At 34.0% G+C, this 72,089-nt stretch overlaps 1 protein-coding gene across 1 annotated transcript; it reads left to right on the top strand.

The window, feature by feature from the left end:
• Positions 1–29,584: 29,584 nt before the first annotated feature.
• LOC141516654 (olfactory receptor 14I1-like) lies at positions 29,585–30,517 on the top strand. The gene has a single exon (XM_074227651.1). The coding sequence runs from the start codon at positions 29,585–29,587 to the stop codon at positions 30,515–30,517; it is 933 nt and encodes a 310-aa protein (XP_074083752.1).
• The last annotated feature ends 41,572 nt before the right edge of the window (positions 30,518–72,089 follow it).

Here is a 72,089-nt window from a genome sequence, read left to right as displayed (position 1 = left end):
GGTAATTGTTTTTTATTTATGAATGGTCAATTTATTTAGCTAACTAAGAAATGTTAGATTTCTTATGTTTGATTTCTGAATTATGGCACTGCAACTTAAAAGGCATTGTAATATGGGAGACTTGAATTAAGGAAGGTTGAAACTTTAATTTTTTTGTCTGGGAAACTATGTTTTCACATAATTTGGGTACACCTGCAGCTTCTCACAGTACTGATTTGAGCAATGAACATGAGATGTGTAAAATATTATGCAAAATAATTTCAATGAATATTAACCAAAATTATTCATTGTTCTCATTCTACATATACAGATACAACCTCTAATTCAAGTAATTTCAAATTAGCATATTGGGACAAACTACAAATTTTTATCAAAGTGAAATAAAATCTATTCTGCTCCTCTTTCAAGGCTCTAGGTAAGTATCCTCTGAAAGAATTCCTTTGGAGAAAGTATTTTGAAAAGTCTAAGTTGCTGTGAACAGGATTATTTTTATAATTATTGTCATTAGAATTACTATTATCATTACCATTGCTGTTTAACAATCGGCATGACAGTAGCTAGAGAAATGATCTTGTAGGAAGAAAGGACTAGATTCAAATCTGCTGTGACAGTAAATCTTTCTGTGGTACTTTCCAAATTATTTCCTGCCCAATGCTTGAGGCCTCTGTGAATATTATTAGTTGATATCAATGAAGATCCAGGATAGACTTTCTCTGTTGGTACATTCCCATTTTGATAAAATCACAGAGCCTATGAAATATTATATTTGGAGAATGCATGAAACATATCAAGCTTGCATAATTAATATTATGATCTTTTAAAATAGTCTGATTCCCTCTCTAAATGGAAAGAGTAAATTGAAGTTCATGACCTATATATGAAATAAACTGATTCTGTGCTCTCCTTTTAGAATTTGACATCTTCTATCCCTATTGATTCAACAAGAATTACATGACCCTAAGAGACATGGACAATTGTACTATCATCTTGGAATTCTTCCTTGTAGGGTTTTCCAACATCCGAAAGATGCAGGTCTTACATGGTGTTCTTTTCTTGCTGATATATATGGCAGCCCTGATGGGGAATCTCCTAACATTCACTGCCATTGTCACTGACCCAGACCTTCATTCGCCAATGTATTTTTTTCTAAGTAACTTATCCCTGCTAGATATTGGGTACATCTCAGTCACTGTTCCCAAATTCATTGTGAATTCTATCACAGGTAATCAATCCATTTCTCTTCTTGGCTGTGCTGTTCAGGTTTTCTTCCTTATCTTCTTTGCTGGAACAGAATTTGCTTTGCTTGTGGCTATGTCCTATGACCGCTTTGTGGCCATCTGCCACCCCTTGCACTATGGGGTTATCATGACTTCACTCCGTTGTATTTTCGTGGTAGTTAGTTCATGGGTCAGTGGGCTCATCTATTCAGCTGTACATACAGGAAACATGTTCCGTTTGCCTTTCTCAGGATCCAATTTGGTGCATCAGTTTTTTTGTGATATTCCTCATGTCCTAAAGGTCTCAAATTCTGAGGTTCATGATACTGAGTATATACTACTTGCTACCACCTCAACTTTCCTGTTATTCTGTTTTGTTTTTTTAATTATATCTTATACTTATATCTTCTCCACTGTTTTTAAAATCCCTTCTGTGGAAGGACGCCAAAAAGCCTTGTCTATCTGTTTACCACAATTGATTATTCTCCTCTTATTTCTTCTTGCTGGCATTGTCACAGGCTTGGGCCCCATATCAGACACGTCTCCAGTTCAGAATCTTCTGATTTCAATGACTTATGCAATATTGCCTCCATTCCTGAACCCTATTATCTATAGTTTGAGGAACATGAAAATCAAGGTTGCACTGGGTAGGATAATCAAAACTACCTTTTTTCTCAAGTAGGGAAAATATTTAATTTTGAGATAATGTATGAATGAGAAATTACATTCCAATACAACAACAAAAATAAAAGTAAAGTTAGTTCTTAATGCTTTATCTACAAATAAAAAAACAAAACCTCAAAATATTAAGCATGGGCAATTGTTTCAATTCAACACAATGAATCATTCAAAATAAAATATATCACTTAGATACATCCTAGAACATCCTCCATCAACCTATGTCCCAATTAAATAATTCATTTTACCATATTGCTTATATAATATATTGCAATCGGTGCAAAAGTAAAAGGAATATTGCTTGTTTAAATTTGTTAAATTGTTAAATTTAAAATTTTTAAAAGTTGTTGGAAAATTTTATTGCTTAATCCTCAGTATTAAAAAAGATTCTTTTCTAAGAACAAACTTTGACTTCTTACTTAGATATCTTTGTAGGTACTCTTTTTTTTTTCTCCCAGACTGGTACCACCTTTATCTGTTTAAAATGTATTTCTTAGTCAAAAATTTGATTCATTTGCCGCCTCCTTCAGGGCATCTTCCATGATCTCAACACTTTAGTAATGAAGTTGCTAACACTTAATTTGCATTTCAGTTTTTGCTTGTGTTGTAATGGTTGGTGACTGTTCAAGACTTCCTTTGTAAATTGATTTCCACTATATAACATTAGAGAATGTGAGGAAGCAGAACCGATGGGAGTACCTCATATGCTTAACAAAATGGAAAATTGGGTCCACACTCTGTTATTTTACTGTTCTGATCTCTGCATTAGGTGAGTCCTTCAAATAATCTAGATGGAATGGTATTTTAAAAATGAAGATAAGTTTCTCCCAAGATTCATTAGAGCCAGGAGACAATCTTGTAGAACACGAGTGATTTATACATTTGAAAAAGGATTTAGAAATGGGAAAAAACGCAACAGCAGGAACATCAACAACATATTTTAACGAGAACATTTTATTAGATTCCAGGACAATCAGGGGGTACATGTGGATTTCTCTATTTACTAATCACCTAATAATGTTCTATAACAAGACAACTAGACAGCAAGAAAACTTCCTGTCTAACAAATAACGGGTTCAGTGAGTGGTGACAGAGGATAGCTCTTCTTTAGAATTCACTGAGTGAGGAGGAAATTTAGCATTCCTGCTGAATTAAGAATCCAAAGAGACCCAGGGAGCCAAGATGAATGAATTTCCTAGCAGATGCTTTGTATCCAAGGGAAGCAACATGTCCTTAGAAATCAAGGGTTATATAGATCCAACTCTTAGAAGTGGGTGCCAAAAAGCAAATGTGTTCCCAAATAGCCATGCTTCTACTACTGTCTTCTTTATGTCTTCATTTTCTTCACTGATTCTGTGCATAGTAAATTTCAGATTTATGAGTAGGAGGGAAGCTATTTCGTTACTATTGTTCATAAGCTGTTCTTTCAGCAAGTGTCTGCTTTTTTTCTATTTAAATTTATTTATTTATTTTCATCCAAGTGCACATGTATATTTTTAAGTTTCACAATTTGCTTCCATGCTCTCTTCCTATTCCCCTCCCCTCAGTGGTGAAGAGTCAGGTTAGCACTGTACTTACAGATTTTGATAAACATGTTTGCAGATTACCAATTTTCAGTATCAGAGTGTCTTTGCTTTGTGCTAATTCTGTGTACTATAAGACAATTCAAAATATTCACACCAGAAGATGTTCGTGATGTGTAATCTTAAAACTCTGTTCACATGGAACATCTTGATCCTTGAGTAGTCATCATTTATGGGGCTCAAATTCTGAGTTTGGGGACTAACAAATAGAAGTACTATAATTAATACAGGATTATTAAAGGGACGAGACTTTATCTTAATTTCCTTTGGAATCACATTCTGCTTATATGATCTTTTTAATTTTTTTTTTCCTAGTCTGGGTCTTCCTCTAAGACCTATGTTAGAAGTACAATTGTATTCACGCACCCAATCCAAGTTCTGATTACTAAGGAAGTTCTGATCTACTTCATTTCTAACTTGGGTACTTTGCCTCTTCGAGCAGCCTGATTTTCCGATCCAACAAACAATAAACTTTTTACACTGGGATGATATTTAGTTCAGATGTTCAATTAACTTGAGTCCCATTGTAACCCAGAAGGCCAAAGGGGAACCTAGTATCAGTCTCAGATAGAAACTTATCTTACAGGATAAGTATAAGGAGGGGAAGCGGGGCAGGAAAGGAGGGTCTTACAGAAGGGTTAAAGGGAAAGAGGAAAGAAAAGAGAGTCAGATGAAAGTGAGTATACATGCACTGACAGAGGTAGTATTCAGAATCAAAATACTGGGGAACAGGGGTAAGGTGGGGAAAAAAGGAAAATACAGAGGGAAGATAGCATGGAGGGAGATAAAAAGTAATTATAACTTTGCGTGTAAATGAGATGAACTCTCCCATAAAATGGAAGTGAATAGCACAGTGGATTAAAAACTACAATCCTACAATATACTGCTTACAAGAAATTCATTTGAAGCCGAGAGATACATACAAAGTAAAGGTAAAAGATTGGAGGAGAATATACATATATGTGTATATGTCTGTGAACAAAGTGTGTGGCAAATGTATAAAATATATAAATTATGTGTATATATTTTTAAACATAAAAATGTTTATATACTCATATACTATACACACACACACACACACACACACACACACACACACACACACAGGATCCTACCCTTCTCAGGATCCAATATGATCCACCATATTTATATGGTTTCCCTCATGTCTCGAAAGCCTCAGACTCTAATGTGTTTATAATGAGTTTGTCTTAATTGCAGCAAGTTTGTGTGTTTTAGTATGCTGCTTTGTCTTTTTTAATTACTTCATATGCTCACATCTTCTTCAGTATCTTCAAGATTTCTTCTGCATAAGGACATAAGGCTATTTCAACTTGTCTCCATGGGCAAGATGATTGAGATGATTCTATTTTTCACAATCCTTAAAAACATTTAGAAATGAAGATTATGTGTTTGGGTAGTTTCCTTTTTCCATTTGTCCAATTCTACTTTTAAAGGTTGCATTTTGTTCAGAATTTTTTTCATAATTCTCCTGCATGTCTCTAAATTCTTTTCTCATTTTTTTCTTTCTCTTTTCATTGGTTTTTAAAATCATTCTGTGTAGTCTTCCAAGAGGTCTTTTTGGACTTAACACCAATTCTTAACTCTCTTTGAAGTTTAATATGCAGGCATTTCCTCTCTCTTTTCATCTTCTGAGATAATGTTCTTATCAGCATAGTAATGTTTTATGGTTAGCAATATTTTTGGCTTTTTTGCTCATTTTGAAATTTGAGCTCTTCTAGGACACAGGGGGTACATTCCTAAATTGTATCTATTGGGGAACTGGTCCTGTCTTTCGGCTCTGGGATCTCAGGTGTCATTGTTTATCCAACCTTGTTCTGCCTGCTGCATCAGCATTCCCAGGCTCTTACCTTTTCTTACCAATCTGATTGGTACACTCACTTTGGCCATGCTGCCTATTGGCCTGTTGAACTGGGATTTAAAATGCTGTTGTGTGACTAAAAGCCTTCCTCTATTTTTCCCAGCTCTCTTGCCTATGCTGAGTGGCACACTGCTTTTACCCTTGTGAGACAGATCTTTGCTGAAATGTCTCCAATGTATCTTGGGATGTGAAGTTGTTTCATATCTTCATATGTTGTCATATCTTTAAATAGTTCATTTAAGGTTATTTCACAGGGAAATTAGGAAAAACTCTGGGAGCTTCCTAGCTTCTTTCCACCATCTTGGTTTGCCCAGGAATTCCTAAGAAATGTGATTTTAAAGAAAATTAGGGTAAAATTCATTCCTTTTAGGAATCTTGCCTGGAAATATGGAATTATACCCCAAAAGTGATAAAAATGATTATATTGTATAATCCAGCAATACAAATATTAGGCCTTATATTCATAAGAAATCATGAAAAATGGGAAAAGTCCCACAAGTTCCAAAATAATCTAATCATCTTTGTTGTAATGGTAATGAATTAGAAATTGAAGGGTTGCCCATCAATTGGGGAATGGCTGAATAAATTATGGTATATGAATATTATAAAATACTATTGTTCAATAAGAAACCACTGCACTCTAGAGAAGCATGGAATGAATTATAGCAACTGATGCTGAGCTAAAGAGAACATTCTACACATTAACAACATCGAGCAATGATCACCTTTGATGGATACAGTTTCTCTCAACAGTTCAACAGGTAACAACAATTTTAAGGAGATAAGCTATGGACAATGCTATCCCCATGCAGAGGAAGAAAACCAACCCCCCCCCCAAAAAAAACCTGCTACAGAATCTGAATGAACATTGCATTCAATTTTTAAAAATTTCTCTTATATATTTATTTTCTATCTCATGTTTTCCTTCCTTTTTCCCTTAATCCTAATTCATCATAATCTGTAAAAATATTAAAAACAAATGTACAAATAAAACATTCACCCGACTTTTCAGTGCTGAGGGGAGGGGAGTGGAAAAAGAGGATGGAAGAAAATTATGTAACTTAAAAATTTGCATATGTATATGGATGAATGTTGAAAACCTTTACTAACCTGTAATTGGGAAATTAAATAAAATGTCAACTGAAACAAAAGAAAAAATTCCAAATAAAAAAGAATCTTACTTAGATCTCTAATTGTAATTTCCCAAATTCAGAATTCTAGTCCCTCAAATGATGACTCTTCAAAGTTCAAGATGTTCTATCTGAACAAATTTTTAAAATTATACATCTGCTACATGTACTGCTGCACTTACTTTGATAAGCATATTATATTTGATATGTAAGCAAAATCACTTAGTAAGGGGATTGGCTAAGTGGCACTGTAGATAAAGCACCAGGCCTCGAGTCAGGAGTACTGGGGTTCAAATCTGGTCTCAAACACTTAATAATTACCTAGTTGCGTGGCCTTGACCAAGCCACTTAACCCCATTTGCCTTGCAAAAACCTAAAAAAAAAATCACTTAGTAAAATAGCATCCCTAAACACTAGGAATGAAGTCTACCCCCTCCTCTAAGTCTGAGTTCTAGTCTCCAACAGCTGCGTATAGCCTCATGGGGAAAATGAGCACATATAGAAGAGAGAAGACGTATGAATATTTGGTCTTTGCCATCCACTTTTCAGGCAAAGGAGGACCCTTTTAAACCTTACTTTCTTAGCATACGTTCATGCTCTTTCCCTGTATGCAAGATGTCTGCTGGGAAGTTCAATCATCTAGACTTTCTGAGCTCATTTCTATTCTTAATTCATTTCCCAACAGAAAAAAAGTGATTTTCCCCTCCCTCAAAGAACTCTAATGACAAGAGATGGTCTCTGTCACCACTTACCAAACCTGTTCCTTAATAGACAAAATATTCTGCCTTTAAATTGTTCAATTGTAGAACATTATTAACTACTCAATGGAAACTGAAAACTGAAAACTTCCCATGTACCCCTCTAGTCCCTAGAATCTAATAATATATTCTTCCTCATGAATGAGTTTTGCTTCCATTATTAGGTACTTTTAGAAATGGTGGGGTTCAGTCAAATTCCTCAAGGTATTTCCTGGCTCTAGTTATAGAGAATTTTATTTCATTTTTTAAAAGTTCTCCAAAGAATAATGGTTGAAGCGCATTCGAATCTCATCAAGCTTATGTGAAGGACTTACCTGTAAGAAATGTCAAAGCAGTAATAGTTAAAAGAGTGTAGGCCAAATTTGGCAATTTACTTAAGATTTACATAACTCCTTGCCCCCTCATATTACCTAATGTTATCAAATTGACTAGGGGAAATCAATTCATTAATGATCCCTCAAATAGTGCCCAATCCCTACTGCACAATCACAAAACTGAAATGCAAATAATGTGCCAACAACTTAATTAATAAAAAAAAACAAATTTCATTGGAAGATAATGGAAGGCTCCATGAAGGTGAAAATTAAATTAATTTTGAAATGAAGTACATTTTTAAAAGTTTAGTGTGCTCACAGTCATTTCTTGCATGTAAAAGAGTAGCTATAAAGTCATCTAAGTGAGTATCTAAAGTTTTCTTTTGGAGAGCATCCTTCTGTTATCATTATAGGATTATCAATGAAATTTTGTTGCCATGGAAATTATCAATTTTCTTTTTGCTTTTGTATTGATTTCAATTTCTTATACCAGGTCTATTAAATAGAAAAATACTTTTGTGAACTGATAGGATGTATCCATATAATAAAAAATTAATAAATTATTGCTTTGATGAAATGATAAAAATGTTCACAGTGAATATTTTGATTAATTTTTGATTTAATGACAAAGCATTTATAATTTATTTTGAATATTGATTTATGTTTTTATAATTTCAAGCAAAGATAGTTTTCAAAATTTATATTTTTGCTAGCAGTTGAATTCCATATTATTCTATCTTCCACCATTGATTCCTCCATGACAGAATAAACTGATAGATATTTTACATATACCAACATGAAATATTAACTATTTAGTTCCCTTTTAGATTAGTTTTTTCACCTTTCTAAGCATTATCCAATTCATTCCTTCTTTTTTAATTTTGTTCAAAGATGAACATTTCTGAATAAGGATGAAAATACTTTTAATTATAGTACTCAGTGCATCCTTGATTTTCATTTTTCTGAGACTATAAATAACAGGTTCATGAATGGTGACAATATTGTATAAGACATGGAAATCAGAAGATTCTGGACTAGGGAAATGTCTGCTATAGAATTCAAGACTGTGATAATGCCACCAAGAATGAACAAGAGGAGGATCATCAATTGTGGTGAAGAGGTAGACAAGGCTTTGTAGCATCCTTACACAGATGACATTTTAAATATAATGGAAAACATATACATGTAGGATATAATTAGAAACCAAAGAAGAGTAAAACTAAAGTTGAACTGATGGTGAGGAGTACATCCTCTGCATCATGAACATCTGAAGATCGGATCTTTAAGATATGAGGGATATCACACAAATAAAAAACTAATAGATTATGATGGATCCTGAGAAAAGCAAACAGAACATGTTCCCTATACGTAGAGTTGAATAGATGAGCTCGCTGGCCCAAGAAGTAATTGTCACTGAAAGACAAGCAGAGTGGTGTCAGGGTGTCTTCACAGTGCAAGGGTGGCAGATGGCCATCTAATGATTGTGGGACATAGCCACCAGCAAAGGAACTTCTGTTGCAACAAAGAAGATAAAGAAGAAAACCCAAGCAGTATAACCAAGAAGAGAAATGGATGACTGACTGTCAGAAAATTCACAATGAATTTGGGAAGAGTGACTGAGATGCTGCCAAGATCCAACTGGGATAAGTTACTAAGAAAAAAAAACACATTGGGGAATGAATGTACGGATCTGTAATAATGGAAATGAAAGTGAGGAAATTCCCCATCAGAGCTGCAATATGCATCAGCAAAAATAGAATAGCATGTAAGAATTGAAGCTCTTGGGGCGGCTAGGTGGCCCAGTGGATAGCACACCGGTCCTGGAGTCAGGAGTACCTGAATTGAAATCTGGCCTCAGACACTTAATAATTACCTAGCTGTGTGGCCTTGGGCAAGCCACTTAACCCCATTTGCCTTGAAAAATCCTAAAAAAAAAAAAAAAAAGAATTGAAGCTCTTGAGTATTGGAAAACTCCATAAGGAGAAATTCCATAATGATGGTATAATTCTTCATGTCTTCTGTAGTCCTGTAATTGATCATGAAACCATAAGAGTTGAATAAATCAAATTCTAAAAGCACTGCACAGATGAAAAACCATGAACTCCAATATCTTCTTACACATCATTTTAAATAGGCAATCAGACCATTTTAAAAATGTACAAAGTTATGGGCGGCTAGGTGGCGTAGTGGATAAAGCACCGGCCTTGGAGTCAGGAGTACCTGGGTTCAAATCCCGTCTCAGACACTTAATAATTACCTAGCTGTGTGGCCTTGGGCAAGCCACTGAACCCCATTTACCTTGCAAAAACCTAAAAAAAATGTACAATGTTGAAGGAGAAATCTGTCTCATTTGTTAATGTTAGGAAAGTATTATTTGTGCATGCCTTGTATTTTCCTCTACAGGATAAGCACCAAACAGACACAAATTCCCTCTAATTGTTCAATGTATCTTCAATTTTAAATTTAAATTTGCCAAGATATGGACATCAGTTCATCCCTTTACCCTTTCTACAGTTTACTGCCTCTCAGTCTTTCAAAGTAGATAGCAGAATCCAGTCACAGTGAGAAAATGGGGTCCCCTTTTACCCCATTTTTCCTGACTCTTTCCTGCATGGGAAGTGTGCAAAACTAAAAAAAAAAAAATTGACCCATATTCACCTCTCAGCTGGATTCACACATTGGACTATAAGTCCAGCCATCTCTCATGACTGTTTTTCTTTCTCTCTTTTCCTCAGGCATTTTCACCTCCACATTTGTTTTTCAGTCTGTCCTCAAGTAACTTACAGTCTCCCCCAAAAAAAGCTGATTCTGTGAAACTTGTTGAAATTTATATTACCTGTGAATAAATTCTGAACTTTCATACCCAGTCAGTTGTAAGTTCTTCAGAGAAGAGTAAGTGCTTATCTTTGAGTTCTGTGGGGCTCCACTGCCCAAAATCCTGTCATCAGTCATATCACTTACCATTCTACTGCTATTGGCTTCAGTTCAGGTACTGAAAAATCTACCCCTCCTCACAAACTGCACCTCCTTGAAATGACTTACTCAATACAAACTCCATTCCTAATGTGCCCTACAAAAACGCACACACACACACACACACACAGACACACAAAGCTATACACACATAGACACATATATTTGATTGCCTTTTGCAAGATACCAGCATATCACGAATCAAAACATATTTCTATTTACTGAAATACTGAGAGGTGATAGAAGATAGAGAAACACTATTTATTAAAATTTTGTATTGCCAGACACACTCTGCTAAGTAAAATATTAGTTTTCAGTGAGACTTTAGGTGCCTAAATATGTCTAGTTGATGTAAAAAAGTATTTCCATTTTCGAGGATGTAAAAGTTCTGGTGTCTATTTTAGCCTCTAAAAAGGTTGGAGGAACCTTCTAAAAACCTAAAGTGAATGGTCAGCAGCTCCTTCACACTCTTGTGAAAAATTGTTTGAGACCTGGAAGAAGTGAATTTGTCAGCATTTGGATTGAACTTTTAAATAAAATCACAGGATGATAGACTCAAAGCTGCAAAGATTTTAGGGGTCAGGTGTCCAGATTCCTTAATTATGGAGGTAGTCTAGAGAGGTTCAGAACTTTTTCAGGTGACTCACATGGTGTTTGGCAAAGCAAGTTTGCAATATCAGATCCTCAGGATCCAAATGCTGTATTCTTTTCTTTTGATCTACTCAAAGGTACGGTCAAAATCATTTGCTTTAAATCCTTTTTCCTTTTCACATGAGAATAATTTCCTGCCTTCAGGGGAAAAATACATAAATAAGTAGAGACAATAAGGATTTATATTCCTTTGAATTATTATCTTTATTTGTAGTAGCAACAAAAATTTTAAGAGATTGAAAGTAGTTTGGATAGTACAGCTCATTGAGCTCTGCTGTCCATTGATAATCTCTAAAAATTTGCTAGAAAGTTTTTGTTTCCATTGGATAAACAATTTTTCCACTTCAGTTCTATGATCATTAACATGGCCTTGGGGGGGCGGCTAGGTGGCACAGTGGATAAAGCACCAGTCCTGGAGTCAGGAGCACCTGGGTTCAAATGCGGTCTCAGACACTTAATAATTACCTAGTTGTGTGGCCTTGGCCAAGCCACTTAACCCCATCTGCCTTGCAAAAAAACCTAAACCCCCCCCCAAAAAATGGCCTTAATAATTTAAATAATCAATTTTGTTATATTCATTCTTGTAATTACCATTAATCGCCCCATTTGTATTCAGATATATTACTAGGATAATTTTTTTTCCTGTCTAACCTTAATGACTTTATTTAGTTTCTTTTTTTCCCCATTTATGGAACATATATATTTTTGGTGAAGTCCAATTCATTAAAAAAAGAATAAGAATATCTAAATATCCTTTGTTATTTACATCAGAAATTCTTCTCTGTCTCTCTCTGTCTCTATCTCTCTCTGTCTGTCTGTCTATGCATCTATCTATCATATACTCTCTCATCTCTCTTTTGCTCTCTCCATATCTAAAAATATATGGAAACAGTATATATGCAAATAATTAATATATTATTCAAATTTTCCAATGATATTTCAAAAACTGTGATTTCATCAAAGCTACAAATTCATCAGGAGAGAAAACTGATCCTGCAACTTTAGTGATCTTAAGTAATTGCAAATTGAAATTATCTAGTTTGTTTTTAATGAAGTTCTCCATCTCTTCCTTGATCATAAACTGTTCCCCCTTCCTTAGATCTGATAGTTAAACTATTGCTTCATCTCTGAGTTTGCTTATAATATTGTCTTTTATGTCTAAATCCTATATCTATTTTGATCTTATCTTCATATAAAGTGTGAGGTTGTTGGCCAAATCCAAGTTTCTGCCATACTAACTTCCAATTTTCCCAACAGTTTTTATCAAAGAGAGAATTTTTTTTCCTAATAGGTGGATTCTTTGGGTTTATCAAACCACAGATTACTATAATAATTTCCTGTTATTGCACCTATTCCACTGATCCACCACTCTATTTGTTAACCAGTACAAGACAGTTTTTATAACTGATGATTTACAATATAATTTTAGATCTGGTTAAGGCTAAGCCACCTTCTTTTGCACTTGTTTTCATTGAATTCCTGGAAATTTTTGACTTTTCATTTCTCCACATGAATTTACTTACAATTTTTTCTAATTCATTAAAGTAATTTTTTGGAATTTTAATTGGTAGGGCTCTAAATAAGTAGTTTAATTTAGGCAGAAGTGTCATTTTTATTATGTTGCAATATATGCAATATTAAATTAGCTCAGTCTGTCCATGAACAGTTGATATTTGTCTATTTTTTAAAATCTGATTATATTTGTGGGAGAAGTGTTTTATAGTTGTTTTCATAGCTTCTGGTCTACTTTGGCAGGTAGATTCCCAATCATTTTATATTGTTGGAAGTTATTTTGAATGGGATTTGTCTTTCTAATTCTCGCTGCTGTATCTTGTTATTAAATATATATATATATATACATATACATATATGTATATATATATATATATATATATGGAAATGCTGAAATGCTGAGGTTTTATGAAAGTTTATTTTATATTCTGTGACTTTTCTAAAGTTGATAATCATTGCTAGTAGCTATTTGGATGATTTTTTAGAATTCTCTAGGTATACCATCATGTCATCTACAAAGAGCGAGAGTTTTGTTTCTTCATTGCCAATTCTAATTCCTGCAATTTCTTCCTCTTTTCTTATTGCTGAATTCTAGCACAATATTGAATAGTAGTGGTGATAATGGACATCCTTATTTCACCCCTAATCTTATTGGGAATGCCTCTAGCTTAAACCCCCTTGCATATATTGCTTGTTGATGGTTTCAGATAGATACTGCTTATCCTTCTAATGAATAATTCATTTATTCCTATTCTTTCTAGTGTTTTTAGTAGTAATGACTGTTGTATGTTGTCAAAGGCTTTTTCAGCATCTATTGATATAATCATATCACTTTTGACAGGTTTGTTAATGATATAATTCATGATACTAACAGTTTTCCTAATATTGAGCCAACCCTGCATTCCTGGGATAAATCCTACTTGGCCATAATGTTTTATCTTAGTGATAACTTGTTGTAATCATTTTGCTAAAATTTTATTTAAGATTTTTGCATCTATATTCATCAAGGAGATATGTATATATATGCATACATACTCAGAGAAATATTGATAATATATCTATCTATCTATCTATCTATCTATGTAAATACATGCTTAGATAGGTGTTAGGTTCAGATAAATAAACATGAATTTTGTCCAATGGAAATCAAAGTCTGTCCTTTGCAATACACTTAGAAAAAACTGAGTGAAATTAACCTGCATTTTGAACAAGATTAAGTCCACATGGCAGATCCTTATAGACTATAGGAGGTTCAATGAACCATATAAAATTAAAGAGTAAACTCTTTCTCTATGTTATTAATAAAATATCTGTTGCTTAAATGGTTATACTCAAGGGAAAGGTCAGAGAATCTGGTTATAATAAGGGTACAAGTACCCTTCGGGGACTTCAGGAAGGATTTCTCCAGTGGACATTAAATAGTATATTTCCACTCCCCTCATGTTCATAAAATATTTTAGCTCTTATAGCAGCTTCACATGGTAGTTTCAGCAATCTTTGCCCTCTAAAGCTTCATATGAGAAAAGAACCAGTTCAGTGAGAGTATAGATAGTATTTGGGTGCTTTTTATTACCTGTGAGTTGGAGAGTTAAAAACATACATATTTTAGAAAGCAGAAAATGCCACAACTTCACTCAGGTAATTTTTTTTATATTTTTATTTATGAATGGCCAATTTCTTTAGTTAATTAAGGAGGTGATAGAATTCTTATGTTTGATTTCTGCAACATGGTAATGCAGGTAGAAGTGATTACAATATAGGAGACTTGTATTAAGAAAAGCTGAAACTTTAATTTTTTTTCCTCTAGGAAACTATTTTCTCACATTGAGTATATCTGCTACTTCTCATATGGTTTATTTGAGCAATGAACATGAAATTTGTAAAATATGCAAAATATTTTTATCTAATATTAACCATAATTATTTATTATTTTGTTCTACATAAACAGATACAACCTCTAATTTGAGTAATTTCAGATTGACATATTGGTATAAACTCTACCAATTTTTATCAAAGTGGAATCGAATCTATTCTGCTCCTCTTTCAAGGTTATAGGTAAGTTTCCTTTGAAAGAATTCCTTCGAGAAAGTCTTTTGAAAAGTCTAACTCATTGTGAGCAGGTTTTGTGCAAATAAAATAATTGTTGTTATAATCATTATCATTAAGATTAATATTAGCATTAGCATTGTTACTTAACAGTCAGCATGACAGTAGCTAGAGAAATAATCTTGTAGGAAGAGAGGACTAGATTCAAATCCACTGTGACAGTAACTCTTTCTGCGGTTCTTTCCAAATTCTTTTCAAGTCCAATGCTTGAGACCTATATGAATATTATTAGTTGATAGTAAAGAAGTTGAAGGATAGACTTTCTCTTCTGGTACCTTATTCCTTTGAGAAAATCACGGATTCTATGAAATATTATAGTTAGAGAAAGTATGAAACATATCAAATTGGCATAATTAATATTATGGTCTTTTAAAAATGGCCTGATTCCCTCTCTAAATGGTAAGAATTAAGTTCATGATCTTTTTATGTAGTAAACTCTTTCTGTGCTCTCCTTTTAGAATTTGATATCATCTATGCCTATAAAATCAAGAAGAATTACAGGACCCTGGGAGACATGGACAACAGTACCATCATAATGGAATTCTTCCTTGTGGAGTTTTCCAGCATCCGAGAGCTGCAGGTCTTCCATGCTCTTCTTTTCTTGATGGTCTATATTGCAGCCCTGCTGGGGAATCTCCTTACATTCACTGCCATAATCACTGACCCACACCTTCATTCGCCAATGTATTTTTTCCTAAGTAACTTATCCCTATTGGATCTTGGCTACATCTCAGTCACTCTTCCCAAATTCACTATGAATTCTCTCACAGGTAATCAATCCATTTCTCTTTTTGGCTGTGCTGCTCAGGTTTTCTTCCTTATCTTCTTTGCTGCAACGGAATTTGCTTTGCTTGTAGGTATGTCCTATGACCGCTTTGTGGCCATCTGCCATCCTTTGCATTATGGGGTGATCATGACTCCACTCCATTGTCTTTGGGTGGCACTTGGTTCATGGGTATCCGGGTTCGTCCTTTCAGTTATCCATACAAGAAACTTATTCCGTTTGCCTTTCACAGGATCCAATTTGATTCATCAGTTTTTTTGTGATATCCCTCATGTGTTAATGGTTTCAAATTCTGAGGTTCGTTATACTGAATTTATACTACTTGCTGCCACTTCAACTTCTCTGTTATTCTGCTTTGTTTTTCTAATTATATCTTATACTTATATCTTCTCCACTGTTTTTAAACTGCCTTCTGTGGAAGGACGCCAAAAAGCCTTGTCTACCTGTTTACCACAATTGATTATCCTCCTCTTCTTTCTTCTTGGTGGCATTGTCACTGGCTTGGGCCCTATATCAGACACTTCTCCAGTTCAGAATCTTCTGATTTCAATGACCTATGCAATATTGCCTCCATTCATGAACCCTATTATTTATAGTTTGAGGAACATGAAAATCAAGGTTGCTCTGGGTAGGATAATCAAAACTATCTTTTTTCTCAAGAAGGGAAAAATATTAAAAAGTGATATACTATAGGAATGAGACAGTACATTCCAAAGATTATACAACAGCAAAAATAAAAGTAAAATTACTTCTTAAGGTTTTGTGTATAAGTAAAAAATAAAAAACAAAAGATATGCCTTGGAGAGTAGTTTCAATTAAACAAATGAATCATTAAATATAAATATATTGCTTAGATATTTCCCGGAACATTCCATCAACCTATGTCTAAATTTAAAATTTCATTTTACCATGGAGTTGATACATTGTATTTCAATCAGTGCAAAAATACAAAGAATATTATTTATTTAAATTTGTTAAATTGCTAAACTTAAAATTGTTAAAAATTTGTTGCTTAATCCTCAATATTAAAAACAATATTTTCTTCTAAGAAAATACCTTGACTTCTCACTTAGATGTCTTTATAGGTACTCTTTTAATTCCCAGAAATGACAATTACCATCCTTACTTGTTTAAAGTGTATTTCTTGTCAAAAATTCAGTTCACTTGCCACAAACTTCCTGGTATCTTCTGTGACCTCACAGTAAAACTTCTCTTTACTTATAAAGTTGCTAACACTTTACTTGCATTTCAATTTTTGCTTTTGCAGTAGGGGTTGATGACTGTTCACGTCATCCTTTGTAAATTGATATCACCAATATAACATTAGAGAATGTGAGGAAGCAGATGCAGTAGGAGTCCCTCATGTGCTAAACAAAATGGAAAATTGATTCCACACTGTTGATTTTTATGTTATTGTTTTATATATTTATATGTTATTATTTTATATGTTGATATTTTTATCTTTTTATTTTATGTTCTGACTTCTGCATAAGCTGAGTCTTTCAAATAAGCTAGATGGAATTGCAAAGATAAAATTCTCTAAAATTTCATTGGAGCCAGGAGACAGCAAGTGTTTCTTCTTTGTGCTAATTCTGTCTACTTTTTGACAATTCAAAATAAGCACAACAAAAGGCGTTCTTGATGTTTCATCTTAAAACTGTGGCCACATGGAACAAATTGATCCTTGAGTAGTCACTTTTTATGGGGTTCAAATTATGAGTTTGGGGAACAACAAATAGAAATACTATAATATAATGCAGGATTATTAAAGGGAAGAGACTTTATCTTAATTGCTTTTAGAATCACATTCTGCTTATATGATCTTTTATTTTTTTTCTTTTTCTAGTCTGGGTCTTCCTATAAGACCTATGCTGGAAGAGCAATAAATAATTAGAAAACTGATCCAAAGGCTGATTAGTAAAGAAGTTTTGGCCTACTTCATTTCTAACTTGGGCCACTTTGCCTCATCAGGGCAGCCTGATTTTCCCATCCAACAAACTATAAACTCTTTACACTGGGACATTATCTAGATCTGATGTTCAATTGACTTGAACCCCATTGTAACCCAGAGGTTCAAAGTAGAATTGAGTCATCAGTCTCAGATTTCTCCTTAGCAAGTCAAAAGTTCTTGTCCCAACACCCCAGGCTCACATCATCTTTTCCATCTGACTATATATATAACACTTTTCCATTGTGATTCCATAGAATACTTTATTTGCCTTTCTTTAGCATAGTTATTCTGAATTATTGGACCCTGTAAGGGGATAATAGACACAGTATGTGGCCATGAGGAGTTCATGCTGAGAGTCATTGAGACCTGGGACAACAGGAAGGTCCATACCAGAGTGCTCTGAACTCAGGAAGGAGCTCTGGCCCTTCTCTCTCTTTGTTCTCCTGCCTTTCATCCTTATCTTGTTGAATATTCTCAGGAAGGCCCTTTTGTCCTTACCCCTCTGCCTTTCATCCTCATCTTGTTCAAGTGTCCCAGGAAGGAGTTCTGGTCCTTATCTCTCTACCTTTCATCTTTATCTTGTAGAAGATTCCACATTTTTCCAGGATACTGACCTTTTGTGGCATACCCATTATACTGCCACAGGCCTGGAGATGAGGGATGCTGATACAAGGGGACTAGGCTTATATATACCCTTATTTCAACTATGTGAGTCAGAGATGTAGCGTATACCTGCAATAAACTCCTTGCTTATCTCTCACTGGCTGACTTTCAATATTGAACATGCGGGACATGTCCGGCAGAGCTCCCCGAAGAGTTGTGTGAATTAAACTGAGACCCGGCTGCCCAGAGTGGACCGCAACAGGACCCCAAATGTTATCTTTCTATGTGTCTTCTTCACTTATAAATCTCTAATTTCATTTAGAACATGGAGAACAATCTCTAAATATTTTTCTCTAATATCCAGTTGAGTACTCACATCAAATTAAATAAGTTTTTGTTATATTAAATAAGCTATTTCAGTCAAGAATAGGGACCTGATTTCTGGCATTAGCTTTTTCTACCCCAATAAGGTTTTTATTTATTTAAATTTGCATGTTAGTTATCTTTTTATTTGCTTATTTATTTGCACGTTACTAAATTCTTCTTGTAAGAGTAAACATAATCCCCTTCCTCCCACAAAAATAGAAAAATCTCACAAAAAATAAAGAGAAAGTAAAGAAAAAGTAAAGAATTTTACTTCAGACTGTGTTCAGATTCTATCAGCTCTGTCTCTGGGATGGATTCTGTTCTTTATCATGTTTATCAGAAAAGTTGCATCCATATTTTTTCCCCACAGTTGCCATTGCTAATTCTATTTCCCTCTATCCATTCCTCTGTCTATTCTGTCTCCTTTTACTTTGTCATTCCACAAAAGTGTGTTATAGGGTAGATAAAAGGTGCAGAGAACAGAGTACCAAGCATGGGACCTGGAGGACCAGAGTCTAAATCATGCCCTAGACACCCAACAACTACCAACTTCATAGTCTCAGGAAGGCCACCCAATCCTACCACCTTGAAACAAAAAAAAAATGACTATTTTCTATGAACATCTTCCCTGTCCTCTATTACCTATATACCCTCCCCTTCTCTAACACCATTTTCTCATTTCCATCCTCTCCTTTTTACTCTAGGGTAAAATGAATTTCTAAGCCCTATTAAGTGTGTATGTTGTTTCCTCTCTGAGTTATTTCAAATGAGAATGGAGGCCCAGTCATTCCACCTCCCCTTCTCCCCTTCCACACCATTGCAAAAGCTTTTTCTTGACTCTTTTACAAAGTATGTTAGCCCATTCAAGATCTCCTTTCCCTTTTCCCCAGTACATTCCCTTTTCTCCCATTGACTCCATCTTTATAATCTATTGTACTTTCAAATTCAGCTCTCTCTCCTGTGCCTAGTCTGAATTTGCTTTTTTAATAGCTCTATTATTCTAGATGATTGCATTGTCTGTACTGTTTGTATCTGTGGTCCACTCCCTAAGCCTGAGGCAGGATCTGGGCTGTCCTTGTCTAGAATCTAGGGCCATCTTCTGCCATTCTGATTCTTATTTGGTCACTGGACCTACATGGCTCCTGATGAGAAAGTGAGGCTAGTATCTTAGCAGAGCTTCCCCTCCCCCCCAACTCACATCCAATTCATTTACAAATCATAGCATCACCTGATGTCATGATTTTCATGGAGAAAGGTGGATACAATCAAGGACACAGAACAAGATCCAGAGTAATGAAATCACAAAATCCTCCTTTTTTGTCACCAAACCTATACACTCCTAAAAAATATTTTTATACAGCATAGCCTTGATGATGATCACTCGATTGCATGTCATGAATAGACCAAACTAGCCTCCTGACAAGGAAGGTATTTTCCAGTTTTAATTAATTATATTTTGTAATTCAGCTCCCCAAAAGGAACCCAAGGTCCATCCATAGTAGATTATATGCTTTTTCCTTTCCCTTTTTCTTTGCTCTCTGTTATTGGAATGTTGTATTCTTATATCGTTAAACATTTAACTATCATAACCATTCTTCAATATCTTGAATGAAATGTTATTTCCTCTAAGGAGTCTTTCATGATCTGTTTTCACATTAAATAACCTCATATCCCTCTGAATTAACAAAGTTCAGTTTTGGAAAAGATAATGATTTGTAATAAAAGTTTGGAGGTTTTATTTCAAATCCCAGTTTGGATACTTATTTGTTCTGTAACCATGGAATAGTCATTTCACAGGTCTGATGAATACCCCTTAATATTTAAAATGGATATTAAAATTTAGTTTCAAAGTTTTGGAGAAAATGTTAAGAAAGTTTTAAAGAGATGGATAAAATCAGTTATTCTGATATATTTATGAGCAATGGCTTTATATTTTGTATAGCTAACATACACATAACACAATCAGAAAAGAGCAAGATGTTGGGAAAAAACAGAAGCCAAAAAAGAAAGGGAATTGCAGAGAATGTGATGGATAGATAGTGTCACAAAAACAAGGACAGACTTCAAGAGATAGAGGTTGATAGAAGAAAAAACCCAGAAAGACTAATATAAGCTGTTGCAAAGTGAAATGAGCAGAACTTGGAGAACATGGTAAACAGTAAGAGAAATTTTGCTACATGATCAACTAGGAATGACAGCTACAATTCAGTGCAAAGACTTATAATGAAAACTGCTATCTACATGCTGATGGGAGTCCAAATGTCAACGGAATACTACTCTAAAATTTCCTACATTTCTCTTATTTTTATTTGTTTATTTTATTTTTTAAGTTTTCATTTTGTTTTTTTGAAACATAGTTAATATAGATGAAAAACATTCCATTATTACACATGCATAAATGAAATCTAATTACTTGCTTTTTCAAGGAAGGGATTGGGAGGGATTTTGGAATTCAAAATTTAAAAAAAAGAATGCTAAAATGTGCTACTATATGTAATTGCTAAGAATGTACAAAATTATCTCTTGTATAAATAAATGAACTACAGATATGAATACAATTAATCTAAGATATCTCTAGCACATGTCATCCCAATAGAGTAAGGCAAAACATAAAGCTAACTGGGAGGTGGGTACCTACAAAGGTATATTGACACTGGTGAGTAGTTAATAAGTCCAGGGAAAGACTAAGCCAGTAGTGAGGCCATCATTGTTGGGTCTTTCATTAAATATTTGTCCCTTTCCTTCCCATGACCTTTTCCCTCAGATGATAAAAGAATTTAGTATAGAACTCTGAAATTCAAGCATTCAAAATCATTTTCATGTAGGTCATATGTGAGTATTTGACTTAATCAATTATAAAACTATATTTTCCAAAAAGAAGGAAGAAAAAGTTTAATCTTGTCTAATGGTATATTCCAGGACATATGACATGTAGGAGATGCAGGTCTAACACAGTGTATTGTTTCTGCTGATTTGTCTCATGGTTCTGATATGGAATCTTTTCATTATTGCCTCCATTATCACTGACTGAAACATTTGCTCTTCTGTTTTACTGTTTTTTTTTCCCCTGAGACTGCTCCTTACTGAAAATCTGTTATGTCTCAGGGCTTGCTAAAAAAAAAATGCATTTTAAATCTTTTAGAAGGGCTTGAGGTCAGGAGGACCTGAGTTCAAATCTACCCTTAGACACAATAATAATCTGTGTACCTTGAGCAAGTCACTTAACCCCATTGCCTTGCAAAAACCAAAACCAAACCACATAAATCCTTTACTGAGAGTCTATCCACTTCCCTCCTTGGCAGCATGGATCAGGATTCTTCCTTCTCTTCTTTGAAGCTACAAATTTTGCTTTACTAAGCATTATGACTGCTTTGTGGCCATCTTTATCCTCTTTAAGGACATATCCCCAATTTCAGATGGGGAGTACAACACAGTCTTCCCCTCATTTTTCTACTAGTTATACTATCTTCTTCCTGTGGCTATTGTACCACACACTACTCTTTCCTTGATTTTTTCTATTTCTTTTATATCCAGCACAGTTACTAGCAAAGTGTAGAAATACAATGGATGTTTATTGACTATTGATAAGGAATGGAGACTCCAAATAGCTTATACTTTTATGGCTGATATTTTCAATTTATCCAAATCTGCATGTCACTATTTGGGTTTTCTTGGCAAATACATTGGAATTATTCTTTTGATAGACTATTTTGCAGATAAGGAAAAGGCTAAGGTACACAGGATTAAGTGACTTGCCCATGATCACGGAGTCAATATATGTCTGAGGCCTGATTTGAGCTCATGAAATTGAGTCTTCCTGACTTCAAATGTGTATTCTATAGGACCACTTAGCTAATCAATTATTCTATCCCTTATTCAAATGATCAGTATGAACTGTTTTAGATTTATATAATACATTTATTTTTAGGTTTTGTTTCATTTTTTTTTTGCAAGGCAGTGGGGTTAAGTGGCTTGCCCAAGGCCACAAGGCTAGGTCATTATTAAGTGTCTGAGGCCGGATTTGAATTCAGGCACTCCTGACTCCAAGGCCAGTGCTCTATCCACTGCGCCACCTAGCCGCCCCCTATATAATACATTTTAGCTAAAAAACTCATTACACATCAGAAATGTCATCTCCTTTAAGATGTTCCTCTTAAATTTGTTTGTTTCCCTTGCTCATCTCATCTTTGTTGTTCAGATTTTTTTTGACTTGGTAGACATTTCAAGTGTTCTGACTCTTTGATTATAAGTAAACAATTGGACCGCATGTCTTTCATCTAGTTTAATGATCAAGGATGCAATTGGAGATTCAAGAGATATGATTTTTAGAATCAGTTTTACCACTTCCTAGGCATTTCACCCTTATGACCTGATTGTCCCTCATTCCTTGCTTCCTCTGATTATGAAGGACAAGATTTATAAAATTAGCATTTTAGATTATATAAACTGCATTGCTCCTACCAGAGCCAACATTAACATCCATATCTATATAATCTCTGGATATTATTTATTTTTGTGTGAAAATAATTCATTTCCTCTGATAAGCTACTATGAAGGTGAACAACTAGAAGAATTTTTGACTTTGAAAAGAAATTTGGAATGGTGCTGTGATTTTATTTCTACAGGTGTAGCCACTGGCTCCTTGATTTCCCCTCATCTGCCTATGAGGAATCATTATTCAGACTCAGGAAAGCAAGAGTGGAAATAAAAAAAGAGTTAATTAAAAGCGGTTACAACACATAAGAAAATGGTAGGTAAAGTTAAGAAGAGGTTAAGGAAAACACACAGATTTGTTAGGTCAGTTGGCAGACTAAACTGAAGTTTGCAGAGAGAGCTGGAGAGTGAGGCAGGCAGTCATGAGGCTTGGGTTAACCAGGCCACATGGTAAAACCTATGGACCTCCACATGTTTTGTTTTTTTTTTGGTTTTTGTAGGTTTATGCAAGGCAAATGGGGTTAAGTGGCTTGCCCAAGGCCACACAGCTAGGTCATTATTAAGTGTCTGAGGCCAGATTTGAACTCACATACACCTGACTGCAAGGCTGGTGCTCTATCCACTGTGCCACCTAGCCACCCCTGACTTCTACATGTTTTAATGAAGAGCCAGAGAAAGACCCATCCTTCTGGATGGGAGACCAGAAGAAGCAAGAGAGACCAAGGGAGTACCTTTTTCCTCTTGAATACCCCTCCATTGTATGCTGGACAGAGGTGGTGCTTGGGGAGTGGTCTTTCACCTTGGAGTCAGGTAACTTCCAATGGCAATCTATGTGCTGGTCCTTCCTATCTCAAGGTACTTGAGGTCCAATTCTAACATTTCCTGTCCTCCAGTGATCAGGCCAAAGTTAAGTCAAGGTGGAAATTGAGGATAAGATACAAAAGGGTCAAGGGGAGACAGGATACAATCAACACTGTCCAAGGGAGGCAGAATCTCAAGGGTAGGGATCTCCACACGTTTGAAAGATTTTGTTTCTGCTAGTTCATAATTCTCTACATCATTTCCTCTGCATCATTCCCTTCTCAAAATTATTCAGGGCTCAGATTCTTCTGGGCCTTTCATAGTCCATTTGGAGATGAATATATTATAGCAAGGACTTCACTGAGGCAGGGTCCAGAGAATAGTTGGCTGACACAGATAGCTGACATTCTGCAGAGGCTGGTCTCAGAGATAAACAGCAAGAGAAACAAACCTCAAGCGGGAAAACATTGAGCAAACAAAAACCAGAGATATTGTAACAGAAAAGGCTATTTAACAGAGGTTCAATTATTAGGGAAAAAACTAGAACATTTATAAGGGGCAAGAATTATACATTATAGTCCTAAGCCAGTATCAAAATATCTTTTACAAGAACATGGGTTCCAATATAACACAGATTCATTGATGGATACCACAGAATTTGTAAACAAAAGCTCAAAAAAAGCATTTTAAAAACTGCCTGTAGCCCAAAAGTACTTTGCAACAAAATTTTCTATTTTAGCTTTGGCCATGTTTAGAATGAACAAAAATTCTAGTTGAAGAATGGATGTCTCCTTTAAAGCCATTAAATATGCCAATAGGCATTATCCTGATCCACTGCCTCACTCTCATACTTAATTCTGATGCACCTGGAATGATCATGGCAATTTGCTATAACAGAGCAGAGAGGGGACACAAGTACATGATCCCTTCTGAAGTCATACAGAGACAATCCTTTTCAATGAGCCAGGTGAGGGAACTTTTAAGAGAATCCTACCCCAGTTGAGGCCAGAGTCGTTATTTCAAAGGTCACTTACTCCATCTGCACTATTTAACATCAAACTCCAGAGGGTTGGCATATTGTCTTTCCATTTTATCATACCTGATGTCAGGAGATCAATTATCATTATGTTATAATAAAGCAATTACCTAAAACCAGAGTTTCAGGTGACTTGGGGACTAAGGAGAACCAAGAGTGTGCCAGGCTGTAATTTGGTATAAGAGATCCAGGGAAATAAGTATAATTCAATTGTTGCTCAAGTACCTAAGGACAGTGCTGTAAATGAAATGCAATAAATATGTAATTGACTTAATCCACTATAAAACTGTATTCCCCAGTAGGAAAAAAAGGAAAGTTCAATCTTGTCTACTGGCGTATTCTAGGGCATATGACATGTGGGCGATGCAGCTCTGTGTTCCTGCCGATTCACCTGGTGGCTCTGATACGGAATCTTCTCGTTATTGATACCACTATCACTGTCCCAAAATGTTGCCCTCCTTTTTACTTTATTTCCCCTGAGTGACTGACCCACAATGGATATCTGTAACATCTGAGTCTTGCTTAAAAATGCATTTAAAATCCTTTACTGAGAATCAACCCACACCCCTCCCTGACAGCATAGATCAGGATTCTTCCTTCTTCTTTGAAGCTACTAAAGTTGCTTTACTCATGGTCATGACCACTTTGTGACCATATTTATCCCATTATAACCCCTTCTCCTTTTTAAGATGGGGAGTCCAACACAAGCTTTCCCTCATTTCTACTAGTAACCACCTTCTTCCTTCAGCTATTGTACCACATAATCTCTTCCCTTGATCCTCTTCTCTTTATTTCCTTTATATCTACCCCAGTGATTAGCATAGAGTAGGAATTCAATGAATATTTGTTAATTATTGACTAAGACCCTCAAAAACTGAGGCGGCCAATAGCCTCTACTTTTATGGCTGATATTTTTCAGTTTGTCCAACTCTTCATGTCACCATTTGGTTTTTCTTTACAAATACACTGGAATGATTCCTTTGATAAACTATTTTGCAGAACAGTGTAAGGTACACAGGATTAAGTGACTTGCCCATGATCATGGAGTCAATAAATGTCTGAGACTCGGTTTGAGTCATGAAATTGAGTCTTCCTGACTTCAGATCTGGTACTCTATAGTGCCACTTAGCTAACCAATTATTCCGTCCCTTATTCAAATTATCAATATAAACTATTTTTTGATTTAGGTAATATATTTTAACTAAAAATCTTAGGACAGTTCATAAATGTCATCTCTTCTAAGATGTTCCTCATAAATTTGTTTGTTTCCCTTACTCATCTCATGATTGTTGTCCAGAGGCTTTTGGATTGGCAGACATTTCAAGTGTTCTGATTCCAGGACCATAAGTAAACAATTGGAGAACATGTCTTCCAGCTGATTCAAAATTTAAAGGACACAACTGGGGATTCAAGAAATGTGATTTTAAAAATCAATTTTACCAATTCCTAGGCATTTCATGTATAGTGTCACTTTCTTGTCTCTTATTCCTTGCTTCTTCTGATTATCAAGGACAGAATTTATAAGATAGGCACTTTGGATGAAATAAACTGCATTGCCCCTGCCAGAGTCAGCATTTATCATCCATATCATCTATATAATCTCTTGATACTATTATTGTGTGAAAAGAATTTCTTTCATCCAATAAGCTACTATGAAGATGAACTACTGGAAGTGGTTATTGGCTCGGAAAAGAAATTTGAAATGGCATTATGATTTTATTTCACCAGGGACCTCCTAATGAGAAAACTGTGTCTACCAAAGAATATCAGCAAGACAAGAGATAGAGATAGAAGTAGAAATGGAGAAAGAGAGAAAAATAATGTGTGTGTGTGTGTGTGTGTGTGTGTGTGTGTGTGTGAGAGAGAGAGAGAGGTAGTGATACAAATGTGAATGCAAAAAATGGATTATAGAAAAAATCAAAGAATGATTCTATATAAGAATGCTACAATATCAATAGAGATTGATGCAATGATATACAAATATGCATATATACATATGTCTCTATGTACATGGTGTGTGGCAAATGTATAAAATATATAAATTATATGTATATATTTGTAAACATAAAATAATATTTTATACTCATATATTGTGAATATATGTAGGTATATAGAGAGACAAGGAAATAGATATATAAATAGCTAGAGATATACGCATACCGATATCATCATTCTGCTTAACCACACATAATATTCTGTACCTCAGGCTTTTTCCCAACACTTACCTCAACCTGAATCCCACATTAATATTATAATTCTTTCTCCAATCTTCCAAATGTTTCATCATGAAATCTTACAATTCAATCATTTTAATATCATTGCCCAAACTCAGTGTCCTTGAATCAATTGACCTGGAATAATCTTACTTCCTGACCTGGAGATAAACCTCTATCCATTCACCTGTAGCATACACACACACACACACACACAAACACACATATAGACAAAAACAAATGCATTGTTGTACTCCAATTTTCCCTTTCCCTTTCAATAACCAAAAGTGAAAAAGAAGTAATAGATCTAGATTTCTCAGAATACATGGCAATACATGAATTTTGAAGGCTTAAAGATATATAAACACTATCTTATTTCTAATTTTCAGTGAGAAACAATAATATTTGCTTTATTTTCTAAATTTCCATTTTTATCCTCAATTCATTCTAAATGTTCATATTTTAATCTATATTTAATGAATTTTAGTCTAAAATTGTATTCTAAATTTCCATATTTTACACTGAATTTATTCTATATTTCCATATTTTAGTATAAAGAAGCTAGGAGATTTAGTGTCTACTTCAAGTCATTCAAGAGTGACCTCGACCTAGAGTACCTGGTACACTATCTGTATGTATTTTGATATATTTACATATATATATTTTGTACAAAATTCCACATAATATCATTTCATTAATATATGCATTCTGTATACATATGTATTGACAATCAAACATAAATACATACAAATATTAATAAAATGATAGCAGGTAGGGATCTGGCCCCAAAACTCCAAGTATATATATATATATATATATATATATATATATATACACACACACATATATACATGTATATGTGTATATGTGTATATATATATAATGAAGATGTTAGATGTGAATATTTATATTTATATAGATGTTTAGTTAGAGGTGGTAGTTCGATAGATAGACAGACTTGAACATAGCTGTATACTCAATATTTTCTTCCCTTCTTTCCTCTAAAGAACATTTAATTGAAAACAAGTGAAATGGACATGCATTTTGGAAACATTAGCATGCTACAATGGAAGATCCTCATGGACTAAGGAAGCCCTAATGCACCATATAAGATTAAAGGATGAATTCCTTCCTCCATATCATGAAAAATAGAAGCTCTTTCTTAAATAATTATACTCAAGGGAAAAGTCAGAGAATATGTGGATAATAAAGATGAGATTAAAACCTGGATTCCTTTGAGGATTTCAAAAGCATTTTTCCAATGGACTCTGTGCAATATATTTCCACTTGTTTAAGGTTTATCAATTATTTGAGCAAATCTAGTAGCTTCACATGGTTGTGAGGAGCTTGTCTTCTAAAACTCCACATGAGAACAGAAGCAATTTAGTGAGGATAAAGAAAATCTTTGGATGCTGTCAGGCACCTTAGATTTAGTGAGGGAAAAAAATCATATACTTTAGAAAGGAGATATGCCACAATTCCTCTCAGGTAATTTCTTTCTTTCTTTCTTCCTATCTTTCTTTCTTTCTTTCTTTCTTTCTTTCTTTCTTTCTTTCTTTCTTTCTTTCTTTCTTTCTTTCTTATATTGACATTCAGGATGGCCATTTTGTTTAGGTAATTAAGTGGTTGTTAGAATTCTTGGGTTTGATTTCTACATAATGACATTGTATCATAAAGAATCAGTACAGTATAGGAGACTTGAATTAAAGAAAAATGCAATTTAAATTGTTTCTCTTGGAGATGGCAATGGAGTAACAGAGGTCATAATATGCTGCTCACAGAGTATTTGGACCATGAACATGAAATTTGCAAAATATTTTACAAAAGAGTGCAAGTATAAATTAAAACACAATTATTATCATTCTGCCCTACGTAAACAGGCATCGTTAATGGTTCAAGTTACTTCAGATTGGTGTATTTTGATAAATTGTATGAACTTTTATCAAAGTGGAATAAAATCTTCTCTACCCCTCTCTCAAGGTTATAGGTAAGTACCCTTTGAAGGAATTCCTATGGAAAAAATGTTTTGAAAATCTAACATATTATGAACAAATTTTGTGTAAATAAAATAATTCTTGCTATATATATATATATATATATATATATATATATATATATATATATATATAATTTTATCACTATTAATGTTATTTGACAGGAAGCATTATAGTTGCTAGAGAAATGGTCTTGTAGGAAGAGATTTGGATTCAAATCCAGATTGTGACAGAAAATCTGTTTTTGCTCCTCTTGACAAATCACTTAACTTGCCAGAACTTGAGGGCTTTAAATTGATGTTACTTAATTTAATTGATAACACTGAAGCTGCAGGAGAGACTTTCTGTCTTGTTAATCCCTCCTTTGATAAAAATCATAGATATCATGAAATATCATTATCAGCAATACAGGAAATGCATTGTTTGCATAAGTAATATTATGACCTTTTAAAATGATCTGATTACCTCTGTAACATAGTGAGTAAGAATTGATTGAATTTCCTTGTCTTTTTATGCAATATCCTTTTTCTGTGCTCTCCTTTTAGAATTTGATAACTTCTATGCAAATTGTTGCAAGAAGAATTACAGGACCACAGAAGTCATGGACAATTGTACCATCATCTTGGAATTTTTACTGATGGAGTTTTCCAGTATCCGAGAGCTGCAGGTTTTACATGCTATTCTTTTCTTAGTCATATATATGGTAGTTCTCATAGGAAATCTCCTTACATTCACTGCCATTGTCACTGATCCACACCTTCATTCTCCAATGTATTTTTTTCTGAGCAACTTAACCCTGTTGGATCTTGGCTGCATATCGGTCACTGTTCCAAAATTCATTGTGAATTCCTTGACAGCTAATAAGTCCATTTCTATTCTTGGCTGTGCTGCTCAGATATTCTTCCTTATCTTCTTTGATGCAACAGAATTTGCTATGCTTGTGGTTATGTCCTATGACCGCTTTGTGGCCATCTGCCACCCCTTACACTATGGAGTCATTATGACACCACACCATTGTCTTTGGGCAGCACTTGGTTCATGGACCAGTGGGCTTGTATATTCAGCTCTACATACAGGGAACATGTTCCGTTTGCCTTTGTCAGGATCCAATATGATCCATCAGTTTTTCTGTGATATCCCTCATGTCTTAAAGGTCTCATCATCTGAGGTTCATAATACTGAGTATGTACTTCTCGCCACCAGTTCAACTTTACTTTTATTCTGCTTTGGCTTTTTAATTATATCCTATACTTATATATTCTCCACTGTATTTAAAATGCCCTCTGAGGAAGGTCGTTACAAAGCCTTGTCTACCTGTTCACCACAATTGATTATCCTCCTTTTATTCCTTCTTGCTGGGATAGTCACAGTCTTGGGTCCTATATCAGACACTTCACCAGTCCAGAATCTTCTGATTTCAATGACCTACAGTATATTGCCTCCATTCATGAACCCTATTATTTATAGTCTGAGAAACATGAAAATCAAGGTTGCACTGCGTAGAATAATCAAAATTATCTTTTTTCCCAAATAAGTAAAGTCTATCATTGAAAAAATAAAAAATCAAGGCAATAAATAAATAAAAAGTACAATAAAAAGAAATAAAATAATTAATCTAAAAATAATATTAATAGTAAATATTTTGTGTACAAATAAAAAAAATCAAGAGCCAAAATATTCAGCTTGGATAATTCCTTCATTTCAATAAATGAATGATTCATTAAAAAGAAATTTAAATAAATACATTCTATGGCACCCCATCAATATAGTCTTCATTTAAAAATTCATTTTACTATGGACCAGATTCAATGGATTGAAATCAATACAAGAGTAAATGGAAGATAGATTGTTTAAATTGGGAAATATGATAGAAGAATTCTCTTCAAAGAACACACTTTGGTTTCTCATTTAGATGTCTTTATAGGTCCTTTGTTACACACCAGAAATAAGTTATAACCTTTAACTATTTAAATGAACTTTTATTTCAAAATTATTTCAATTGTTGTCATGTTCATAGAGCCACCCATGATGTTCCATTAAAATATTCTTATTAATGAATTTTTTAATATCTTATTGTCATTTCAATTTTTGCTTGGGAAGAAGAGATTCAGGTTGAAAGGACTGTTCATAAATTGATTCCCCTTATACTAGTTGATAACATTAGAGAATGTGAGAGAGCAGTGGTAATAAAATGCAAGTTGGATCTAAAATCTGTTAGTTTTACTGTTTTGACTGCCTTGGAAGATATGTACTTCCAATTAGCTTGAGAGAATTAGAAAACCATTATTCTTTGAAGCTATTTTAAAAAGTGAGATAAGATTCTCTGAAAGAAATCATTGGATCCAGGAGCCATCCTTTAGGAAGGTGAGCAAACCTGACATTTGAAAAGGTGTCTAGTAATGGAAGGGGAAAAAAGCATTCTTGGAGAATATGTTCATAGATTCCAGAAACAAGAAGGAAGTACATGTGGATTTCCTCCATTTTCCATTACTACTGATTGCCTAATAATGTTCTAAGATGAGACAACTCACTTGCAGCGAAATATCATATTTAACAAATAACAGATTCATTGTATACTGACAGAGGATAGACCTGTGGGAGAACAAAATCAGTCTTTCCTGTTGGGAAATGAATTAATAGGAACAGAAGCAGGAAGCCGAGATGACTGAATTTCCCAGCAAACACCTTGGAGCCAGGTAAAGCAGGATCATCATATCTTTCGAAAGCAAGGGTCAAACATACCCAGCTCTGCCTGATAAGCGAGTTGCCTTTAACAAATGAGTTCCCAATAAATGTGCCTCGACAACTGTATTCTATGTGTTCCCTTTTTCCCTATTGTTCCCGTCCACAATTGTTGGACAGTGCACCTCACACTTATGGGAATAGGGATATTTTGTTCATAGTAAAATACTAGTAACTGCCTTCGCTTTGAGTTAATTATGCTTCCTGCTTGTTAAATTGAGTCTACCACTTGGTGATTCAAAGTATGCAGACCTGATCATGGTCTTAAAGAATAATTTTAAAATTTTGGTCCTATGGAACATCTTGATTATTGAACAGTTGTCATTTGAGGGACTCAAATTCTGAGTTTGGGGAATAATACATTGAAGTGCTGTAATTATATACATGTTTATTAATGGGAAGAGACATAATCTAAATTATCTTTAGAATCTCATTCCTCTTGTTTTGCATGATTATTTTATAAAATTATTATTATTACATATTTTAGTCTGAATCTTTCTTTAATAGCCAACTGGAAGTGCTATGTGTACTCACAAGTCTGACTCACATGCTGATTAACACGGTCACTTGGACCTGCCTTACTTCTATCTTGTGTCACTTGACCTTTCTAGAGCAGCCTAATCTTCTTATCTATTCCCATACTATTGACTTTTCATGCTGGCACCAGATAGAGTTCAGAGGCTCAGCTGGCTTGAGTCCCATTGTAATTCTGAAGTCCAAAGCTCAAGTGAGCCACCAGTCTCAGTTTTCTCCTTAGCAAATCTTAACACATTCTGCTTGCATCATCTTTTCCCTCTGATTATATACGAGATTTTATTTGTGCTTTTCTATCATAGCTATTCTGAATTATTGTATCTTAATGTTATCTTTCTATGTCTTTTTCACTTATGAAACCTTCAATTATTTGAGAGTAAGAGAACTATTATATCATATTTATTTATAATTTCTTCCCTAGTATCCAGCAGAGTACTCAGTCAAGCTTAATAAGTGTTTGTTATTTTGAGAACTTTTGAAAGAGTATAAAATATATTATTTTTAGAGTTATTTTAGTGAAGATTGAGGAATGATTTGTGGGATTAGCTTTATCTTTCTTTTTTTCTTAAAATTAATATGCTGTGTTGTCTTCTGACCTTTCAAAGATTGCATTTATTTAAATGTTTGCATGTCATTTGCTAAATAGAATATTGATTCCTTAAATTAATGTATTATTTTTGCTACGTTTGCTGTCCTGATCTTAGCACAATTCCTCATCTTTATCAAATACCTACTGAATATTTTGTTAGTCTGAAACATAGTCTATTATTAGGATACTATTCATATGATACCTGCTACATAACACAGTGGGTAAATCCATTTAGGTCCTAACATAATTGTTGACAATCTCAGAACACCAAGTGGATCTCCTATTCCACAATAAGGAGAATTTATTCCTTTAACAAACTCCTTTTGTTGGTTACGTGGACCTCAACATACTTGAAATGAGGTACTTGAAATGCATAATAGACAAATTCTCTCCCAGAATTCATATAGAGCCATTCCCTAATTGTTTTATTGTTTATTGTTCTTTTGAATATTTTTGTGCAGGGTCTGAATTATTTTTTCCTTTTCAATCCTCAGTAGGTCAGGGTTCATTGAATCTAGTCAGTGTGAAAGTTTATCTTCTCCTTCCCACAAGAAAGATCTATGTGAAAACTTTTGGATTTTTTTGTCATTCAATTAATACTATTTTGATGTATGAATTCATGAAAATCTGTCCAAGTGGTCTGATCTTGGTCAAAATAGTCTCAGGGTAATTATATGAATTCTCTGCTGCATCCATACGAAACTTGCTACTGTTTGATCCTGAAATGTCATCTCTAACTTTACCATTTCACAAGATGCCTCCCACAGAAGAAATTCCCTTCCCTCCCTGAGGTCTCTTGAAACTCCAAGCTATCTTCAAGCTTTTCCTCCAATGACCCCTCCTATACAAGGTCTATGCTCATGTGTTGTTCATACTGTCTTCTTTTATACTTCATTTTACATAGATTTTTGAAATTTTCTTTGTATGAACTTTCTAGTACCAGTACAATGTTAATTCCTTGGGAGATCTGGGGCAATGGTGCTTTTTTGTCTTCATAACCCTAACATACAGATACTAGCTTTTACTGGAGTATTAATAAAATGAATAATGATTTTATTTGCATAGTGCTCCCCACATTCACATGGTATTCCCTTACAATAATGCAGAATGTGGGTATGACATGGAAAATGATCATTAGAAAGAGTATTAATGCTTCTGTTTATCTAATTATTGGTTTCCTTTCCTTTAGTTGTCAATGTTTTTGTCTCCTTGAGCTTCATATTTCTATCCAATAGATATCGAGTCACGCTATGTCCGTGATGGCTTATCACTTACCGTTGACATCTCTATTCAGACAAATGGGTTTGGATCAAGTTTTTTTTCAGGACCTCAGATGATACTCGGAAAGGTCCAAAGAGGAAACCAACTGTAACCTTGCATACATTTTAATGGTGCATAACTGAATCTGTGTAAGTTGAAAGAGCAATCAAGAAGTCTGGACTTTGCCAATCCTGGTAGCTCTGTAAATTGTTCTAATTGTGCAAAGCAGAGATAAATATGGAAGAAATGAGTTCTTTTCCAGTGTCTTTTCCTTTGAGAGCAGGAGAAAGAAGTGAGAACCTGACATACATGCTATTTGTATACTTTTTGTTTTTGTATTTTTTCACTTGTGAGCCTTTTTACCTTATGCATTTTCTGTGATGGTGGAGATAAAGACCTTTTTGTACATTATATCTAGAGTATGTGTTGTGTGATTGAGTGATCGTTGTGGATCCGAACCAACGTAAAGTTTTGTTTTGTTTTGTTTTGAATATTGCTCCATGCCAATTTCTAGGGTTTGAGTATTTGTCATGAAAAGATATTGGCTCTTTGAGTTCAACTAAAGAAATTGATTTGGATTTGTGGGAATCCATAATCTTTGCAGAGCCTTGTGCCATGGTTTAAGAATATATTTCAACATATACTTGAATACACTGAGATCCTCCCAATAGCAACTAAGTTCCATGAACCCATTTTCCAGGAGTTCTACAATTCTATTTTTCTCTCTATTACAGTTTTAGTAGGCTTTGATTTATTATTTTTCTGCACACTGGATGAAATAGGTAATAGAATAGGGAAGGAAGCAGAAGTGTACGACATCTCCATTTCACAATAAGGCATATGGGGCAGCTAGGTGGCATAGTGGATAAAGCACCAGCCTTGGAGTCAGGAGTACCTGGGTTCAAATCCAGTCTCAGACGCTTAATAACTACCTAGCTGTGTGGCCTTGGGCAAGCCACTTAACTCCTTTTGCCTTGCAAAAAAAAAAAAAAAAACTAAAAAAAACAATTAGGAATATTGTCATTCCTTTCAAAAATGTTTTTCCCCTACATTGGCTAGGTTGGAAAAATGCCTCCATTTTTATTTTTCGACAATCAGTTTTCTATCAGGAGATGGGTAGTCTGTTTCATCATGAGTATTCTGGATTTATTTTTTGGTTGGGATATTCCTTGCTCTCCCATCCAGTTTTGACATTTTTTGTTTAAGGTCCTTCCCAGTTCTTTTTTTATCTTCCAATATCTTTTATTAAATACCCAAGCATGATGACAATGTATTTATTTTTTCTATATCTTTCTTAAAGTTATTTATTTATTTTGAATTTTGTAATTTCCCCCCTAATCTTACTTCCCTTCCCCCACTCCCCACCTCCATTCAAAAATGTTTCAATCAATTAAAATTTCTTTAGGAGGCAACAGATCAAGTATCTATTGACATAAAGATGGGAATTAATCAAGAAGTGTTATGCCTAGGGGAAGCTAGGTGGCACAGTGAATAGAACAGTGGCCCTGGGGTCGAGGAGTTGCATTCAAATATGTCCTCAAACACTTAATAATTACCTAGTTGTGTGACTTTGGGCAAGTCACTTAAACTCATTGCCTTGTAAAATTTTTTTTAAAAAGTGTTATATCTAAAATATGAGAGGGGATGGAATAAAGATGATCAAATTCAATCAACTAATCAATAAATACTAATTATATGTCTACTGTGTACCTCACCCTGTGCTAAGCAATAGATTTCTCCCACAATCAACAATGACAAGAAAAAACAGAAACACTGTACCAAAAAGAGAAATAAGAGCTGGGATACACAAACAAGAAGAAAAGAATAACTCATTTGGTTCTAATCACATTTTATTACGCTGAATCTCCTATTTCTTTAAGCTCTCCATGTATATATCATTTGCTTGCATACTTCCCTTTTTCCTAACTATAAGAAAGAGTGCTATCCAAAAGGGGAGGTGCACAGAAATCAGTTCTCAGAACCACTTTCCCTTTCCTTTCTCTTCCTTAATGACTTCACCCATGACCTTGGCTTTACCTATTATCAATTTGAGACTGGCTAATAGTTCTGCAAAACCTTCTAAGAGATAAAGCAATTATAGATTTTTTTGTATTATATTGTAAAATAAATATTATAGTTGGTCACAAGGTATTTTGCTACACTGTAAATAGAATCGGAGATGGATGCGGAACTTTCCAGGAGAAGCTCATTAGAACTTTCCTCTTCTGGACAGCCTTCTTTGACAATGTTGTCCACCTCACCATATTCTCCTCTCCTCCCAAGCCACCTTTCTTAATGTCCTCATTTCTTTGAATGCCATCCCCATCTTTAAAGTCATGTTGATTTATAAGCTTTACTCTCTTATTTCCCTAAATCCCCACTATTTAATCAACTGGGAATTTCTTGCTAATCTTTTTTCATGAAATATGTAACAACTTGTTCCATTTGTCCCCTTACATAACCAATTTCATCTTTTATTTTGTTCAAGGCAATGGATTTAAGTGACTTCCCCAAGGTCACACAACTAAGTAGTTAGTTGTTGAGGGCAGATTTGAATTTAGATCCTCCTGACTCCAGGGCTGGTACTCTATCCATTGCACCACCTAACCGCCCCTATAATCAATTTGAAATTGAACTTCATTATCATCACCATAATCATTATTACCACCACCATCATTGCTGGGATTTTTATAGCACATAAAATACAGTGCCAGGCACTGTACAAAGTGCCTTACAAATATTATCTCATTTGATACTCAAAACCACCCTGGGAGACAGTGGTTATTATTATCTCATTTTCCAGTGGAGGCAAATCAAGTATTTGAAGCCATATCTGAACTCAGGTCCTCCTGATTCTAGATCCTTCATTCTATTCATTTTAGGTGATTTTCATCAGTCCTTACCTTGATAACACTAGCATCCCAAGTTTTTGCTTATCTCTATCCATTTGTTCTCTACTACATCTACTATATGTTTGCTAAATTTATGCACTTAAAACATAAATATGACTATTTCATGCCCCTAATTGAAATCTTTCATGTTTTCCTCTTGTCTTTAGAATAAAATACAAATTCATCATTCCAGAATTAATAGACCACCTTAATCTAGCTCTGTTCTTTTTTGCCACCTGATTTTGCATTAATTTCTAAAATACAACTGAAAACTAAATTTAAATTTATTTAATCATTACATCAACAAGCATTTATTATTTTCTTCTAGCCTGCAAAATATTGAACTTCTTAAACTAGAAAAAAAAAAGGGAAAAGGGGAGTTCAATGAGCTAACCTTCTAATGAAAAAGACATTATATAAATAGATGTGATTCATTTCAGATATATGAAGTAAAAATGACAGGTTTTCTCAGAGAACCAGTACCAACAATTGGTCAAAATGAAGGGGGAAAGGATTAGTAAAGGATTAGTAAAGAAATGGAAATTTGAGTTTAATGTTTAAGGAGTCCAGGGCAGGAAAGGATCTGAAATTGATAAGCGAGTGGAAAGCATGCAGAAAAGTCAGTGAGAATGTATACGTCCTGTGCAGTTTTATCTATTTCATTCAAATTGGCCTGGTAGTTATTCTATTAAGCGAAAATATCAATTCAATTTCTTTTCCAGGGCTAACTCCTATGCCCCCAAGTCTCTGTCCTCACTCTGTTTCAAAACATAATTCAGGGGAACAGAGCCAAGATGGCAGAAGGAAGCCAGGAACATTCTTAAGTTCTTTCAGGGTTCCCTCAGCATCTAAATGGATTTTGGAGTGACAAAAAAAATAGAGTGGAGCATCTCCCATAATGTCTATCTCTGGTGGAGCATGAGTATGCCTAAGGTAGGGAATGGAAAATCAGCATTGTTTGGCAGGGCAAGGCAAGGGCCAACAGGAACTTCTCAGCTATAGGAAAATTATCCAGCAGAGACCACTGGACTCTAGACTCAGAAAGGTCAAGGGTACAATAAGCCAGGGGGGAGACCCTCAACACTGGTGCTCTGAATCCCCATTCAAAAGGTGGGACTGATATGAACCACCAATCCAGATGGTAATGCCTCAAGTATTTCCAAACTTGATGGCCTAATCCAGTAAGCAATCTACTGTCATTCACATTGTTCCCAATGCATATGATGCATTGAACAAGCCTCTGGTCCTCCCAACAGGAAGGGTGCAGGAAGGGGTAGTTGGATTTCCCAACATGGACATTCCAGAGAACTAACCCCAGGTGTTCCAAACATAGTCAACCTAGTGAAGAACAACCTGGAATTCCCAAAATAGAGGTTCTCCAGACCAGTGAGCAGGCCCCTCCCAATACCCAAGGACATGGGAGTTCCCAGTAATAAAACTCAAAATGAATAAGAAAAGTTGGGTCTATAGAAATTTAACTTGGAGTAAAGGATGGTAAAATCCCATCTCAAAATTGGGCATCAAAAGCAGTACATGTGCAACAGCAGAGAAAGATATAAATTATGTATTTTTTTCTGTTCAAAACTGGATTTTTAAAAATCAAGGGGAAAAATTGGGGGAGAAAATGTGTGAGAAATTTGACATCTTGCAAAAGGAAGCACAGAAATTCTGGCAACAATCCTGCTTGCAATGACTAAGAGAGAAACACCTCTGTGATTATCACTGGAAACCTGTTCTCTTTACCTTTATAGAAAAGGACAATAGAGACATCTTAAATTCCTGAATCCCTGATGTGATAGTATTACCTAGAAAACTTCAGTTATCTTTTGTATGAGCAATGGACTCCTCTGCTTTGTAAATCTCAGCTTCAATAGAATCAGTAATAGGTGTTTTTGCCACATGAAAGGAGCCTAATGACTTTCAAAACCTCTTTTTCACTTGGAACTTCAGCTAAAGATGGATTCACTTCAATTGAGGTAAAAGGTCAATTACTTCTGCATTGATTGATGATGATCTGTTAAGAACACTGTGGAACACTCTAGGGCCATTACAAAATTATTGGGCCTCCATCAGCAATGAGTAGCTGAGATGTACCACATACATTTGACCTATAAATAGCTTTCAGAACTTCATGAAAGCACTTTGGATTATTACTATCCTCATTAAACTTAACTTCATCTGCCTTTTTGCTAATCCAAGAATCTTACATCACTTTAATCTTCAACTGTACTTCTATTGGAATTATATTCTTTCTTCTTAGAAATGGATGAACTGTCAGGTGGATAAACCCTGTGGGTTTTTGTTTTTCGTTTGACAGCTTCTGTATTTCCTCATCATTTTCATTAAATCAGTCTTGATCTTTCCCATGCTCAGACCCAAATGAGCCAATACCGTATTTTACACCATATCTTTGAAAGCTGACCACTCCTGCTCTGCTCCACTGTTGCCAACTGTGTGTTGGCTTAACTTCATTTCCACATTAGCAACAAATTCTTCAGGCTCAAACAAGCACTCTAATCTATTGACATCTATTCTTCCTGTAGATATTTTGCCTTGGGGTCACTTGGTTGAATGTGACTTAGCTTAGAGAGAATATGTGTGTGATAAGTCCAGCATTCTGAACCACACTTTGCCTTTGTCATTCTGTCTGTCTATATATTGATTTATTCCTATTATAATAAAACCCTGAACATATCATATATTATGTATAAGTCCATGTTTTTAAGCCAAGCATTCTTTTATATTTGGAAAAGAATATTTTTGAAAAGTTTATTAAATATATAAAGACAGATTGATATATATATACACACAATGCATTTACTGTTATAAATAGGTATATTATATATAATTAGAAATAAATATGCTATTCAGTAAAACTATGTGAACTCATACATATATGAAATTATATATATAAGAAATTATATCTATATCTATATTTATATGCATAAAGCACAAATTCCTAATTTATGTTTATTCAGGTTGGCATGCATATGTGTGCATGTATTTATAAGTAAATATACATAGGCACACTTTTATCGGCAAATCATTAACCATGTACATACCATGAATGTATTTTTTTGGCATATTTTTCCCAAATCCAACAGTATATCTGCTCTTTGAGACCAATGAACAAATGCTCTAACTTTTAAAAAAATCCTATTTCAATATCCTTCTGGTTGATATCCATCACTGTCTCATTTCTCCTTATTCACTGAGCTAATCATATTGGCTCAGATATGACCATGATATTCCTCATTGAATAAAAATGAGAAAAGAATTGCTCATAATTACTCTCTTCATATAGCAAAAAGTATGATTCCTTTCCCCACTTGAATATTTTTATTCCATTAGTAGCTGCCTGTATTTCTATATATTTGCACTCATATATATTGAGCAAAACCCCATATCTTCTCATTTCATTAGTGTCTGGATTGTGAATACATACAAGCATATAGAGAAATATGCAGATATTAATAAAATGATAGTAGGTAGTTGATACCCCAAAACTCCATATGTTTTATTCATATGAAATGTATATATTGGGGCAGCTAGGTGGCACAATGGATAGATAGAGCATGGGCCTTGGAGTGAGGAGTACCTGAATTCAAATCCCGTCTCAGACACATAATAATTACCCATTTGCCTTGCAAAAACCTTAAAAATAAAATAAATAAAATAAAATGAATATATTATATCATATAAACAGAGATAGATGTATAAAATACATATGCATAGATAGACTTGAATATCACTGTATAGTAGATGTTTTTCTCCCACGAAGTTCAAAGTTTATCATCTAAAGTTCACTTTAAAGAAACCTAGTGAAAGGACCCTTGCATTTTGAAAAAGATTGAAGGAAATATGGAAGATCCTCATGGACAATAGAAGTCCTAATGAGCCATATAAGATTAAAGGGTGAACTCCTTCCTCCATATTATTAGTAAAAGCACCTCAACCTTAAATAATTATACTTTAGGGAATGGTCAGAGAATCTGTGGCTAATAAAATTGAGATTAAAATCTTGACTCCACTGGGGCTTTCAGAAAGCATTTTCCAAAGGGAGCTGGGCAGTGTATTTCTACTCGCCTAAGGTTCATCAACTATTTGAGCAAATCCTGTAGCTTCACCTGGTACAGTTTTAGCTGCCTTTGTCCTCTGAAGCTCCATATGATAACAGAACCAATTTTGTGTGGATATATATAATGTGTGTATGCTGTCTAGCAACTGGGATTTAGATTTTAAAAAATACATACTTCGGAAAGGAGAAATGCCACAATTCCACTCTGGTAATTTTCTTTTTTTTTTTTAATGTTCGATTTCAGAATGACCAATTTGCTCATCTAATTAAGGAGTTAGAATTCTTGGTTTTGATTTCTATATTATAGCATTGCATTCTAGAGAGTCATTCAAGGAGACTTGAATTAAGTAAAACTGCAACGTAAAAGGACATAGTACTTATGGAATTTAGGACATAATATGAGTATAATATTTGGAGCTTCTCAACAGAGTTTGAGCCATGAACATGATATTTGCAAAATGTTTTATAAAATTATGCATCTTCATAGTAACCATTATCATTACCATTCTTTCCTACAGAAACAAGTACCACCTATAGTTCAGGTTACTTCAGATTGGTATATAGGAATAAATTGTTCCATTTTTTACTCAAGTGGGATAAACTCTCCTTTGCCACTCTCTCAACATTATAGGTAAGTATATTCTGAAAAAAATTTTTGAAGAAAGTGTTTTTAAAAGTCTAACTTATGGTGAATGGGTTCTTTCTGGCACTTGCAGGATATTCTCCATGATCTAATAATTTTGGAATTTGGCTACAATGTTCCTTGGCATTTTCATTTGGGGATCAATTTAATTAATATCATTATCATTGTCAGTTTATTTGCACATTTAAGTGACTAGAGAAACTCTTTTTTGCGTCTCTTGCCAAATCATTTAACCTTAATTTGAAGCCTCTAAGACTATTATTAGTTGATAGCACTGAAGTTCCAGGAAACATTCACTCCAGAACATCCCTGCTATGAGGGATCTCTTGAAATCTTATTAGAAAACGTGTGAAACTCATGAAGTTTGCATAAGAAACATTTTGATGTTTTAAAATGGTCTGATTTTTTCTCTAACATGGTAAGAAGAGATTTAAATTCTTTACCGTTCTATGTAATCAAGTGTTTATATGCTCTTTTTTTTTTAGAATTTGATAACCTCTTCACAAATTGTTTCAAGAGGACTTATAGGACACTTAGCAGCATGGAAAATTGTACCATCATCATGGAATTCTTCCTTATAGATTTTTCTAATATCCGAGAGCTGCAGGTCTTACATGCTGTTTTTTTCCTGCTGATCTATATTGCAGCCCTAATGGGGAATCTCCTTACATTCACTGCCATTGTCACTGATCCACACCTTCATTCTCCAATGTATTTTTTTTTAGGCAACTTATCCCTGATGGATCTTGGCTGCATCTCAGTCACTGTTCCCAAATTCATTGTGAATTCCCTTACAGGTAATAAGTCCATTTCTCTTCTTGGCTGTGCAGCTCAGATTTTCTTCCTTATCTTCTTTGTGGCAACAGAATTTGCTTTACTGGTGGCTATGTCCTATGACCGCTATGTGGCCATCTGCCATCCCTTGCACTATGGGGCCACTATGACTCCACTCCGCTGTCTTTGGGCAGCAATGGGGTCATGGATCAGTGGGCTTGTATATTCAGCTGCACATACAGGGAACATGTTCCGTTTGCCTTTCTCAGGATCCAATCTGATACATCAGTTTTTTTGTGATATCCCCCACGTTTTAAAGGTCTCAACTTCTGAGATTCATGAAACTGAGTACATACTCCTTGCCATCTGTTCAACTTTACTTTTATTCTGTTTTGGTTTTTTAATTATATCTTATACTTATATATTCTCCGCTGTTTTTAAAATGCCTTCTGTGGAAGGACGTTACAAAGCCTTGTCCACCTGTTCACCACAATTGATCATCCTCCTTTTATTCCTTCTTGTTGGTATTTTTGCAGTCTTGGGTCCTATATCAGATGCTTCACCAGTCCAGAATCTTCTGATTTCAATGAGTTATACAATATTGCCTCCATTCATGAACCCTATTATTTATAGTCTGAGGAACATGAAAATCAAGGTTGCATTATGGAGGATAGTCAAAACTACCTTTTTTATCTCAAGAAGGAAATGTCTATTCTTGCAAAAATTAAAAAGTGAGAAAATGTATGAATGAGAAAGTGCATTGAAATGATAATATAACACGTAAGCTAAAAGAAAAATAAATAGTAAAAATAATAGTAATAGTAGTTGCCTACAATTATAAAATAAAGTTACAAAATATTCTACTTGAAAAAATTTTTTCATTTCATCAAATGAATCATTTGTTTAAAAAAATTTATTACCTAGAAACATCTTAGGTATCCCTTCAACTTATGAGTCAATTTAAAAATTCATTTTATTTTAGACCTGATACAATGTTTGAAATCAATACAAAAATTAATGGAAGGTAGATTGTTTAAATTAGGCAAAATAATTTAATTGCTTAATTCCAAAAGATGATAGGATTCTCTTCTAATAAAAAACTTTGTTCTCCCACTTAGATGTCTTTATCGATTCTTTTCTTTGCATACTGAATATTACTGTTACTACCATTAGTTATTTAAAATGTACCTCTATTTCAAAATTCAGTTCAACTGTCACTATTTTCATGGAGCCTTCAATGATGCCCCGTAAAATTATCCTTGATTAATGGATTTGTTTTCTTTGTATTTCAAATTTTGTTTATTCAGTAGGGTTTCTGAACTAATCAAGAGATCCTTCATGAATTGATTTCTTCTGGACAAGTTGATAATATTAAAGAATATGAAGGAGCAATTAGCAGAGTTCCTCAAGCGCTAAACAAAATGCAAAGTTAGGGCTACACTATGTTACTTTTACTGTTTTGACCTCTGTAACAGATGAGTTCTTCAATTAAGTTTGATTGAGTTAGAAGGTACTCAACAATTATTTTTGATGATATTTTAAAAAGTAAGATAAAATTCTTTAAAAATAATCCGTGGAACCATTGAGTAATGTGAGTGAACTTGACATTTTTAAAGCTTTCTAGTATTTGAAGAAAAAAAATCATTCTTGATGGAGAATATGTTCTTACATTCCAGATATAAGACAGGAGTAATTATGGATTTCTCCTTTTTTCTATTACTACCTATTAATGTTCTATAAAAGGAAAACTCATCAGCAGTGCAATATCATGTCTAACAAATAATGGGCTCAATGATTGGTGACAAAAGACAATTCTCCATTAGAATTCATTGAATGAGGATGAAATCAGTTTTTCCTGTTGGGAGATGATTTAAGAACAGCAACAGACTCAGGAAATTTCCAGCATATTCTTAGAAATTAAGGGTCATGCAAACCCAGCTATGCCTAAGAAGGGCGTGACAAAGACCTAATGTGTTCCCAAATAGCCACATCTCTATTACTGTATTCTGTGTGTGCCCATTTTCCCCACTGATGCTTTACACAGTTGGACAGTGAACCTCAACCTCATGGGAGAAAGGATATTTTGTTCATTGGATACCATGCTGATAAATATCTTTACTTTGAGATAATTATGTCCACAACTTGATTATTTAAAGTAAGCAAAACAGAAAATGATCTTGATATAGAATTTTAAAACTTTGTCCACATGGAACACCTTGATCATTAAGGAGTCATCTTTTAGATGACAAATTGTGAGTCTGAGGAATAATAAATAGAAGTGCTGTAATTATATGCATAGATGTGAAAGTGAAAAGTTCATATCTTGGTTATCTTTAGAATCTGATTCCTCTTGCTTTGTTTGAATTTTTTAAAATAAATTGTTAATATATATATAATTTTATTTTTCATCTGAGTCTTCCTATCACCAAGTCCTGAAGTGCAATATGTACTCACAAACCTGATCCAAGTGCTAATTACCAGAGAACATTTTACCTGCTTCATTTCTAACTTAGGCTAGCCTGCCTCTCCTGATCTGACCATTCCTAAACTATAGATTTTTCTCAGTGGTACCTGATTTAGTTCAGAACCTCTCTTGGTTTGAGTGCCACTGAGGCAGGGAGGTCCACAGATCAACCTAGCCACAAAACTCAGCTTTCTAAGTCCTTGAACAATCTGCTTACATCATCTTTTCCCTCTGATTAAATAGAACATTTTATTTGCATTTCTTTAACTTACTAGCCTGATTTATTAAATAGTAATAAAATCTTTGTGTGTGTCTCCATTTATGGAACTGTAAATTCTTTGAGAGTAAGAAAAACAATTTTATTATCCATATTTTATTTCTTCCCTAATATCCATCAGAGTGCTCATATCAATTTTATTACTGCTTATAATTTTGAAGAATCTATTTCAGTCAACAATAGAGAAATGATTTGTGGCTTGGTTTTTTCTTTCTTTTATTTTAAAATAAGTTTTCTTTTGTTGTCTTCTTTCCCATCTTAGCTTGAATTAATTTAAAAATTTGCATGTCATTTTCAAAGTGAAATATTATTTCACTAAAAAGTGTCTATACTGTTTTAACCTATGTTTGAAGTCCTGATCTTAACACAATTCCTCATTTTTACTACTGAATCTTTTTTTTGATACGAATCATGAGTCTGTTAGGCTACTCTCCAGATGATATCTGCTACATAACACATGAGTAGCTCTATTTAGATCTCAACATAATTATTGACAGGCTCAGAACACTAAGTAGGTTCTAGCCTCCAATACAGCTGTAATTAGAATTTCTTCCTTTAACAAATTCTTTGTCTTGGCCACTTGATCTCAACTTAAAAATGAGGTGCTTGAAATAAATAATGGTCATACTCCCTCCCAGTACTCACATAGAACAATTCCCTAATTGTTTTGTTGTTGCTTGTTCCTTTAAATATTGTTGTACTGGTCTGATTTTATTTTTCTCTTCAATCCTCACTATTTCAGGGGTCATGAGTCTAGAAAACTGTTTACAATCCAAAGTATATCTTCCTTCTCCCACAATAAAATCTGTGTGAAATCATTTTTTTATTTTTCTTGTCATTTATCCAATAATTTTTTTTCATATATGAATTCATTAAACCTTTCCAAGTGGTCTGATCTTAGCCATAACAGTCCCAGGATAATTATAAATAATGATACCTGTATTCTATGTTCCATCCATACTAAACTTGCTACTATTAGACCTGGACATTTCATCTCTCACCCTAAACTTTCCACAAGTTGCCTCCCACAGTAGCAATTTCCTCCTTTCCTCAAGTCTACTAAAACCCTAATCTAACTTCAAGGTTCTCCAGTGCCCCCACCCAAATAATACCTGTACTCATGTGTGATTTGTTTTTTCTTCTACATGAAGTTTTGAAAGTTTATTTGTATGAGCTTCCTATTAATTTAGTTTGGCATGTTTGATCCTGGTGAGAACAGGGGCAATAGTGTTTTGTAGCTTCATAACCCTCATATGCATGTAATATTTTTTGGATTATTAATAAAAGGAACAATTTCCAGTTTCATTTTCATAATGCTACCCAAATTGACATGATATTCCCTCACAATGATGCAGAATGTGATAATTAAATGGAAAATGAGCATTAGAAAGAGTATCAATGCTACTATTTATTTCATTATTGACTTCCTTTTTTTAGATGTCAAAATTTTTTGATTGAAATTTTATTTTATTTATCCAATTACATATTCTGAAAGTTTTTCAGCATTCACTCATTTCCTTATTTGTAAGCTACACGTTTTTCTACCTTTCCCTTCCTACCCCACTTCCCACAGTAGCAAACAATCTGGTGAAAGGTCTACAAGTATATTTGTGTTTAACCTTAATTATTTCTCATATGAGGAATTTGGTCTAATGGAATAGGAAAAAATCCACTAAGGGGCAGCTAAGTGTTCCAGTGGACAGAGTACTGACCCTAGAGTCAGCAGAACCTGAGATCAAATGTGGACACAGACACTTAATAATTATTTAACTGTGTGACATTGGGCCATTCACTCAAACCCATTGCCTTGCAAAAATCCATTTTTTTTAAAAATGAAAATAATGTCCATTTATATTCTGGTTTTTTTGTTTGTTTGGATTTGAATGTGGTTGTCTATAACAGGTCTCCCAGGGTTATCCTAGATCTCTGATTTACTAGAAGCACTGCATCCATCAGAGCTGATCAACTCAAAGCATTGTTAATGTGAAAAATGTTCTCTTGGTTCTGTTTCTTATGTTTAGTATCAGTTCATATAATTTTTTCCAGGCTTCTCTAAAGTTCTACCATTCATGGTTTCTTAAAGAACAATAGTACTCCATAACAATCACTTGCCATAATTTGCTTACCTGTTCCCCAATTGATCATATCCCCTCAATTTACATTATTTTGTCATTGTGCTCATGCAACTTCTGGGTTTGTCTTGGGAGGTGAATTCCCTCGTATTATATACATATATATATGTGTGTGTGTGTGTATATATATATATATATATATATATATATATATATATATATATTAAATTATGTGTGTTTATTTTATATCCTGCTACTTTGTTGCAGTTGCAAATTGTTTCAAGAAGATTTTTACTCGATTTTCTAGGTTTCCCTAAGTATAACACCATCATATCACCTGCAAAGAGTGAAATTTTTTCTTCTTCATCTACAATTCTAATTTTTTATCTTCTCTTACTGCAATTGCTAAGATTTCTAGTATGATATTGAATAGTCATCCTTGTTTCACCCCTGTTCTAAATGGAAATGTTCCTAGTTTCTCCCCATTACATATAATGCTTGTTGATGATTTGAGATAGACACTGTTCATTATTTTAGGGGAAACTCCATTCATTCCTATTTTTCTAGTGGTTTTTAATAAGAATGGGCATATTTTTCATTTATTTATTCTTATTTTGTACAAATAATTTTTTATACATTCCTAAAATTTTCTTGTTTAATAGTAAGCATAATAACCCTTCCCCCCCCAAAAAAATATAGACCTGCATGAACAATAAAGTAAAGGGAAGAAGAAAAAACTAAAATTAAAAAAAGTAATAATAATTTTATGTATAGCCAGGTGGTGCAGTGGATGGAGCACTGGCCCTGGAGCCAGGAGCACCCGGGGCCAAATCTGGCCTCAGAAACCCAACAATCACCCAGGTGTGTGGCCCCAGGAAGGCCACCCAGCCCCATTTGCCCTGCAAACCCCCCCAAATTATTATTATTAATAATAACAATACTAATAATACTACTACTACTACTAATAATAAATGTGCTTCAGTCTGTGTTCCAACACCACCAGCTCTGCCACAGGTGTATATTTTTTAAAATATTTTTTCAGCATCAATTGAGATAATCAAATAATTCCCTTTAATTTTGTTATTGATTTATTCCATTATGTTGAGTGCTTTCCTAAAGTTGAACTATCCCTGCCTAATTGAAATAAATCCTACTTGATCATGGTGTATTTTCCTAGTAATAAGTTGTATTTGGGGCAGCTAGGTTGTGCAGTGGATAGAACACCAGCCCTGGAGTCAGGGGTCCCTGAGTTCAAATCTGGCCTCAGACACTTAATAATTACTTAGCTGTGTTAGGCCTTGGGCAAGCCACTTAACCCCATTTGCCTTGCAAAAAAATAAAATTAAATTAAAAAAAAACTTGTAATCTATGTTAAAATTTTATTTAAGATTTTTGCATCAATTTTCATCAGAGCTAATGGTCTCTAAATTTCTTTGTCTCTTTTGGCTCTTCTGGGTTTATATATCAACACCATATTGGTGTCATAAAAGGAATTTGACAGAATTCCTCCTATTTTTACAAATTGTTTATGTAGAATTGGAATTAATTGGTCCTTAAATATTTGGTACTTGTAAATTCATCTGGACTTAGAGTCTTTTTCATAGGCAGTTTATCAAAGTATTATTCAATTTTTTTGAAATAGGCTTAATTAATTATTTTACTTCCCCCTCTGTTAATTTAGGTCTTTATATTTTTGTAAGTATTCACATTTTTCTCAGATTGTCAAAATTCTTGATCTAAGCTGGGCAAAATAATTCTGAATTATAACTTTGATTTCCTCCTCATTGGTGATGCCTTCATACTTTTCATTTTTGATACTAAGAATTTGCTGGGAATTTATTTTCCCCAGAGCCCTATCATATCTATATTTTATTTTGTTTTATTCACCTTCTTAACTTCCTTCTTATTTATTCTGTGGCTAGATTTATTTAATTCTGAATGAGGGAGTTCAAATTTCCCCCATTATAATAGTTTTGTTGTCTATATCTCCTTATAATTCATTCAGATTCTCCTCTAAGAATTTGGTTGCTATACAATTTGGTGTATATATGTTTAATAATGATATAACTTCATTACCTATGATACCTTTACAGAAGACATAGTGTCCTTCTTTATCTCATTTAATAAAATCTATTTTTGCTTTTATTTTGTCTGAAATTAGGATTGCTATCCTTGATTTTTTTTACTTCCACTGAAGCATAATATAGTTTGCTCCATCATTTTAAATTTACCCTATGGGTAGCTCTCTGCTTCCAATGTATTTCTGTAAACACCATATTGTAGGATTTTGATTTTTAATCTGTTCTGATAATTGTTTCCATTTTATGGGAAAGGGAGAGCTCATCCAATTCACATTTACATGTAAGATTGTTAATTTTCTATTTCCATCCCTGCTATCCTTTCCCAAATAGATTTTTCACTTCCCTTTCCTCTTACTCTTCTTTACCACTGTTTTACTCTCTCTCCCCTTTAACTTTTTTTCAAATTTCATCTTTAATTTTACCTTCCCCTTTATTTTTATCAATCATTTGTTTCCCTTCCTTTTCTTAAACTCAATGTTAAATGTTTGTTATTCTCTCTGTGTGTCAAATCTATTGAGATAAGGATTTACTCAGTGTTCCACCATCCCTTCTTTCCTTCTTTTATAATATGTCATTGTGCTTCTTCACATGCTGCTATTTATCCTCTAAGGCCTAACCTTTTCCTACTATATTTCTCCATTTAATATCTGTATTGTTTTAACCCTGTCTTGTGCCTGCAACTCCTTTGTCAAAATATACTCCTTTTTATCTGTCCTGATAAAAATCCCATTCCCAAAAGTTGATTGATTGATTGATAGGCTAATATTGCCACATAGTCCCTACATATACTCCCTTCTTCTAACCCATTAGAAATACATAAATGACATCAAATTATAATTGATTAATTCTGCCCCGTTTTTCCAAGTACCTTCCATGGACACACAATCCTCATGAGTCAAAGTATTATGCAGTCAAATAATTTCATGAACTCTTTATACCCTTCCTAATCCAATTGTAGCCAAAACATCAAGCAAAGCAAAATTTCTTCATGACCTTCTCCTGTCCAGTCTTTCTAAGTACACTTATTCATTCCGTCTCTAATTGAACTCCAACCAGAGCCGACTACCATCACCAACCAACATATCTGGTATTCTTTCTCCCTCTGAACTTTAACACTGGTCGTTTAAAGTATGGATAAATGCAAGATCACTTCCTCATCTATTTATGCCCAACGCTTCTCCTTATACTCCCAACCTCCCTTAACAAAAGTATCAAGTAAAGTGATGTCACTTCATGATTAAACTATGTATAAAGCCTCTGAGTTCTCTCCCTCTCTCTATCTTGCAAGGAAATATCACCCTCAAAATCAGCATCATTTCAGGTCTCATTTAAACCCATAACCTATAAGTACAGTCTCTTAAACTATATATAACAACTGTCCTAAGAGAAATACAGTTATAATAGATACAAGTGTTATCTTCCTTTGTAGGGATGTATGCAGTTTCATGTTCTTGACTGGCATTTTGTGATTTTTCCTCCCCTTTCTGTTTACTTTTTTATACATCTCTTTAATTTTTTATTTGATGATCAAATTTTCTATTTAGTTTTGATCTTTTTATCAGAAAATTTTGGAAGTTCTCTATTTCATTGAAAATATATCATTTCCCCTGACAGTATATGCTGAATTTTGCAGGGCAGTTAATTCTAGGTATTAATCTATGGTCATTTATCTTCAAAAACATCATAGTCAGGGTTGGCTAGGTGGTGCAGTGGATAGAACACCAGCTCTGGAGTCAGGAGTACCTGAGTTCAAATCTGACCTCAGACACTTAATAATTACCTAGCTGTGTGGCCTTGGGCAAGTCACTTAACCCCATTGCCTTGCAAAAACCTAAAAAAAAATCATAGTCCAGGCCATCTGATCCTTTAATGTTGAAGCTTATAAGTTCTGAGTAATTCTTATTTGCTTTCTTTGTCTTTAAATTGATTCTTTTTGACTACTTTCATCATTTTCTTTCTTAGTTGAGAATTCTGAAATTTGATGATGTTGATCCTTGGAGCTTTTATTCTTGGATCTCTTTCTGGAGGTATTCTGTGTATTCTTTCAAATATTATTTTATTTTCTGGATCTAGTTTAGGAGGACAGTTGTACATTATAATTACTTACAGGATACTTCCAGCCTTTTTTTTTTAATATAGGCTTTGTGTAGAGCAATAAATTGTCATTTGTTTTTCCTAAAAGGTACTTCAAATTTTTTTTTTAATTTCTTTCAGGCTTTTAATTTTGTTTGATAGAATCTTGGCATTTCATAGAATCTTCAGTTTCTATTTGTCCAATTATAATTTTTAAGATTTTATTTTCTTCAGTTAGTTTTTGTGTTTCCTTTTCCAGTTGGTTAAATTTACTTTTTGAGTAGGATCCAAACAGTTCTCAATACCTCCCTTCCTTTTCTCTACTGTAATAGATCCTTTCAACTCTTTATGAGATGTAATTTGTTCCATTCTGCCTTTCCCTTTCTCTTGTCTCATTATAATTCCCCTTTTTAACATCTCAACTTTTTAAAAATTATCTCATCAAAATCAACATATATCTATACCTTCAGGCTAACTATACTTCATCCAATAAAGTGACATTTCTCAAGAGTTATCACAATCTTCCTTAATGCTGATTACAATTAGTGTATTTATTATTTATAGCTAGCTTATTCAAAAGTGGTCTTTTTTTTTCCCTCTATATATTTTCATGTATCTCTTAAGTCTCCTGTTTGAAAATGAAGTTCTCTGTTCAGGGGCAGCTAGGTGGTGCTGTAAATATAGCACTGTCTCTGGAGTCAGGAGGACCTGAGTTGAAATCCAGTCTCTGACACTTAATACTTACTTAGTTGTGTGACCTTGGACAAGTCACTTTACCCCACTGCTTTGCAAAAACCAAAAAAATTTCTTTTTAATTCTAGTCTTCTCATCAGAGAAGTTTGAAAGTCATTGTTTTTTATTAAATGTCCATCTTTTCCCCTGAAAAAGCATGCTCATTTTTTCTGGGAAGTTGATTCTTGGTTGTAATCCAAGGTCCCTTACTTTCCAGAATATCATATTCTAGGCTTTTTGATCTTTTAATGTTAATGCTGTCAGTTCATATGTAATCCTGATTGTGTATCCTTGGTATTTGAATTAGTTCTTTCTGGCACTTGCAGGATATTCTCCATGATCTAATAATTTTGGAATTTGGCTACAATGTTCCTTGGCATTTTCATTTGGGGATCAATTTAAGGAGGTGATCAATTGATTGTTTCAATGACAATTTTACCCTCTGGTTCCAAGATATCAGGGCAGTTTTCCTTGATGACTTCCTGCAAAACGAAAAGAAAAAATTAAACCTTTTTTGGCAAGTAACCTTAATATTTCTGTCAATGAATTATGAAGGAAATACCTTAAGTCATAGGAAGAGATGTTGTGAGAAGTTTGAAGAGGAAAGAAAAAAGATTGGAATCGTCCTGTAGTGATTGAATTAATGATGCTCTAAGTAACCACATCCAAAAGACCAAGGGATTTCCATGGCCTCTACTAAGTCCCCAAAAGTTCTATTCCCCAGACAATCAGATCTTCGGGTGAGGTAATGAGAAAGATGACTTTGCACAATATTCTCCCACTATGTGCAACATAATGTGCAAGTCATTCCATCATTCATTTGATGTTAGGCAACAGAAATATTTAAAGATACTCAACTTTGAATGACTTAGCTATTCTCAACAATTCAATGTTCTAAGATTTTAATGAAAAGATGCCTAAAGAGAAAGAAGCAATGGAAGTCAAACTTTGATCCAATCCTACTTTTACAACATTTCTATAATTTCTCTTATTTTTGTTTGTTTTATATGTTTGTATTTTGTTTGTATTTTCTTTTGCAACATAGCTAATAGGGAAATCAGTTTTGCATGACTGAACATGTAAAGTCTATATGAAATTGATTTTCTTTTCAAAGAGGTAATAGAGTGGGCAGAGAGCAAGAGAAAATTTGAAACTCAAAATTTAAAAAAGAATGTTTGAAAGTGGTATTAGATGCAATTGGGTAAGAAAATATAAAAATATCATTTGGAAAAATAAAAAATGACCTAGAGATTCAAAAGCAATTAATCCAGGATGGACAGACTTGAAATGTAATGAATTTACTCTGGAAAGTCAACAATGGGTTAGGGGAGTGGCAGCACTGTTACTAAATTTTAGGACAAGAACTCATTACTTAAAAATTTCTATGAAAATTGTAAAGTATTTTTACAGAAACTAGAAACTAGAAAAAAAGATAAAGTGAAAATGGGTACATGATATAGATGTCATGTTACTGAAGAGAAAAAGATATATTACTTTCTTTACTCATTCAGTTTTCTTCAGAGTTCTATCAAATGTTAAATTTTTGAAGATTCTATTCACCTTCTTAACTTCCTTATTGTTTATTTTGTGGTTAGATTCATTTCATTATATGAAAAGGAGGCTGAAGTCCATTAATATCATAGTTTTGTTCTTATGACTCCTTGTAATTCATTCAGCTTCTCCTCTAAGAATTTGGATTCTATCCCACTTGGTGATGATGATGTTTGTCCTTCTTTCTCAAAGAAGACTATGGCATCAAGAAGTTGATGTCATGATAAGTGCATGAATTAAATTTGATCGAGTAGGATACTGTGCTGAGTCACCAGCCTCACTTTCTCCTTCAGAGTCACCAGAGACCAGTGGCCAGGTATGAGACAGGACGACTGGAGATGGCCCATGTGGTGCATATATATTTCATAATGATATAACTTCATTGCCATTGGTACCTTTTCAGAAAATGCAGTTTCCTTCTTTATCCTGTTTAATAAAATATATTCTGGCTATTGCTTTTTCTGAGATCTGAATTGTTACCTCTGATTTTTTGTTTCTTTGAAGCGTAATGTGTTTTGCTCTGCTATTTTATCTTTACTATCTGTGAATCTCTCTGTTTCAAATATGCTTCTTGTAAACAACATATTCTGATTTTTTATAAATTCACTATGCTATCTGCTACCAATTTATGGGAGAGTTCATTCCATTCACATTTATAGTTAAGATGACTACCTCTGTATTTTCTTCTATGCTATCTTTCTCCATTTGTACTTTTCTTTTACCTTTGTTCTTATCCTTCCTCACCAGTGTTTTGCTCCTTTTCCCTTTTAACTTTTCTTTTTAACTTTAAGTTTTACTTTACTTTCACCTTCCCTATTTTCAGTCTTTTCTTCCCCTTTCTTTCCTTTCCTCCCCACTTTCCTCTAGGGTAGGTTAGATTTTTCTTTCTTTCTTTCTTTCTTTCTTTCTTTCTTTCTTTCTTTCTTTCTTTCTTTCTTTCTTTCTTTCTTTCTTTATTTTAGGTTTTTGCAAGGCAATGGGGTTAAAGTGGCTTGCCCAAGGCCACAGAGCTAGGTAATTATCAAGTATCTGAGACCGGATTTGAACCCAGGTACTTCTAACTCCAGGGCCCATGCTTTATCCACTGCGCCACCTAGCCACCCCAAGTAGGTTAGATTTTTAAAATCAATTGGAAATATGTTATTCCCTCTTTGACTCAAATCTGTTGAGAGTAGGATGTAATCAGTATTCACACTCTCCTTTCTTTCCCTCTACTATAATAGATCTTTATAACTCTTCATGTAGTATTATTTATCCACTAATGCCTAACCTTCTCCTATTATAATCTTTCTTTTCCTATTTTTATTGTTTACTGATTACATTGCCTCTGTCAAAATATATTCCTCTAATCTGTTCTGATATAAGCACCTTTCTCAAGAGTTGATTGATTGATAAGTATCATTGCCTCTTACTCACTGTCTCAGTGAACCTCTCTTCTGTCCCATTAGAAATATATTTGTCTGGGTGGCTAGGTGGCGCAGTGGATAGAGCACCAGCTCAGGAGTACCTGAGTTCAAATCTGGCCTCAGACAATTAATAATTACTTATCTGTGTAGCCTTGGAAAAGCCACTTAACCCCACTGCCCTTGCAAAAACCTAAAAAAAAAAAAAAATACATTTTTTATGACTTACAAATAACATCAAATTATAGTCAGTTTATACCAGATCATCTTTGCAAGTATCCTTCTTGGACATAAAATCCTCATGAATAAAAGTATCATGCAAAGCAAAATTACTTCATAGACTGTTTATTATGACCCTATGACCCCCACCCCCCAATTTAACTCCCTCAAATTTCACTAAAGCATTAAACAAATCAAAGTCATATCGTGATCTATTATCTTTACAATCCCACTAAGAATACTCTCTCTGTCCTACCTAGAACTACAACTCTGTCCAACCAAGATATCAAGTCTACTCTCTCCTTCCATCCCAATAGCACTACAACCCTCCTTAACTAAAGTATCAGGCACATTTTCTCCCTCTATACCTTTAGTTCTCCAACCACAACACTACAATCCTTGTTAACCAAAGTAAGGAATAATATAAGATCATTTTATCAACTATTTTTGTCCCCCCCCCCCCTTAGTACACTTTTTTCTCCCTGTCCCTTTTGTGTTACAGCTCTCCTTAACTAAAGTGTCTAGTAATGGATTCATGGTTTAATTATGAACAGATCCTTTAAATACTCTTGCTCCCACTGTCCCTTTTAATAGAAAATACAACCTTCATAATCAACATTGCTTCATGACTCGTTCATACCCATATTGTCTAAATACAATCCCTGCAACTATTTTCAACCCTCATTAATTAAGTTATTGGCTAAAGACTCAACACATTTGTGGTAATCCTATACTTATATCTTCTTTCTAAGTATGTTTCTTTGTGTCCTCAAATCCCCAAACAATCCAACTAATTACCTTCTCCTTCTTTCCCTCTTTTAACCACTTGATAAATATGTTCAACTCTACCATTTTCTCCATTCAAGTTCCTTGTGAGATTGTCTTAGGAAATTGAAGTCATTCAATATCAAAATAGGAAACAGTAACAAAACACTTCCTTCATGGTTCCATAACTTTTTTATTTATTGTTTCTGTTACTTTCCCACATAATCAAAGAAGGCCTAACCCCAAATGAATGATGGCATGATTTCCACATTATAGTGTGCAAGTGAGGGAGTCTTTTGCAAAGTCATCCTTATCACTGCCTCACCCCATGGTCGGCTTTACTAAGAAATAGAACTTCTGGTGATGGCCTGGATGCTGTGGAAATCCTTGGCCTTTTGGAGGTGGTTCCCACCAACATTATTAATTTAGTCACCACATGGCTATTCCAAAATTATTTCAATCCTCTTCAAACTTCTTACAACCTCTCATTCTCTGAGTTAAGGAACTTATATAATTATTTGAAAAAAAATATTGAGTTCAATCACCAAATGTACTTTACTCTCTCCTTTTCCTTAACATGTCACTCAGATGTCCTACCAAACTCTCTCCTCCTTTACCTCTTTGACACTTAAAGAGATGACCCATTTTCTTTCAAAGGCAAACCCCTTTTTTGATTCTATTCCATCTTCTTAAGATTCTACCTCCCATTGTCCTCATTCTCTCATTCATCTTTAGTATTTCCCTGTTCACTGACTGTATTTTGGAGGTATACATACACCTTTCACAACCTTAAAATAAGAATAAAATATTGGCTGACTGAACCAACCATAATAATTATCATGTTAGATCTCTCCTCTCCTCCATAGCTAAACTCTTTTATGAAGGTAGTTAATGATTTATCACTTTTTATTCTTTTCTAAATGCTCCAACAAGTGTCTCCCAACATTAACACTGAAACTTCTCTTGCCAAAGTTTCCAAAGATCCCTCGATTGCTTATTCTAGCATTTATATTTCTTTATGAAATCTTTCTTTCTTGATGATTCTGAAGCCTTCAACCTTAGCAATCAAACTTTTATCTTGGATATTCTTTCATCTCTTTGTTTTATTGGTGTCATTGTTTTCCCCTTGCTCTCCTAATGTTTTGTCCATTTCATCTAAATTTGCTTTGAGAATAATCACTCAAGTCATATCAATTAATTATGTAGATCCTCAGCAGTCTATACTGGACTTTACCCTTCTTGCTCTATCTTGATACTTTCATTAATTTCAGCCATCTGTTCTATGTAAATAATTCCCATATCAATTCATTGCTCTCAGCTTTTTCTGGAGTTTTGGTCCTCCATCTCCAATTGACCCCTAGATAGGCTGAAATTAATTTACTATAAATACTTCAAACTAAACTTGGCAAAAAAGAACTAAATTTTTCTCCATAAAAGCACTCTCCTATTCCAATACTAATACTGAAAAGGAAATGAAGTTGAACTTGACCTCTGACACATCAGCTGTGTTACTAATGTCAAGCTATTTAAATTCTTTCTGTTTTAGTTTCTTCATATATAAAATGAAGGTATGACAGTACCTTCGTCAAAGTTTCTTGTGAGGATCAAATCCAATAACATATTTAATGTCTTTGTAAATCTTAAAGTATTATATATATATGCAAATTATCATCATCATCATCATCATCTACATCTTCACCAAAAACTAAAGCAAAATGAAAGAAAACAAAATAGAAAAACACTTAATTTTCATGTCTTTAACATTTCTGAGTTTTGTTAGCCTTTTAAAATAGTATACAACTAGTTTAGGTTATTGTATTTTATCTCTATTATATGCCCTTGCTTTAATTTTCTCTTTTTTTATTTTAGAATATAAGAACATATTTTTCTATGTGCGTATTTAATTCAAATGATATATTCAGAAAGATGGTGAATTCTAAAGAACTGTCTCTCAAAAAAAAGATTAAAAAAGTAGTATATACTTTTGTTGAAGAAATATGTCTAGGTTTTTTTTTTGCAAGCCAATGGGGTTAAGTGGCTTGCCCAAGGCCACACAGCTAGGTAATTATTAAGTGCTTGAGGCCAGATTTGAATCCAGGTACTCCTGACTCCAAGGCTGGTGCTTTATTCATTGCACCACCTAGCCAACCCCTGTCTAATTTTTTAATGGTAAGAAAATATTATTTGTGTATATCTAATATTTTCTGATAACTTTAGTATAAGCTCCACTCAGAAGTAAATTTCCTCCAATTGTTCATTGCAGTTTCAAGATTAAATGTAAATTTGGTAAGATAAGAGCAACTTCAGCCCATCCCTCTACTCCTTCTCTAGATTCCTGCCTTTTAGTCTTCCAAAGTGGGTACCTGACCTCAATCTTGTGTAATGGGAAGTCATCCTTTAATCCCTTTCTCCCTGACTCCTTCCCCCACCCTTCACAGGAAGTGAGCAAGTTTGGACCACATTCTCAGCCAGGTCCCACTTTTTTTATGGTTGCTTCTCTTTCCTTTCTCCCATTCCCTCAGACATTCTTTTCTCAAACTTTGTTATTCAGGTTGTCTTTGAGTAACTTATTGTCTCTGCAGAAAAGTTTAAATCTATAAACATTGCAGGATTGTGAAATAAAAAACAAAACAAAACAAAAAAAAAACCTGAACTTTTACACCTTCAGGGTGATTTGTGAGATTTTCACTTCCAACAATCCTCATTTTGAGACTCTTTCCCTGACAACACTCTTCAATTCTTCTTCATCTCTTTTCAATTTAATTTACATTACTGCATTTTATGTACCATTTTAATCATTATAATCAATAAATAAATGCTATAAAACAATCAATTAAAGCCCTGATTTGTAACATTTCCTAATTTCTGTGGTGCAAATATTCAAATAGGCACCTAGGCACACATCAGAGAGAAAGCTAAGCCTAGTGTCAGGTATATTCTTCTTCTTCTTTTTTTTTTTTTTTTTTTGTAAGGCAATGGAGTTAAGTTTAACATAATTATACATGTATATGTATATGTGTGCCCAAGGCCACACAGCTAGGTAATTATAAGTGTCTGAGGCCGGATTTGAACTCAGGTGTTCCTGACTCCAGGGCCAGTGCTCTATCTACTGTGCCACCTAGCTGCCCCCATATTCTTCTTTTTGAGTTCACAACTAGCCTTAGACACTTTCTAGCTATATGGTGCTAGGCAAGTCACTTAATTATCTTTGTCTCATTTTCTCATGTGTAAAATGAACTAGAGAAAGAAATGGTACATCAATCTTGTTTCTTTACCCTCCGATGAGATCCTAAAGAGTTGGACATGACTGAAATGATCAAACAACCACAATAATGACAATAATCAAAACAAGAATGAAGACAATGAAGATGACAACAGCAATTAAAAACAAATGCTGATAATAAAAATTCTGGATAGTTTGAATTGGATTAAGTAATCAGAAATCTCTATTAAATTATTTTTTAAAAAATAATTTATTTTTCCAACTACTTGAAAATATAGTTTTCAACAATAATTGTTTTGAACTTTTGAGTTTTTCCTTTTTCTCCATCCTTCCCTTCCCTCCCCTAATAGATAACAATTGTATACATGCATAATTATGTTAAATATATTTCCATATTAATCATATTGTAAAATAAGAATCAGAACAAAAAGAAAAAGAACATGAAGGTGAAACATAAAATATAAAAGAAATTTGAATATTTGAAAATACTAAGCTTTGGTTTTCATTTAAACTCCACAATTTCTTCTCTGGGTGTGTGTGACATTTTCCATCACAGCTCTTTGCTATTGTCTTTGATTATTATATTCCTATGATTATCTTACTTTATCATCACATAACATTGCTGTTAATTTGTGCAATATTCTTTTTCTGTTCCCTTCACTCAGCATCAGTTCATGCACATTCCTCCAGGCTCTTCGGAAATCCTGTCCCTCATCATTTCATATAGAACAATAGTACTCTATCACATTCATAAACCAGAATTTGTGCAACTATTCCCCAATTGTTGGACATCTTCTCAATTTCCAATTCTTTTCCACTACCAAAAGACTACTATAAACATTTTTGTTCTTGTGGGGATTTTTTAGCCTTTCCTATGATCTATTTGGGAAAAAGACCTAGTAGTTATATTGCTGGGTCAAAGGATATTCACAGTTTTATTGCCTTTTGGGCAGAATTCCAAATTGCTCTCAAGAAATGTTGGATCATTTCACAACTCCAACAACAATGCATTAGTATTCTGGTTTTCCCACATCCCCTCCAATACTGATGATTTTCCTTTTTTGGTCATATTGATCAATCTGAAAGGTAAAAGGTGGTGTCTCAGAATTATTTTAACTTTAATTTCTCTCATAAATAATGATTTAGAAAGATCTGTCAAAACATTAAAATAATATACATTCATTCTAATTGTATCTATAGTTTCTAATTATTATAGAATTCTATCATTTATGATAATTTTGATGATTATAACTCAATTCTTGATCCATCAAATGTTAGATATAGATAAAACCTCAAAATTTCTTCATTTTTTTTTTTTTTTTGGTAAAGCAATGGGGTTAAGTGGTTTGCCCAAGGCCACACAGCTAGGTAATTATTAAGTGTCTGAGGCAGGATTTGAACTCAGGTACTCCTGACTCCAGGGCCAGTGCTCTATCTACTGTGCCACCTAGCCTCCCCCTCCTCATTATTTTTGAATCTCTAGTACATCTTTCTTGAATTTACCGATACTATCAACAACTGAATACAAACTTTAGAGAAAATGCCTTTTTGTTGCTAAGTCCTTTCTTATATTTTGTTTCCTGTTCTTCCTGAATTTTAAATTCCTTCCCTAATATAAATTTACAACACTTGAACCTCTTAAATTTCAACTAAGAACTTTTTTGAGCAGATATCAAAGACTTCAAATATTAATCTTACACAATTTTTTTCCTGTTCTTGCTAGATGTACTTTCTCTGGCTTTTCTCCTATCCCTGGAATGATCTATCTCCTTACTTCTACTTTCTAACTTCCCTGGCTTTCTTCAAGTCATAGCTAAAAAATGATCTTCTACAGGAAACTTCTTTTTCAGTCCTTCTTAATGTTAATGCTTTCCCTCTATGGATTTTTTAAAATTCATACTAACTTCATCATGAACATAGTTATTTTGTGTGTTCCTTTTCCTATTAGACTGTGAGTTTTTAAGAACTATGTTTTTTGCTTTTCTTTGTATACTCAGCTCTTAGCTCAGTGACTGTCACATAGCAGGTACTCAGTTAATGAACTGACTGGTTGACCCTTTCCCTAGAATCCAATTTAGGACTATTAAGAAAGAGAAAGGTTCCAAACTGCTAATATATCCTAGAGACATTTCTCTATTTAGTTTTTGACTCTTCTCATCTTTGTGTTGAGAGGAAAGAGAAAGTTTGGATGTACATCTGACTTCTGTTGCAGGTGCTTAAGCCAACTTTGCGTTGTTAGATTTAAAATAAATTAAACTCATAAGTGAAGGAAAATGCCATTGTTAAATATTTTTTTTAAAAACGATAAAGATGATCATGCACTTACTTGGGCAACTGAATATATGGATGTTTACAAAGAAAACTTCCAGAAAGATTTTTTATACTTTCAGAAAGATTAAAATAAATGGGAATTTTGTCACATATGGAGACATCCTTGGCACTCACTTCATAATTATTTTTTTTAATACTTCATGGTATCTTTTTCCCCAAATCATGAGGAAGCAAGAACACTTTTGGTATTTCTGGTCAGCCTAAGCTAGTGCTGCTATCACGCCATAAAGAGGTAGAAAATTGTGGTGTAGAGTCCTATTCAATATTAAATGATGTTATATAATTACAGAGCAGGGATGCAAAGACATTCTTAAGATGCTTAGTAGGGAAGGGTGCTTCCCTTACTCTGATCAGGGATGTTTTGACAGAAAAGCAATGCTATATTTTATTTTAACAACTGTCATTGAGTTTTGTTGCAAGTTATGGATCAGCTTAAGCATCTCTACAGCAAATGCTAAAATGGTGATTAGAAAAATTAATACAAGGAACTCTCAGAATCCCTTTTAAGAACATTGGACTTGAATGTATAGCATGGGGGGGCACTATATACACTATGCACACAGTGAGATAATTATACAATAACTTATAAATACCTGTTTAGATAGATGATTGGTAGATAAATATAACTGATAGACATGAATAGCAATGTATAATCAATAATTTTTCCCAAGAAGATCAAAGTTTCTCCTCTAAAGTAGATTTAATAAAAATCAAGTGAAATGGCTTGCCGTTTGGATGAAACTGAAGACTACTTTGCAGATCCTCATGGGTTACAGAAGTCCTAATGGACCATATTAGGTTTAAGGATGAAAATCTTTTCCAAGTTATTAGTAATAGGACCTCTATCTTAAATAATTATACACAAGGGAATGGTCAGGCAATTTGTGGTTAATAAAGATTAGAGGATAACTTTGGTTCCCCTGGGAATTTCAGGGAACTTTTTTCCAAAGGGCATTGAATAGTATATTTCAATACAGCTAATGATCATCAAATATTTCAGCAAATCTGGTGCCTTAAGTGTTTCAGCTACCTTTGCACTCTAAAGTTGCATATGAGAACAGAACAATATAAAGAAGATAAAGATAATCCTTGGATGCTGTTTAGAAAGGCTGATTTGGAGAGGGGAAAAATACATTGGAAAGGAGAAATGACACAATTGCTTTCAGGGTTTTGTTTTATTTTTGTTTTTCCATTTCAGAATGGCCAATTTAGTTAATTGAGTTGGTGTTAGAATTCTTGGGTTTCATCTCTGCATTATGGCATTGCACATTAGAGTCATGGTAATATAGGAGACTTTAAGTTAGTAAACCTATGTAACTATAGATATAATATGAGTATAATACTTGTAGCATCTCAAAGAGTTTGTTTGAGACATGAAAATGAAACTCATAGAATATTTTGCAAAATGTGCCAGCTAAGGGGCAGCTCAGTGGCACAGTGGATAGAGTACCGACCCTAGAGCCATGAGGATCTAAGTTCAAATCTGACCTCAGACACTTAATAATCACCTAGTTCTATGAACTTGGGCAAGTCACTTAACTTCATTGCCTTGAAAAACCAAACAAACAAAAAAAGTGTCAGTTAAAATTTACAACAATTATTATTGTTCTGTCCTGCATAAAGAAATAGAACCTTTAACTCAGGTAACTTCACAATAGCAGATCAGGATAAATTTTGCAAATTTTTGTCCAAGCAAGATAAGATCTGCTCTGCCACTCTTTAAAGAATATAGGTAAGTATTCACTGAAAGAATTCCTTTGAAGGAAGTGCTTTGAAAACTGATTTTGAACATGTTTTGTGCTAATGAAATAATTATTGTTATAAATATTATCATTATAATGAATATCACTATCATTCTTATTTAACTGGCATCATGATAGTAACAAAAGAAATGACCTATAGGAAGAAAGATCTGGATTCAAACCCAGAGTATGACAGAAACTATTTTGTGTATTTTGTCAAATTGCTGAACTTTACAATGCTTGAAGCTTCAAAGACTATCATTATAGATAGCACTAAAGTTGAAGGAGAGATTTTTCTTTACTGGTACATCCACTCATTGATAAAATCACAGATCACATGAAATAATACTATACTAGAATGAATAAAATATGTCAAACTTGCATTATTCACATTGTGGGTAAATTAAAAAGGTGTCATAAGCTCTTTCAAATGGTGAGCAAGAATAGATTTCTATGTAATATAGCGCTTCTATGATATACTTTTAGAATTTGATAACCTCTGGGGAGGCTGTTTCAAGAAGAATTACGGTACCCTAGAAGACATGGGCAATTGTACCATCATCATGGAATTCTTCCTTATGGAGTTTTCCAACATCCGAGAGCTGCAAGTATTACATGCTATCCTTTTCTTGCTGATATATATTGCATCCCTGATGGGAAATCTTCTCACTTTCACTGCCATCGTCACTGACCCACACCTTCATTCTCCAATGTATTTTTTTCTGAGCAACTTATCGCTATTAGATGTTGGTTGTATCTCAGTCACTCTTCCAAAATTCATTGTGAATTCTTTGACAGGCAATCAATCCATTTCACTTCTTGGCTGTGCTGCTCAAATTTTCTTCTTTATTTTCTTTGCTGCAACAGAATATGCTTTGCTAGTGGCTATGTCCTGTGATCGATTTGTGGCCATCTGCCACCCCTTACACTACGGGGTCATCATAACTCCACTCCGCTGTCTCCAAGTGGTCAGTGTTTTATGGGTCAGTGGACTCATCTATTCAGCTATACATACAGGGAACATGTTCCGTTTACCTTTTTCAGGATCCAATATGATAAATCAATTTTTTTGTGATATTCCTCATGTCTTAAAGGTTTCAAATTCTGAGGTTCATGATACTGAGTATGTACTCCTTGCCACAAGTTCAACTTTATTTTTATTCTGCTTTGCTGTTTTAATTATATCCTATACTTTTATATTTTTCACTGCATTTAAAATGCCATCTGTGGAAGGACGCTACAAAGCCTTGTCTACTTGCTCACCACAATTGATTATCCTCCTTTTATTCCTTCTTGCTGGCATGGTCACAGTCTTGGGTCCTGTATCAGATACTTCACCAGTTCAGAATCTTCTGATTGCAATGACCTACACAATATTGCCTCCATTCATGAACCCTATTATTTATAGTCTGAGAAACACAAAAATCAAGATTGCACTGAGTAGGATAATCACAACTACCCTTTTTCTCAAGAAGGGAATGTCTGTCTCTGGAAATATTGACATATGAGAAAATGTAGGAATAAGGAAGTGCATTCAAAAGGTAAGACAAACTAAGCTAAAAGAAAAGTGAATTAATATTGCTTTGTCTACAGATATGAAACGAAGTGACAAAATACTCAGCTTGGACAAATTGCTTCATTTCATCAAAGGACTAATTCATTACACCTAGTTATACCTTAGATAATTCCTAGAGGAACCCATTACCATTTGTCTGGATTTGAAATCTTATTTGACCTTGGATCTGATAACATGAATTAAAATAAGTACAAATAAAAAAGGAAGATTATTGTTTAATTTGGGCAATAAAATTTCATTGCATAATTTTGAATGATGATAAAAGGACTATCTTCCAAGAAGAAATTTTGATTTCTCTCTTATAGCTACTCTTTTATATGCCAGAAATCCCTTTACCACTATTATCTATTTAAAATGTACTTCTAGTTAAAACTTCATTTCAATTTTCACCACTTCCTTGGTGAATTCTATGATTCCTCATTGAAGATATTCTTTATTAATAAATTTGCTAACTCTTTGTTTGCATTTCAGTTGTGTGTGTGTGTGTGTGTGTGTGTGTGTGTGTGTTTCTGTGTACTGGGGGTCGGGGATTGTTCAAAGACTCTTTCAAATATGGATGTCCTCTAAAAATGTTTATAGTTATAGAGTATGTGAAAAAGCAGTTTTCAGAGGTAATAAGTACCTCAATCTTAAACAAAATTCCAAGTTAGGTCTATATATTGTTGCTTATTGTTTGGAATTCTGTAACACACAAGTCCCTCAAATAAGCTTGATGGAATTATTAGGGAATCAACCATTAATTTTCAATGATCTTTTAAAAACTAAGATAAGATTCAATTTAAAAAAAAATCAGGAGACAACCCTGAAGAATGTGAGTGAATTCCAGCATTTTATAAAGGATCTAGTAAGGCAAGAAAAACTCCACCTTTAGGAAAATATATTCAGGGGAGCAACATGTGACTTTCTCTATTTTCCATTCCTACTAATTATTTGATAATGTTTTATCATAGAACCAATTAATGAATGGGAAACATTTTATCTGCCACTGTACAGGCTTGGTGAGTGATGACTAAAGACTGGATTGAAGTCACTGAAGTTAATTGGAATTCATTGACTAAGGAAGAAATCAATCTTTGTTGAGAAATAAATTAAGAATAGGAACAGGTCTAGGCAGCCAAGATGACTGAACTTCCCAGGAAATAACTTGAACCCAAGGGTATAGCTGGATCATAATCTTTAAAAGTAAAGGTGAGGGGGGCTAGGTGGCAGTGGATAAAGTACCGGCCTTGGACCAGTCTCAGACACTTACACTTAATAATTACCTCGCTGTGTGGCCTTGGGCAAGCCACTTAACCCCATTTGCCTTGCAAAAACCTAAAAAATAAAAAAGTAAAAAAAAAAAAAGTAAAGGTGAAAAGAATTCTGATCTGCCTGAGAAGTGGGTGACCAAGATCAAATGTTTTCCAGAATAGCCATGACTTTTCTATTATATTCTGTGTGTGTCTGTTTCCCCCACTGATGGTTGGACAGTGTACCTCAAAATTAAATGAAAGGGGGTGGCTAGGTGGCGCAGTGGATAAAGCACCAGCCCTGGAGTCAAGAGTACCTGGGTTCAAATCTGGTCTCAGACATTTAATAATTACCTAGCTTTGTGGCCTTGGGCAGGCCACTGAACCCCATTGCCTTGCAAAAACCTTAAAAAATAAAAAAAATTAAATGAAAGGAGGATTTGTTTTTGCTTTGAGCTAATTATGTCTAGAGTTTGACTATTTAAATTAAGCATACCAGAATGTGTTCTCCATGTATAATTTTAAAACTTTTTTCACATGGAATGTCATGATTTTTGAACAGTCATCATTTGGGGAATTTAGATTCTTGATTTGGGGAAAACAAAGAGAAGAGTTATAATTATATTCAAGATTGTTAAATGGAATAAAATAAAACAAATGTAGAAAATATTAGAATTTATAAGATAATATATTCTCTAATTGAAAATTTGTAAATAATAAATTTATAAGATGATGTCATTCTCTAATTGATAAATAATTAATGATAAATTTCCAGATGAAGAAATTTAAAGCTATCTATATTCATATGAAAAAAATGCTCCAAATCATTATCAATTAGAAAAAAGCAAATGAAAACAACTCTGAGTTACCACATCCCACATATCATTAATTAAAATGACAAAAAAGTAAAATGGCCAATATTGGAGAGGATATGGGAAAACTGGGACATTAAAGCTCTATTTGTGAAGTCATGAACAGAACCAACCATTCTGGAGAACAATTTCAAACTTTGTTCAAACTTATCATCCAACAATACCACGGCTCAACTGATATCCCAAAAAGATCATAAAAAATGGAAAAAAACTCATATGTACAAAAATACGTATAGTAGTTTGTTTTTGGTAGTCACAAAGAATGGGAAATTGCACAAATGTCCAGCAATTGGGAAATGGCCAAAAAAGCTATAGCATTTGCACATCATGGAATATTATTGTTCTACAATAAATCATGAATGTACATATTTCAAAAAACCATGGAAATGCTTATATCTTGAGTGATCCTGAGTAAAATGAGCAGAACCAGCAGAATATTGTACAAATTAATAGCAACCTTAGAAAATTGTAAATTATGATGAATGCAACTCTTCTCAGTACTTCAGTAATCAAGCACAAACCTGAAAGACCTATTAAGGAAAATGGCATCCACTTATAGAGAAAAAAATTATGGGTTCTGAATGAAGAGCTCAACATGTTATGTTCATGGCTGCTACTGACCCAGGAGACACATGATCAATTCTTGGATTGTTGGGTCTGGTTTGCTCTGACAAGGCCCAGGCTGCTCTGTGGTCCTTTCTAACCCATGGATCTTCCAAGTTGTGTAGGGCTTGAAAATTGTTTCACTCAGTCTTTGTGTAGGTTTTTGCCATCCTAAAATTTGGTTACAGTGTATTATTTAAAGGTCTTTAGAATGGTTTGGAGGAGAACTTGGAAGATTGCTTGCCTTTACTCTGTCATCTTGACCAAAAGACTATGTGAAGAATATGTGGGTGTTTGGATTCCACAAGAAAGTGAAGGGAGTATTGTTAATTTACATTACAAAGACTGGGCTCTGACTATATCATTGCCTATGGAGAAGGAGCCTCAATCTGATCAAATACTGAGATTAGACCAGGTCCACCCCACCTATTTTTTTTTTAAGATTTTGCAAGGCAAATGGGGTTAAGTGGCCTGCCCAAGGCCACACAGCTAGGTAATTATTTTACTGTCTGAGACCTGATTTGAACCCAGGTACTCCTGACTCCAGGGCTGGTGCTTTATCCACTGTGCCACCAGCGGCCCCAACCCACCTATTTTAAATTAACGTAGGGTCTTGACCTTCTCCTTTGCACAAGGAAATAGCTGTTCTTGCTCATTAGTATAATAAGCAGAGTGGGTGAAATGTATGGGGACTAATGTATCAATTAGATTGTGACCCCAGCCTGTGATTTACATGAAGGAGCAGGAACAAAGTCTTTCAAACTGCATAAAAGACTTTCCATTTCTAGGATTCCTCACCTCCCCTCCTACCTTGAGAGAGGTGTGCCATTTTGTTAAGATATCTTAATAAGAAACCATTTTAATCACTCTGGTCTAAGTATTCCAGGCATTTAAAACAGGCTGTAAAACCATGCCCACCCTTTGAAGCAATGCCACTACTAGGTGTATATTCCAGAAGAAATGAAATACAGTAAGAAAAGAACCCACATTTATAGGGATATTTATAGCAACTCTCTTCTGGTGATGAGAACTGGAGACTGAGGGAAAGACCACTTGTTGGAGAATAGCTGAACAAAATTGTATTATAGGTTTGAGGTGAAATGCTGTTCTGTTATGTGAAATGATGAGCAGGGTGTTTTCAGTAAAAAATTTAAATGAGAAGAAGCAATGAGAAATGAGATCTCTGAAAAACTTATGATAAAGATTATCATCCATCCTAAAGTCAGAGTGATGGCTGAATATAGATTGAAGCATACTTTTTTACAATAGTTTTCTTGAAATTTCTTCTTTTTTTTGGAAGAAGTATTTTTACTTTAATACCATCACTATTGTATTAATATTTTTTCATGATTACACATTTTTAATATTTATTAATTAACTTTTTCTCCCAGGGGGGGCGTGGTAGAGAAAAGGAGAGAATTTCAACTTCTAGATTTTGGAAGTGAATGCTAAAACTTGTTTTTTTTCATGTAAAACTATAAAATAAAAAAAAATTATCAGCAAAATTTTGAGATGATCACCAGTGATGCATGCAACTCCTCTCAGCAGTTTAATAATCCAGGACAATGCTGAAAGAACTATTAAGGAAAATTAAAAAAAAAAACTATGGGTTATAAATGAAAAGTATAGCATACTAAGTTTATTTTTTCTATAATGTTTTCATTTGCTTTCCTTGCTTGTATTATTCCACTTAGTTATAATTCTTCTTTGACTAACATGTTAAATATATTCAAGATGATTTTATATATACAATATATATCAGATTGTTGGCTACTGTGAGTAGAAGGTGAGAAGTAAGGGTGCTAGAGAAATGTGGAACTCAAAAGCTTGAAAAGGGATCAGCATTGAATAGTATCTTGCATATAACTGGAAAAAAAATTTGGAATCATTAAGAAAATGAATAAAATTAAATAAAAATAATTATAAGCAAGATTATTAAAGGGAAGAGACTTTATCTTATCTTTTGAATCATGTTTCACTTCTTTTTTATGATGGTTTCAATTTGTTTTTTTAATTTTTATCTGGGTCTCCCCATGTTACCAAGGCTAGAAATGCAATATATTCACAAAGGCATGACCCAAGTGATGATTCACAGAAGATTAGAGCTTCTTGATTTCTAATTTGGGTCAGTTTGCCTTTCCACAAAATCTTAGTCTCCCCACACCTTTCCTAAGGTTCTAGATTTGACTTAATTGACTGAGGTCGCATTGAAACCCATTGAGTTCCCAAACCCAAGCCAGCAACCTCAGTCTTCTTATTAGCAAGTCAAAGGGCCTTTCTCTAACACATCCTGTCTGCAAGATATTTCTCCTTATATTAAATAAAATGTTTTATTTATTCTTCTTTCATACAATTATCCTGTAGTATTGGATCTTAATTTTGGCTTTCTATGTATCTTATGCACTTATGAAACATTAAATTAGTTGAGAGAAAATTATAATATCTCAACACTATATTTTCCCTAATATTCAGAAGTGCCTGTTATAATGGGGGGGGGGGTGTTTCAAGGCAAGAAGAGAGACATGTTTGTAAAATTAGGTTTTTCTTTCTTTTTTAATTTGATTATGTTTTATTATGTTCTGCAGTAATGCAACTTGCTTGTATTTAAAAGTCTGCATGCTGTTTTCCTAATTAAAATATTGCTTCATTTAGTTGAAGATGATATTCCTTTATCCTACGTTTGTAGTCCCCTGATCTTAGCACAATTCCTCATCCATATGAAATACCTACTGAATGTTGCTTTGTCGTTGTCACTGAGACTATTAGGATACTTTTCAGATGATACCTGCTACATGATATAGTAAATAGCTCTATTTAGATTCAACTGAATGGTTGGTTTTGGTCTCCATTGCTGCTACAAGTAGATTTTCTGCCTTTGAAGAAATTCTCTGTCTTGATCACTTGCCTTCAACTTTCCCTCTCAGAACTCACAAACTTCAATTCCCTAAAAGTCTTTTTTTTTTCAATTCAATCCTCAGTATGTCAGGAGGCATTGAGTTGACACAGTTAATGTTTACAGTTCCAATGATTCAACCTTTCTGAAGAGCAATTGAAATTACGCTCAAAGGTCAATAAAGAGGTGTATATACCTTTGGCCCAGCAATACCACTATTGAGTTTGTATACTGAAGAGATAATGAAAAAGGCTAAAAATCCCAAATGTACAAAAATATTCATAGCAGCACTTTTTGTAATGGTAAAGAATTGGAAATTGAGACTATTCACATCAACTGGGGAATGACTGATCAAATTGTGGTATTTGAATAGGATGGAACACTTAAGAAATAATGAGGAACAGGACTTCACAAAAGCCTGGAAGGACTAACATGAGATGATACAAAGTGAATGAACAGAACCAGAAAAATATTATACACCCCCAAAACAGCATGGGAGTGATGATTAACTATGACAAACTTGTTAATTTCAACAGCACAGTAATCAAAAACAATTTTAAAAGATTAGTGATGGAAAAAATCACCCATAGCCAGAGCAGGAACTGTAGTGTTTCAATGAAGAGCAAAGTTTATTATCTTTAATTTTTAAAATGTGTCTTAGTTTCCATGCCATTTTTTTCCCTCTCTAATGTTTTCTTTCTTCCATTTCAATCTGTTCTCTCACAACATGATCATTATCTATTTGTGTTTTCCATGGTTACAGATGTAGAGCTTATATCAGATTGTCTTCTGTCAGGGGAAGCAGGAGAAGGGAGAAAGGTAGAAAAATTGCAAAACTCAAAATATTGAAAGTAAAGATTAATAAAAACTGCAATTGCATATACTTGAAAAACAAATAAATACAATATTCTTAAAAATATTTACAGATTAAAGTTTTTCTTACCTTCCCCACATTAAAGATCTGTGTAAAAATATTTCTACTATATTTTTAAAAAATTCTTTCAGTCAGTAATATCTTTATGTATGTATGCCATTAAAAGCTTTTCAAATGGTTCAGTCTTCATCTTACCAGTTCAGGATCATTATACTCAATCAGTGTTCCGTTCATACTGATCTTGCTGCTGTTTGGCCCTGATATTTCATTTCTCACCTTGACCTTTTCATAGTTTGCCTTCAACAACAGCAATTTCCTCTCTCCTTCAGGCCTCTTGAATCTCCTAGCTGCCTTCCGAGTTCTCCTTCACTTCCATCTCCTATACAAAGCTTATTCTGATGTGCTATTAGTGCTTTCCTATATATGAATTTTTTTTAAAAACTTCTTTATATGAACTTCTATTACTACTCTTTTGAAGATGTTTCCTTCTACCAATGCAATGTTAACTCCTGGTCCATAGCATGTACTTAATAACTTTTATTTTATTAGTAATAAAATTAATAATGCCAGGATTATTTTCATTATCCTCCCCTCATTCACACTGAGTTCTCTCAC

This window comes from Macrotis lagotis, chromosome 3 (assembly GCF_037893015.1).
Source record: "Macrotis lagotis isolate mMagLag1 chromosome 3, bilby.v1.9.chrom.fasta, whole genome shotgun sequence".
NCBI lineage: Eukaryota > Metazoa > Chordata > Mammalia > Peramelemorphia > Peramelidae > Macrotis > Macrotis lagotis.
Note: the sequence above shows the minus strand (reverse complement) of the source record. Positions and strands in the feature narration are given on the sequence as shown.

Coding starts and splice junctions, on each gene's coding strand:
- LOC141516654 (XM_074227651.1), top strand. CDS start 29,585: ATGGACAATTGTACCATCATCTTGGAATTTTTACTGATGGAGTTTTCC.